The sequence below is a fragment of the Dermacentor variabilis genome, unplaced genomic scaffold (assembly GCF_050947875.1).
Source record: "Dermacentor variabilis isolate Ectoservices unplaced genomic scaffold, ASM5094787v1 scaffold_16, whole genome shotgun sequence".
Taxonomy (NCBI): Eukaryota; Metazoa; Arthropoda; class Arachnida; order Ixodida; family Ixodidae; genus Dermacentor; species Dermacentor variabilis.
This window is the reverse complement of record NW_027460324.1, coordinates 3,183,218-3,254,242: the sequence shown is the minus strand read 5'-3', so window position 1 is coordinate 3,254,242 and position 71,025 is coordinate 3,183,218.

Sequence of the window (71,025 nt, the reverse complement as noted above, 5' to 3'; positions counted from 1 at the left end):
CGTCGAGGGTCGACTCCTCGAGCCTGCGGCTAGGAATTGCGCGTGTCGACACCTCGGACTGCGCGAATTAGCGCATCGACCATTGACTCCTCGAGCCCGCGGATAGGCATTTCGCGCGTAGGCAGCTCGGACTGCGCGATTAAGCGCATCGAGGATCGAGTCCTCGAGTCAACAGCTAGGCATTTTGCGCGTCGGCACCTAGGACTGCGCGAATCAGCGCATCGATGGTTGACTCCTCGAGCCCATGGCTAGGAATTCAGCGTGTCGATACCTCGGACTGCGTGAATAAGCGCATCGAGGGTTGACTCCTCGAGTCCGCAGCTAGGCATTTCGCGCGTCGGCACCTCGGACTGCGCGAATGAGCGCATCGAGTGTCGACTCCTCGAGCCCACGGCTAGGCATTTCGCGCGTCGGCACCTCGGACTGCGTGAATAATTGCGTCGAGGGTCGACTCCTCGAGCCTGCGGCTAGGAATTGCGCGTGTCGACACCTCGGACTGCGCGAATTAGCGCATCGACCATTGACTCCTCGAGCCCGCGGATAGGCATTTCGCGCGTAGGCAGCTCGGACTGCGCGATTAAGCGCATCGAGGGTCGAGTCCTCGAGTCAACAGCTAGGCATTTTGCGCGTCGGCACCTAGGACTGTGCGAATCAGCGCATGGAGGGTAGACTGCTCGAGCCCGCGGCTAGGCATTTCGCGCGTGGGCACCTCGGACTGCGCGAATAAACGCATCGAGTGTCGACTCCTCGAGCCCGCAGCTAGGCGTTTCGCGTGTCGGCACCTCGGACTGCGCGAATAAGCGCATCGAGGGTCGACTCCTCGAGCCCGCGGCTAGGTATTTCGCGCGTCGGCACCTCGGACTGCGCGAATAAGCGCACCGAGGGTCGACTCCACGAGCCTGCGGCTAGGCATTTCGCGCGTCGACATCTCGGACGGCGCGAATAAGCGCATGGAGAGTCAACTCCTCGAGGCCGCGGCAACGAATTTCGCGCGTCGACACCTCTGACTGAGCGAATAAGCGCATCGAAGGTTGACTCCTCGAGCGCGCGGCTAGGCATTTCGCGCGTCGGCACCTCGGACTGCGCGAATAAGCGCATCGAGGGTCGACTCCTCGAACGCGCGGCTAGGAATTCAGCGTGACGATTCCTCGGACTGCGCGAATAAGCGCCTCGAGGGTCGAGTCCTCGAGACCGCAGGTAGGCATTTTGCGCGTCGGCAGCTCGGACTGCGCGAATAAGCGCATCGAGGGTCGACTCTTCGAGCCCGCGGCTAGGCATTTCGCGCGTCAGCACCTCGGACTGCGCGAATGAGCGCATCGCGTGTCGACTCCTCGAGCCCGCGGCTAGGCATTTCGCGCGTCGGCACCTCGGACTGCGCGAATAAGTGCATCGAGGGTCGACTCCTCGAGCCCGCGGCTAGCAATTTCGTGCTTCGGCACCTCGAACTGCGCGAACAAGCTCATCGAGTGTCGACTCCTCGAGCTCGCAACAAGGCATTTCGCGCGTCCGCACCTCGGACTGCGCGAATAAGTGCATCGAGGGTCGACTCCTCGAGCCCGCGGCTGCGAATTTCGTGCTTCGGCACTTCGGACTGCGCAAACAAGCGCGTCGAGTGTCAACTCCTCGAGCCCGTGACAAGGCATTTCGCGCGTCGGCACCTTGGACTGCGCGAATAAGTGCATCGAGGGTCGACTCCTCGAGCCCCCGGCTAGTCATTTCGCGCGTCGGCACCCCGGACTCCACGAATAAGCGCATCCAGGGTCGACTCCTCGAGCCCGGGGCTAGGCATTTCGCGCGTCGGCACCTCGGACGGCGAGAATAAGCGCATCGAGGGTCGACTCCTCGAGGCCGCGCCTACGAATTTAGCGCATCCACACCTCGGACTGAGCGATTAAGCGCATCGAAGGTTGACTCCTCGAGCGAGCGGCTAGGCATTTCGCGCGTCGGCACCTCGGACTGCGCGAATAAGCGCATCCAGGGTCGACTCCTCGAGCCCCGGGCTAGGCATTTCGCGCGTCGGCACCTCGGACTGCGCGAATAAGAACACGAAGGGTCGAATCCTCGAGGCCGCGGCTACGAATTTCGCGCGTCGACACCTCGGACTGAGCGAATAAGCGCATCGAAGGTTGACTCCTCGAGCCCGCGGCTAGGCATATCGCGCGTCGGCACCTCGGACTGCGCGAATAAGCGCGTCGAGGGTTTACTCCTCGAGCCCGCAGCTAGGCATTTCGCGCGTCGGCCCCTCGGACTGCGCGAATGAGCGCATGGAGTGTCGACTCCTCGAGCGCGCGGCTAGGCATTTCGCGCGTCGGCACCTCGGACTGCGCGAATAAGCGCATCGAGGGTCGACTCCTGGAGCCCGCGGATAGGCATTTCACGCGTCGGCACCTCGGACTGCGCGAATCAGCGCAACGACCATTGACTCCTCGAGCCCATGGATAGGCATTTCGCGCGTCGGCCTCTCGGAATTTGCGAATAAGGGCATCCAGGGTCGACTGCTCGAACCCGCGGCTAGGCATTTCGCGTGTAGGCACCTCGGACTGCGCGAGTAAGCGCATCAAGTGTCGAGTCCTCGAGCCCGCGTCTAGGCATTTTGCGCGTCGGCACCTAGGACTGCGCGAATCAGCGCATCGATGGTTGACTCCTCGAGCCCGCGGCTAGGCATTTCGCGCGTCGCCACCTCGGACTGCGCGAATAAGCGCATCCAGGGTCGACTCCTCGAGCACGGGGCTAGGCATTTCGCGCGTCGGCACCTCGGAATGCGCGAATAAGCGCACCGAGGGTCGACTCCACGAGCCTGCGGCTAGGCATTTCGCGCGTCGGCATCTCGGACTGCGCGAATAAGCGCATCGAAGGTTGACTCCTCGAGCCCATGGCTAGGAATTCAGCGTGTCGATACCTCGGACTGCGTGAATAAGCGCATCGAGGGTTGACTCCTCGAGCCCGCAGCTAGGCATTTCGCGCGTCGGCACCTCGGACTGCGCGAATGAGCGCATCGAGTGTCGACTCCTCGAGCCCACGGCTAGGCATTTCGCGCGTCGGCACCTCGGACTGCGTGAATAATTGCGTCGAGGGTCGACTCCTCGAGCCTGCGGCTAGGAATTGCGCGTGTCGACACCTCGGACTGCGCGAATTAGCGCATCGACCATTGACTCCTCGAGCCCGCGGATAGGCATTTCGCGCGTAGGCAGCTCGGACTGCGCGATTAAGCGCATCGAGGGTCGAGTCCTCGAGTCAACAGCTAGGCATTTTGCGCGTCGGCACCTAGAACTGCGCGAATCAGCGCATCGATGGTTGACTCCTCGACCCCATGGCTAGGAATTCAGCGTGTCGATACCTCGGACTGCGTGAATAAGCGCATCGAGGGTTGACTCCTCGAGCCCGCAGCTAGGCATTTCGCGCGTCGGCACCTCGGACTGCGCGAATGAGCGCATCGAGTGTCGACTCCTCGAGCCCACGGCTAGGCATTTCGCGCGTCGGCACCTCGGACTGCGTGAATAATTGCGTCGAGGGTCGACTCCTCGAGCCTGCGGCTAGGAATTGCGCGTGTCGACACCTCGGACTGCGCGAATTAGCGCATCGACCATTGACTCCTCGAGCCCGCGGATAGGCATTTCGCGCGTAGGCAGCTCGGACTGCGCGATTAAGCGCATCGAGGGTCGAGTCCTCGAGTCAACAGCTAGGCATTTTGCGCGTCGGCACCTAGGACTGCGCGAATCAGCGCATGGAGGGTAGACTGCTCGAGCCCGCGGCTAGGCATATCGCGCGTGGGCACCTCGGACCGCGCGAATAAACGCATCGAGTGTATACTCCTCGAGCCCGCAGCTAGGCGTTTCGCGTGTCGGCACCTCGGACTGCGCGAATAAGCGCATCGAGGGTCGACTCCTCGAGCCCGCGGCTAGGTATTTCGCGCGTCGGCACCTCGGACTGCGCGAATAAGCGCACCGAGGGTCGACTCCACGAGCCTGCGGCTAGGCATTTCGCGCGTCGACATCTCGGACGGCGCGAATAAGCGCATCGAGGGTCGACTCCTCGAGGCCGCGGCTACGAATTTCGCGCGTCGACACCTCTGACTGAGCGAATAAGCGCATCGAAGGTTGACTCCTCGAGCGCGCGGCTAGGCATTTCGCGCGTCGGCACCTCGGACTGCGCGAATAAGCGCATCGAGGGTCGACTCCTCGAACGCGCGGCTAGGAATTCAGCGTGACGATTCCTCGGACTGCGCGAATAAGCGCCTCGAGGGTCGAGTCCTCGAGACCGCAGGTAGGCATTTTGCGCGTCGGCAGCTCGGACTGCGCGAATAAGCGCATCGAGGGTCGACTCTTCGAGCCCGCGGCTAGGCATTTCGCGCGTCAGCACCTCGGACTGCGCGAATGAGCGCATCGCGTGTCGACTCCTCGAGCCCGCGGCTAGGCATTTCGCGCGTCGGCACCTCGGACTGCGCGAATAAGTGCATCGAGGGTCGACTCCTCGAGCCCGCGGCTAGCAATTTCGTGCTTCGGCACCTCGAACTGCGCGAACAAGCTCATCGAGTGTCGACTCCTCGAGCTCGCAACAAGGCATTTCGCGCGTCCGCACCTCGGACTGCGCGAATAAGTGCATCGAGGGTCGACTCCTCGAGGCCGCGCCTACGAATTTAGCGCGTCCACACCTCGGACTGAGCGATTAAGCGCATCGAAGGTTGACTCCTCGAGCGAGCGGCTAGGCATTTCGCGCGTCGGCACCTCGGACTGCGCGAATAAGCGCATCCAGGGTCGACTCCTCGAGCCCCGGGCTAGGCATTTCGCGCGTCGGCACCTCGGACTGCGCGAATAAGCACACGAAGGGTCGAATCCTCGAGGCCGCGGCTACGAATTTCGCGCGTCGACACCTCGGACTGAGCGAATAAGCGCATCGAAGGTTGACTCCTCGAGCCCGCAGCTAGGCATTTCGCGCGTCGGCCCCTCGGACTGCGCGAATGAGCGCATCGAGTGTCGACTCCTCGAGCGCGCGGCTAGGCATTTCGCGCGTCGGCACCTCGGACTGCGCGAATAAGCGCATCGAGGGTCGACTCCTGGAGCCCGCGGATAGGCATTTCACGCGTCGGCACCTCGGACTGCGCGAATCAGCGCAACGACCATTGACTCCTCGAGCCCATGGATAGGCATTTCGCGCGTCGGCCTCTCGGAATTTGCGAATAAGGGCATCGAGGGTCGACTCCTCGAACCCGCGGCTAGGCATTTCGCGCGTAGGCACCTCGGACTGCGCGAGTAAACGCATCAAGTGTCGAGTCCTCGAGCCCGCGTCTAGGCATTTTGCGCGTCGGCACCTAGGACTGCGCGAATCAGCGCATCGATGGTTGACTCCTCGAGCCCGCGGCTAGGCATTTCGCGCGTCGCCACCTCGGACTGCGCGAATAAGCGCATCCAGGGTCGACTCCTCGAGCACGGGGCTAGGCATTTCGCGCGTCGGCACCTCGGAATGCGCGAATAAGCGCACCGAGGGTCGACTCCACGAGCCTGCGGCTAGGCATTTCGCGCGTCGGCATCTCGGACTGCGCGAATAAGCGCATCGAGGGTCGACTCCTCGAGGCCGCGGGTACGAATTTCGCGCGTCGACACCTCGGACTGAGCGAATAAGCGCATCGAAGGTTGACTCCTCGAGCGCGCGGCTAGTCATTTCGCGCGTCGGCACCTCGGACTACGCGAATAAGCGAATCGAGGGTCGACTCCTCGAGCCCATGGCTAGGAATTCAGCGTGTCGATACCTCGGACTGCGTGAATAAGCGCATCGAGGGTTGACTCCTCGAGCCCGCAGCTAGGCATTTCGCGCGTCGGCACCTCGGACTGCGCGAATGAGCGCATCGAGGGTCGACTCCTCGAGGCCGCGGATGGGAGTTTCGCGTGTCGACACTTCGGACTGTGCGAATAAGCGCATCGAGGGTCGACTCCTCGAGCCGCGGCTAGGCATTTCGCGCGTCGACACCTCGGACTGCGCGAATAAGCGCATCGACGGTCGACTCCTCGAGCCCGCGGCTAGTAATTTCGCTTGTCGACACCTCGGACTGCGCGAATAAGCGCATTGTGGGTGGACTCCTCGAGCCCGCGGCTAGGAATTTCGCGTATCGACACCTCGGACTGCGCGAATAAGCCCATCCAGGGTTGACTCCTAGAGCCCTCTGCTAGACATTTCGCGCGTCGGCACCTCTGACTGCGCGAATAAGCGCATCGAGGGTGGACTCCTCAAGCCCGCGGGTACGAATTTCGCGCGTCGACACCTCGGACTGCGCGAATCAGCGCATCGAGGGTTGACTCCTGGAGCCCGCGGCTAGGAATTTTGCGCATCGACACCTCGGACTGCGCGAGTAAGCGCATCCAGGGTTGACTCCTCGAGGCCGCTGCTAGGCATTTCGCGAGCGGCACCTCGGACTGCGCGAATAAGCGCCTCGAGGGTCGAGTCCTCGAGACCGCAGCTAGGCATTTTGCGCGTCGGCACCTCGGACTGCGCGAATAAGCGCATCGAGGGTCGACTCTTCGAGCCCGCGGCTAGGCATTTCGCTAGTCAGCACCTCGGACTGCGCGAATGAGCGCATCGCGTGTCGACTCCTCGAGCCCGCGGCTAGGCATTTCGCGCGTCGGCACCTCGGACTGCGCGAATAAGTGCATCGAGGGTCGACTCCTCGAGCCCGCGGCTAGCAATTTCGTGCTTCGGCACCTCGAACTGCGCGAACAAGCTCATCGAGTGTCGACTCCTCGAGCTCGCAACAAGGCATTTCGCGCGTCCGCACCTCGGACTGCGCGAATAAGTGCATCGAGGGTCGACTCCTCGAGCCCGCGGCTACGAATTTCGTGCTTCGGCACCTCGGACTGCGCGAACAAGCGCGTCGAGTGTCAACTCCTCGAGCCCGTGACAAGGCATTTCGCGCGTCGGCACCTTGGACTGCGCGAATAAGTGCATCGAGGGTCGACTCCTCGAGCCCCCGGCTAGTCATTTCGCGCGTCGGCACCCCGGACTCCGCGAATAAGCGCATCCAGGGTCGACTCCTCGAGCCCGCGGCTAGTAATTTCGCTTGTCGACACCTCGGAATGCGCGAATAAGCGCATCGAGGGTTGACTCCTCGAGCCCGCGGCTAGGCATTTCGCGCGTCGACACCTCGGACTGCGCGAATAAGCGCATCGAGGGTCGACTCCTCGAGGCCGCGGCTAGGAATTTCTCGCGTCGACACCTCGGACTGCGTGAGTAAGCGCATCGAGGGTCGATTTTTTGAGCCCGCGGCAAGGAACTTCGAGTGACGACAACTCGGACTGCGCGAATAAGCGCAGCGAGGGTTGACTCCTCGAGCCCCCGGCTAGTCATTTTGCGCGTCGGCACCTCGGACTGCGCGAATAAGCGCATGGAGGGTCGACTGCTCGAGCCCGCGGCTAGGCATTTCGCGCGTGGGCACCTCGGACTGCGCGAATAAGCGCATCGAGTGTCGACTCCTCGAGCCCGCAGCTAGGCGTTTCGCGCGTCGGCACCTCGGACTGCGCGAATAAGCGCATCGAGGGTCGACTCCTCGAGCCCGCGGCTAGGTATTTCGCGCGTCGGCACCTCGGACTGCGCGAATAAGCGCACCGAGGGTCGACTCCACGAGCCTGCGGCTAGGCATTTCGCGCGTCGACATCTCGGACGGCGCGAATAAGCGCATCGAGGGTCGACTCCTCGAGGCCGCGGCTACGAATTTCGCGCGTCGACACCTCGGACTGAGCGAATAAGCGCATCGAAGGTTGACTCCTCGAGCGCGCGGCTAGGCATTTCGCGCGTCGGCCCCTCGGACTGCGCGAATAAGCGCATCGAGGGTCGACTCCTCGAGCGCGCGGCTAGGAATTCAGCGTGAGGATTCCTCGGACTGCGCGAATAAGCGCCTCGAGGGTCGAGTCCTCGAGACCGCAGGTAGGCATTTTGCGCGTTGGCAGCTCGGACTGCGCGAATAAGCGCATCGAGGGTCGACTCTTCGAGCCCGCGGCTAGGCATTTCGCGCGTCAGCACCTCGGACTGCGCGAATGAGCGCATCGCGTGGCGACTCCTCGAGCCCGCGGCTAGGCATTTCGCGCGTCGGCACCTCGGACTGCGCGAATAAGTGCATCGAGGGTCGACTCCTCGAGCCCGCGGCTAGCAATTTCGTGCTTCGGCACCTCGAACTGCGCGAACAAGCTCATCGAGTGTCGACTCCTCGAGCTCGCAACAAGGCATTTCGCGCGTCCGCACCTCGGACTGCGCGAATAAGTGCATCGAGGGTCGACTCCTCGAGCCCGCGGCTACGAATTTCGTGCTTCGGCACTTCGAACTGCGCAAACAAGCGCGTCGAGTGTCAACTCCTCGAGCCCGTGACAAGGCATTTCGCGCGTCGGCACCTTGGACTGCGCGAATAAGTGCATCGAGGGTCGACTCCTCGAGCCCCCGGCTAGTCATTTCGCGCGTCGGCACCCCGGACTCCGCGAATAAGCGCATCCAGGGTCGACTCCTCGAGCCCGGGGCTAGGCATTTCGGGCGTCGGCACCTCGGACTGCGCGAATAAGCGCACCGAGGGTCGACTCCACGAGCCTGCGGCTAGGCATTTTGCGCGTCGACATCTCGGACGGCGCGAATAAGCGCATCGAGGGTCGACTCCTAGAGGCCGCGGCTACGAATTTAGCGCGTCGGCACCTCGGACTGAGCGAATAAGCGCATCGAAGGTTGACTCCTCGAGCCCGCGGCTAGGCATTTCGCGCGTCAGCACCTCGGACTGCGCGAATGAGCGCATCGAGTGTCGACTCCTCGAGCCCGCGGCTAGGCATTTCGCGTGTCGGCACCTCGGACTGCGCGAATAAGCGCATCGAGAGTTGACTCCTCGAGCCCCCGGCTAGTCATTTCGCGCGTCGGCACCTCGGACTGCGCGAATAACCGCATCCAGGGTCGACTCCTCGAGCCCCGGGCTAGGCATTTCGCGCGTCGGCACCTCGGACTGCGCGAATAAGCACACGAAGGGTCGAATCCTCGAGGCCGCGGGTACGAATTTCGCGCGTCGACACCTCGGACTGAGTGAATAAGCGCATCGAAGGTTGACTCCTCGAGCCCGCGGCTATGCATATCGCGCGTCGGCATCTCGGACTGCGCGAATAAGCGCGTCGAGGGTTTACTCCTCGAGCCCGCAGCTAGGCATTTCGCGCGTCGGCCCCTCGGACTGCGCGAATGAGCGCATCGAGTGTCGACTCCTCGAGCGCGCGGCTAGGCATTTCGCGCGTCGGCACCTCGGACTGCGCGAATAAACGCATCGAGGGTCGACTCCTGGAGCCCGCGGCTAGGCATTTCACGCGTCGGCACCTCGGACTGCGCGAATCAGCGCATCGACCATTGACTCCTCGAGCCCATGGATAGGCATTTCGCGCGTCGGCCTCTCGGAATTTGCGAATAAGGGCATCGAGGATCGACTCCTCGAACCCGCGGCTAGGCATTTCGCGCGTAGGCACCTCGGACTGCGCGAGTAAGCGCATCAAGTGTCGAGTCCTCGAGCCCGCGTCTAGGCATTTTGCGCGTCGGCACCTAGGACTGCGCGAATCAGTGCATCGATGGTTGACTCCTCGAGCCCGCGGCTAGGCATTTCGCGCGTCGCCACCTCGGACTGCGCGAATAAGCGCATCCAGGGTCGACTCCTCGAGCACGGGGCTAGGCATTTCGCGCGTCGGCACCTCGGACTGCGCGAATAAGCGCACCGAGGGTCGACTCCACGAGCCTGCGGCTAGGAATTTCGCGCGTCGGCATCTCGGACTGCGCGAATAAGCGCATCGAGGGTCGACTCCTCGAGGCCGCGGGTACGAATTTCGCGCGCCGACACCTCGGACTGAGCGAATAAGCCCATCGAAGGTTGACTCCTCGAGCGCGCGGCTAGGCATTTCGCGCGTCGGCACCTCGGACTGCGCGAATAAGCGAATCGAGGGTCGACTCCTCGAGCCCATGGCTAGGAATTCAGCGTGTCGATACCTCGGACTACGCGAATAAGCGCATCGAGGGTTGACTTCTCGAGCCCGCAGCTAGGCATTTCGCGCGTCGGCACCTCGGACTGCGCGAATGAGCGCATCGAGTGTCGACTCCTCGAGCCCGCGGCTAGGCATTTCGCGCTTCGGCACCTCGGACTGCGTGAATAATTGCATCGAGGGTCGACTCCTCGAGCCTGCGGCTAGGAATTGCGCGTGTCGACACCTCGGACTGCGCGAATCAGCGCATCGACCATTGACTCCTCGAGCCCGCGGATAGGCATTTCGCGCGTAGGCAGCTCGGACTGCGCGATTAAGCGCATCGAGGGTCGAGTCCTCGAGTCAACAGCTAGGCATTTTGCGCGTCGGCACCTAGGACTGCGCGAATCAGCGCATCGATGGTTGACTCCTCGAGCCCGCGGCTAGGAATTTCGCGCGTCGGCACCTCGGATTGCGCGAATAAACTCATCGTGGGTCGACACCTCGAGCCCGCGGATGGGAATTTCGCGTGTCGACACTTCGGACTGTGCGAATAAGCGCATCGAGGGTCGACTCCTCGAGCCGCGGCTAGTAATTTCGCTTGTCGACACCTCGGACTGCGCGAATAAGCGCATTGTGGGTGGACTCCTCGAGCCCGCGGCTAGGAATTTCGCGTATCGACACCTCGGACTGCGCGAATAAGCCATCCAGGGTTGACTCCTAGACCCCTCTGCTAGGCATTTCGCGCGTCGACACCTCTGACTGCGCGAATAAGCGCATCGAGGGTGGACTCCTCGAGCCCACGGGTACGAATTTCGCGCGTCGACACCTCGGACTGCGCGAATCAGCGCATCGAGGGTTGACTCCTGGAGCCCGCGGCTAGGAATTTTGCGCATCGACACCTCGGACTGCGCGAGTAAGCGCATCCAGGGTTGACTCCTCGAGGCCGCTGCTAGGCATTTCGCGAGCGGCACCTCGGACTGCGCGAATAAGCGCATCGAGGGTCGACTCCTCGAGCCCGCGGCTACAAATTTCGTGCTTCGGCACCTCGGACTGCGCGAACAAGCGCGTCGAGTGTCAACTCCTCGAGCCCGTGACAAGGCATTTCGCGCGTCGGCACCTTGGACTGCGCGAATAAGTGCATCGAGGGTCGACTCCTCGAGCCCGAGGCTAGGCATTTCGCGCGTCGGCACCTCGGACTGCGCGAATCAGGGCATCGAGGTTTGACACCTAGAGCCCGCGGCTAGGAATTTCGCGCGTCGGCCTCTCGGACTTTGCGAATAAGCGCATCGAGGGTCGACTCCTCGAACCCGCGCCTAGGCATTTCGCGCGTTGGCACCTCGGACTGCGTGATTAAGCGCATCGATGGTTGACTCCTCGAGCCCGCGGCTAGGCATTTCGCGCGTCGGCACCTCGGACTGCGCGAATAAGTGCATCGAGGGTCGACTCCTCGAGCCCGCGGCTAGGAATTTCGCTTATCGACACCTCGGACTGCGCGAATAAGCGCATCGAGGGTCGACTCCTCGAGCCCGCGGCTAGGCATTTCGCGCGTCGGCACATCGGACTGCGCGATGAAGCGCATCGAGGGTCGCTTCTTTGAGCCTGCGGCTAGGAATTTCGAGTGTCGACACCTCGGACTGCGCGAATAAGCGCATCGAGGGTTGACTCCTCGAGCCCCCGGCTAGTCATTTCGCGCGTCGGCACCTCGGACTGCGCGAATAAGTGCATCCAGGGTCGACTCCTCGAGCCCGGGGCTAGGCATATCGCGCGGCGGCACCTCGGACTGCGCGAATAAGCGCACCGAGGTTCGACTCCTCGAGCCGGCGGCTAGGCATTTCGTGCATCGACACCTCGGACTGCGCGAATTAGCGCATCGAGGGTGGACTCCTCGAGCCCGTGGCAAGGTATTTCGCGCGTCGGCACATCGGACTGCACGAAGAAGCGCATCGAGGGTCGCTTCTTTGAGCCTGCGGCTAGGAATTTCGATTGTCGACACCTCGGACTGCGCGAATAAGCGCATCGAGGGTTGACTCCTCGAGCCCCCGGCTAGGCGTTTCGCGCGTCGGCACCTCGGACTGCGCGAATAAGCGCATCGAGGGTCGACTCCTCGAGCCCGCGGTTAGGAATTTCGTGCGTCGGCACCTCGGACTGCGCGAATAAGCGCATCGAGGGTCGACTCCTCGAGCCCGCGGCTAGGTATTTCGCGCGTCGGCACCTCGGACTGCGCGAATAAGCGCACCGAGGGTCGACTCCACAAGCCTGCGGCTAGGCATTTCGCGCGTCGACATCTCGGACGGCGCGAATAAGCGCATCGAGGGTCGACTCCTCGAGGCCGCGGCTACGAATTTCGCGCGTCGACACCTCTGAATGAGCGAATAAGCGCATCGAAGGTTGACTTCTCGAGCGCGCGGCTAGGCATTTCGCGCGTCGGCACCTCGGACTGCGCGAATAAGCGCATCGAGGGTCGACTCCTCGAGCGCGCGGCTAGGAATTCAGCGTGACGATTCCTCGGACTGCGCGAATGAGCGCCTCGAGGGTCGAGTCCTCGAGACCGCAGCTAGGCATTTTGCGCGTCGGCACCTCGGACTGCGCGAATAAGCGCATCGAGGGTCGACTCTTCGAGCCCGCGGCTAGGCATTTCGCGCGTCAGCACCTCGGACTGCGCGAATGAGCGCATCGCGTGTCGAATCCTCGAGCCCGCGGCTAGGCATTTCGCGTGTCGGCACCTCGGACTGCGCGAATAAGTGCATCGAGGGTCGACTCCTCGAGCCCGCGGCTAGCAATTTCGTGCTTCGGCACCTCGAACTGCGCGAACAAGCTCATCGAGTGTCGACTCCTCGAGCTCGCAACAAGGCATTTCGCGCGTCCGCACCTCGGACTGCGCGAATAAGTGCATCGAGGGTCGACTCCTCGAGCCCGCGGCTACGAATTTCGTGCTTCGGCACCTCGGACTGCGCGAACAAGCGCGTCGTGTGTCAACTCCTCGAGCCCGTGACAAGGCATTTCGCGCGTCGGCACCTTGGACTGCGCGAATAAGTGCATCGAGGGTCGACTCCTCGAGCCCCCGGCTAGTCATTTCGCGCGTCGGCACCCCGGACTCCGCGAATAAGCGCATCCAGGGTCGACTCCTCGAGCCCGCGGCTAGTAATTTCGCTTGTCGACACCTCGGAATGCGCGAATAAGTGCATCGAGGGTCGACTCCTCGAGCCCGCGGCTAGGCATTTCGCGCGTCGACACCTCGGACTGCGCGAATAAGCGCATCGAGGGTCGACTCCTCGAGGCCGCGGCGTCGACACCTCGGACTGCGTGAGTAAGCGCATCGAGGGTCGATTTTTTGAGCCCGCGGCAAGGAATTTCGAGTGTCGACAACTCGGACTGCGCGAATAAGCGCAGCGAGGGTTGACTCCTCGAGCCCCCGGCTAGTCATTTTGCGCGTCGGCACCTCGGACTGCGCGAATAAGCGCATCAAGGGTCGACTCCTCGAGCCCGCGGCTAGGCATTTCGCGCGTCGGCACCGCGGACTGCGCGAATAAGCGCATCGAGTTTCGACTCCTCGAGCCCGCAGCTAGGCGTTTCGCGCGTCGGCACCTCGGACTGCGCGAATAAGCGCATCGAGGGTCGACTCCTCGAGCCGGCGGCTAGGTATTTCGCGCGTCGACATCTCGGACGGCGCGAATAAGCGCATCGAGGGTCGACTCCTCGAGGCCGCGGCTACGAATTTCGCGCGTCGACCCCTCTGACTGAGCGAATAAGCGCATCGAAGGTTGACTCCTCGAGCGCGCGGCTAGGAATTCAGCGTGACGATTCCTCGGACTGCGCGAATAAGCGCCTCGAGGGTCGAGTCCTCGAGACCGCAGGTAGGCGTTTTGCGCGTCGGCAGCTCGGACTGCGCGAATAAGCGCATCGAGGGTCGACTCCTCGAGCGCGCGGCTAGGAATTCAGCGTGACGATTCCTCGGACTGCGCGAATAAGCGCCTCGAGGGTCGAGTCCTCGAGACCGCAGGTAGGCATTTCGCGCGTCAGCACCTCGGACTGCGCGAATGAGCGCATCGCGTGTCGACTCCTCGAGCCCGCGGCTAGGCATTTCGCGCGTCGGCACCTCGGACTGTGCGAATAAGTGCATCGAGGGTCGACCCCTCGAGCCCGCGGCTAGCAATTTCGTGCTTCGGCACCTCGAACTGCGCGAACAAGCTCATCGAGTGTCGACTCCTCGAGCTCGCAACAACGCATTTCGCGCGTCCGCACCTCGGACTGCGCGAATAAGTGCATCGAGGGTCGACTCCTCGAGCCCGCGGCTACGAATTTCGTGCTTCGGCACTTCGGACTGCGCAAACAAGCGCGTCGAGTGTCAACTCCTCGAGCCCGTGACAAGGCATTTCGCGCGTCGGCACCTTGGACTGCGCGAATAAGTGCATCGAGGGTCGACTCCTCGAGCCCCCGGCTAGTCATTTCGCGCGTCGGCGCCCCGGACTCCGCGAATAAGCGCATCCAGGGTCGACTCCTGGAGCCCGGGGCTAGGCATTTCGCGCGTCGGCAACTCGGACTGCGCGAATAAGCGCACCGAGGGTCGACTCCACGAGCCTGCGGCTAGGCATTTTGCGCGTCGACATCTCGGACGGCGCGAATAAGCGCATCGAGGGTCGACTCCTCGAGGCCGCGGCTACGAATTTAGCGCGTCGACACCTCGGACTGAGCGAATAAGCGCATCGAAGGTTGACTCCTCGAGCGAGCGGCTAGGCATTTCGCGCGTCGGCACCTCGGACTGCGCGAATAAGCGCATCGAGGGTCGACTCCTCGAGCCCGCGGCTAGGAATTCAGCATGTCGATACCTCGGACTGCGCGAATAAGCGCATCGAGGGTTGACTCCTCGAGACCGCAGCTAGGCATTTCGCGCGTCGGCACCTCGGACTGCGCGAATAAGCTCATCTAGGGTCGACTCTTCGAGCCCGCGGCTAGGCATTTCGCGCGTCAGCACCTCGGACTGCGCGAATGAGCGCATCGAGGGTCGACTCCTCGAGCGCGCAGCTAGGAATTCAGCGTGACGATTCCTCGGAATGCGCGAATAAGCGCCTCGAGGGTCGAGTCCTCGAGACCGCAGGTAGGCATTTTGCGCGTCGGCAGCTCGGACTGCGCGAATAAGTGCATCGAGGGTCGACTCTTCGAGCCCGCGGCTAGGCATTTCGCGCGTCAGCACCTCGGACTGCGCGAATGAGCGCATCGCGTGTCGACTCCTCGAGCCCGCGGCTAGGCATTTCGCGCGTCGGCACCTCGGACTGCGCGAATAAGTGCATCGAGGGTCGACACCTCGAGCCCGCGGCTGGCAATTTCGTGCTTCGGCACCTCGAACTGCGCGAACAAGCTCATCGAGTGTCGACTCCTCGAGCTCGCAACAAGGCATTTCGCGCGTCCGCACCTCGGACTGCGCGAATAAGTGCATCGAGGGTCGACTGCTCGAGCCCGCGGCTACGAATTTCGTGCTTCGGCACTTCGGACTGCGCAAACAAGCGCGTCGAGTGTCAACTCCTCGAGCCCGTGACAAGGCATTTCGCGCGTCGGCACCTTGGACTGCGCGAATGAGTGCATCGAGGGTCGACTCCTCGAGCCCCCGGCTAGTCATTTCGCGCGTCGGCACCCCGGACTCCGCGAATAAGCGCATCCAGGGTCGACTCCTCGAGCCCGGGGCTAGGCATTTCGCGCGTCGGCACCTCGGACTGCGCGAATAAGCGCACCGAGGGTCGACTCCACGAGCCTGCGGCTAGGCATTTTGCGCGTCGACATCTCGGATGGCGCGAATAAGCGCATCGAGGGTCGACTCCTCGAGGCCGCGGCTAAGAATTTAGCGCGTCGACACCTCGGACTGAGCGAATAAGCGCATCGAAGGTTGACTCCTCGAGCGAGCGGCTAGGCATTTCGCGCGTCGGCACCTCGGACTGCGCGAATAAGCGCATCGAGGGTCGACTCCTCGAGCCCGCGGCTAGGAATTCAGCGTGTCGATACCTAGGACTGCGCGAATAAGCGCATCGAGGGTCGGCTCCTCGAGACCGCGGCTAGGCATTTCGCGAGCGGCACCTCGGACTGCGCGAATAAGCGCATCGAGGGTCGACTCCTCGAGCCCGCGGCTACGAAATTCGCTTGTCGACACCTCGGACTGCGCGAATAAGCGCATCGAGGGTCGACTCCTCGAGCCCGCGGGTACGAATTTCGCACGTCGACACTTCGGACTGCGCGAATCAGAGCATCGAGGGTCGACTCCTCGAGCCCGCGGCTAGGAATTCAGCGTGTCGATACCTCGGACTGCGCGAATAAGCGCATCGAGGGTTGACTCCTCGAGACTGCGGCTAGGCATTTCGCGAGCGGCACCTCGGACTGCGCGAATAAGCGCATCGAGGGTCGACTCCTCGAGCCCGCGTCTACGAAATTCGCTTGTCGACACCTTGGACTGCGCGAATAAGCGCATCGAGGGTCGACTCCTCGAGCCCGCGGCTAGGAATTTGTGCGTCGGCACCTCGGACTGCGCGAATAAGCGCATTGAGGGTCGACTCCTCGAACCCGCGGCTAGGTATTTCGCGCGTCGGCACCTCGGACTGCGCGAATAAGCGCACCGAGGGTCGACTCCACGAGCCTGCGGCTAGGCATTTCGCGCGTCGACATCTCGGACGGCGCGAATAAGCGCATCGAGGGTTGACTCCTCGAGGCCGCGGCTACGAATTTCGCGCGTCGACACCTCGGACTGAGCGAATAAGCGCATCGAAGGTTGACTCCTCGAGCCCGCGGATGGGAATTTCGCGTATCGACACTTCGGACTGTGCGAATAAGCGCATCGAGGGTCGACTCCTCGAGCCGCGGCTATGCATTTCGGGCGTCGGCACCTCGGACTGCGCGAATAAGCGCATCGAGGGTCGACTCCTCGAGCCCGCGGCTAGTAATTTCGCTTGTCGACACCTCGGACTGCGCGAAAAGCGCATCGAGGGTCGACTCCTCGAGCCCGCGGCTAGGCATTTCGCGCGTCGACGCCTCGGACTGCGCGAATAAGCGCATCGAGGGTCGACTCCTCGAGGCCGCTGCTAGGAATTTCTCGCGTCGACACCTCGAACTGCTTGAGTAAGCGCATCAAGGCTCGATTTTTTGAGCCCGCGGCTAGGAATTTCGAGTGTCGACACCTCGGACTGCGCGAATAAGCGCAGCGAGGGTTGACTCCTCGAGCCCCCGGCTAGTCATTTCGCGCGTCGGCACCTCGGACTGCGCGTAAGCGCATCGAGCTTTGACTCCTCGAGCCCGTGGCTAGGCATTTCGCGAGTCGGCACCTCGTACTGCGCGAATAAGCGCATCGAGTGTCGACTCCTCGAGCCCGCGGCTAGGCATTTCGCGTGTCGGCACCTCGGACTGCGCGAATAAGCGCATCGAGTGTCGACTCCTCGAGCCCACAGCTAGGCATTTCGCGCGTCGGCACCTCGGACTGCGCGAATAAGCGCACCGAGGGTCGACTCCACGAGCCTGCGGCTAGGCATTTCGCGCGTCGACATCTCGGACGGCGCGAATAAGCGCATCGAGGGTCGACTCCTCGATGCCGCGGCTACGAATTTCGCGCGTCGACACCTCTGACTGAGCGAATAAGCGCATCGAAGGTTGACTCCTCGAGCGCGCGGCTAGGCATTTCGCGCGTCGGCACCTCGGACTGCGCGAATAAGCGCATCGAGGGTTGACTCCTCGAGCGCGCGGTTAGGAATTCAGCGTGACGATTCCTCGGACTGCGCGAATAAGCGCCTCGAGGGTCGAGTCCTCGAGACCGCAGGTAGGCATTTTGCGCGTCGGCAGCTCGGACTGCGCGAATAAGCGCATCGAGGGTCGACTCTTCGTGCCCGCGGCTAGGCATTTCGCGCGTCAGCACCTCGGACTGCGCGAATGAGCGCATCGCGTGTCGACTCCTCGAGCCCGCGGCTAGGCATTTCGCGCGTCGGCACCTCGGACTGCGCGAATAAGTGCATCGAGGGTCGACTCCTCGAGCCCGCGGCTAGCAATTTCGTGCTTCGGCACCTCGAACTGCGCGAACAAGCTCATCGAGTGTCGACTCCTCGAGCTCGCAACAAGGCATTTCGCGCGTCCGCACCTCGGACTGCGCGAATAAGTGCATCGAGGGTCGACTCCTCGAGCCCGCGGCTACGAATTTCGTGCTTCGGCACTTCGGACTGCGCAAACAAGCGCGTCGAGTGTCAACTCTTCGAGCCCGTGACAAGGCATTTCGCGCGTCGGCACCTTGGACTGCGCGAATAAGTGCATCGAGGGTCGACTCTCGGACACGCTGAATTCCTAGCCGCGGGCTCGAGGAGTCGACCCTCGATGCTCTGATTCGCGCAGTCCGAAGTGTCGACGTGCGAAATTCGTACCCGCGGGCTCGAGGAGTCGACCCTCGATGCGCTTATTCGCGCAGTCCGAGGTGTCGACAAGCGAATTTCGTAGCCGCGGGCTCGAGGAGTCGACCCTCGATGCGCTTATTCGCGCAGTCCGAGGTGCCGCTCGCGAAATGCCTAGCCGCGGTCTCGAGGAGCCGACCCTCGATGCGCTTATTCGCGCAGTCCGAGGTGCCGACGCGCGAAATGCCTAGCCGCTCGCTCGAGGAGTCAACCTTCGATGCGCTTATTCGCTCAGTCCGAGGTGTCGACGCGCTAAATTCGTAGCCGCGGCCTCGAGGAGTCGACCCTCGATGCGCTTATTCGCGCCGTCCGAGATGTCGACGCGCAAAATGCCTAGCCGCAGGCTCGTGGAGTCGACACTCGGTGCGCTTATTCGCGCAGTCCGAGGTGCCGACGCGCGAAATGCCTAGCCCCGGGCTCGAGGAGTCGACCCTGGATGCGCTTATTCGCGGAGTCCGGGGTGCCGACGCGCGAAATGACTAGCCGGGGGCTCGAGGAGTCGACCCTCGATGCTCTTATTCGCGCAGTCCAAGGTGCCGACGCGCGAAATGCCTTGTCACGGGCTCGAGGAGTTGACACTCGACGCGCTTGTTTGCGCAGTCCGAAGTGCCGAAGCACGAAATTCGTAGCCGCGGGCTCGAGGAGTCGACCCTCGATGCACTTATTCGCGCAGTCCGAGGTGCGGACGCGCGAAATGCCTTGTTGCGAGCTCGATGAGTCGACACTCGATGAGCTTGTTCGCGCAATTCGAGGTGCCGAAGCACGAAATTGCTAGCCGCGCGCTCGAGGAGTCGACCCTCGATGCGCTCATTCGCGCAGTCCGAGGTGCTGACGCGCGAAATGCCTAGCCGCGGGCTCGAAGAGTCGACCCTAGATGAGCTTATTCGCGCAGTCCGAGGTGCCGACGCGCGAAATGCCTAGCTGCGGTCTCGAGGAGTGAACCCTCGATGCGCTTATTCGCGCAGTCCGAGGTATCGACACGCTGAATTCCTAGCCGCGGGCTCGAGGAGTCGACCCTCGATGCGCTTATTCGCGCACTCCGAGGTGCCGACACGCGAAATGCCTAGCCGCTCGCTCGAGGAGTCAACCTTCGATGCGCTTATTCGCTCAGTCCGAGGTGTCGACGCGCTAAATTCGTAGCCGCGGCCTCGAGGAGTCGACCCTCGATGCGCTTATTCGCGCCGTCCGAGATGTCGACGCGCAAAATGCCTAGCCGCAGGCTCGTGGAGTCGACCCTCGGTGCGCTTATTCGCGCAGTCCGAGGTGCCGACGCGCGAAATGCCTAGCCCCGGGCTCGAGGAGTCGACCCTGGATGCGCTTATTCGCGGAATCCGGGGTGCCGACGCGCGAAATGACTAGCCGGGGGGACTGCGCGAATAAGCGCATCGAGGGTCGACTCCACGAGCCTGCGGCTAGGCATTTCGCGCGTCGGCACCTCGGACGGCGCGAATAAGCGCATCGAGGGTCGACTCCTCGAGCCCGCGGCTAGGCATTTCGCGCGTCGGCACCTCGGACTGCGCGAATCAGCGCATCGAGGGTCGACTCCTCGAGCCCGCGGCTAGGAATTTCGTGCGTCGGCACCTCGGACTGTGCGAATAAGCGCATCGAGGGTCGACTCCCCGAGCCCGCGGCTAGGTATTTCGCGCGTCGGCACCTCGGACTGCGCGATTAAGCGCACCGAGGGTCGACTCCACGAGCCTGCGGCTAGGCATTTCGCGCGTCGACATCTCGGACGGCGCGAATAAGCGCATCGAGGGTCGACTCCTCGAGGCCGCGGCTACGAATTTCACGCGTCGACACCTCTGACTGAGCGAATAAGCGCATCGAAGGTTGACTCCTCGAGCGCGCGGCTAGGCATTTCGCGCGTCGGCACCTCGGACTGCGCAAATAAGCGCATCGAGGGTCGACTCCTCGAGCCCGCGGCTAGGAATTCAGCGTGTCGATACCTCGGACTACGCGAATGAGCGCATCGCGTGTCGACTCCTCGAGCCCGCGGCTAGGCATTTCGCGCGTCGGCACCTCGGACTGCGCGAATATGTGCATCGAGGGTCGACTCCTCGAGCCCGCGGCTAGCAATTTCGTGCTTCGGCACCTCGAACTGCGCGAACAAGCTCATCGAGTGTCGACTCCTCGAGCTCGCAACAAGGCATTTCGCACGTCCGCACCTCGGACTGCGCGAATAAGTGCATCGAGGGTCGACTCCTCGAGCCAGCGGCTACGAATTTCGGGCTTCGGCACCTCGGACTGCGCGAATAAGCGCACCGAGGGTCGACTCCACGAGCCTGCGGCTAGGCATTTCACGCGTCGACATCTCGGACGGCGCGAACAAGCGCGTCGAGTGTCAACTCCTCGAGCCCGTGACAAGGCATTTCGCGCGTCGGCACCTTGGACTGCGCGAATAAGTGCATCGAGGGTCGACTCCTCGAGCCCCCGGCTAGTCATTTGGCGCGTCGGCACCTCGGACTCCGCGAATAAGCGCATCCAGGGTCGACTCCTCGAGCCCGGGGCTAGGCATTTCGCGCGTCGGCACCTCGGACTGCGCGAATAAGCGCACCGAGGGTCGACTCCACGAGCCTGCGGATAGGCATTTCGCGCGTCGACATCTCGGACGGCGCGAATAAGTGCATCGAGGGTCGACTCCTCGAGCCAGCGGCTACGAATTTCGTGCTTCGGCACCTCGGACTGCGCGAACAAGCGCGTCCAGTGTCAACTCCTCGAGCCCGTGACAAGGCATTTCGCGCGTCGGCACCTTGGACTGCGCGAATAAGTGCATCGAGGGTCGACTCCTCGAGCCCCCGGCTAGTCATTTCGCGCGTCGGCACCTCGGACTCCGCGAATAAGCGCATCCAGGGTCGACTCCTCGAGCCCGGGGCTAGGCATTTCGCGCGTCGGCACCTCGGACTGCGCGAATAAGCGCACCGAGGGTCGACTCCACGAGCCTGCGGATAGGCATTTCGCGCGTCGACATCTCGGACGGCGCGAATAAGCGCATCGAGGGTCGACTCCTCGAGGCCGCGGCTACGAATTTCGCGCGTCGACACCTCGGAATGAGCGAATAAGCGCATCGAAGGTTGACTCCTCGAGCGCGCGGCTAGGCATTTCGCGCGTCGGCACCTCGGACTGTGCGAATAAGCGCATCGAGGGTCGACTCCTCGAGCCCGCGGCTAGGAATTCAGCGTGTCGATACCTCGGACTGCGCGAATAAGCGCATCGAGGGTTGACTCCTCGAAACTGCAGTTAGGCATTTCGCGCGTCGGCACCTGGGACAGCGCGAATAAGCGCATCGAGGGTCGACTCTTCGAGCCCGCGGCTAGGCATTTCGCGCGTCAGCACCTCGGACTGCGCGAATGAGCGCATCGAGGGTCGAGTCCTCGAGCCCGCGGCTAGGCATTTTGCGCGTCGGCACCTAGGACTGCGCGAATCAGCGCATCGATGGTTGACTCCTCGAGCCCGCGGCTAGGCATTTCGCGCGTCGGCACCTCGGACTGCGCGAATAAGTGCATCGAGGGTCGACTCCTCGAGCCCGCGGCTAGGAATTTCGCTTATCGACACCTCGGACTGCGCGAATAAGCGCATCGAGGGTCGACTCCTCGAGCCCGCGGCTAGGCATTTCACGCGTCGGTACCTCGGACTGCGCGATTAAGCGCATCGAGGGTCGAGTCCTCGAGCGCGCGGCTAGGCATTTCGCGCGTCGACATCTCGGACTGCACGAATAAGCGCATCGAGGGTTGACTCCTCGAGACCGCAGCTAGGCATTTCGCGCGTCGGCACCTCGGACTGCGCGAATAAGCTCATCTAGGGTCGACTCTTCGAGCCCGCGGCTAGGCATTTCGCGCGTCAGCACCTCGGACTGCGCGAATGAGCGCATCGAGGGTCGACTCCTCGAGCGCGCGGCTAGGAATTCAGCGTGACGATTCCTCGGACTGCGCGAATAAGCGCCTCGAGGGTCGAGTCCTCGAGACCGCAGGTAGGCATTTTGCGCGTCGGCAGCTCGGACTGCGCGAATAAGCGCATCGAGGGTCGACTCTTCGAGCCCGCGGCTAGGCATTTCGCGCGTCAGCACCTCGGACTGCGCGAATGAGCGCATCGCGTGTCGACTCCTCGAGCCCGCGGCTAGGCATTTCGCGCGTCGGCACCTCGGACTGCGCGAATAAGTGCATCGAGGGTCGACTCCTCGAGCCCGCGGCTAGCAATTTCGTGCTTCGGCACCTCGAACTGCGCGAACAAGCTCATCGAGTGTCGACTCCTCGAGCTCGCAACAAGGCATTTCGCGCGTCCGCACCTCGGACTGCGCGAATAAGTGCATCGAGGGTCGACTCCTCGAGCCCGCGGCTACGAATTTCGTGCTTCGGCACTTCGGACTGCGCAAACAAGCGCGTCGAGTGTCAACTCCTCGAGCCCGTGACAAGGCATTTCGCGCGTCGGCACCTTGGACTGCGCGAATAAGTGCATCGAGGGTCGACTCCTCGAGCCCCCGGCTAGTGATTTCGCGCGTCGGCACCCCGGACTCCGCGAATAAGCGCATCCAGGGTCGACTCCTCGAGCCCGGGGCTAGGCATTTCGCGCGTCGGCACCTCGGACTGCGCGAATAAGCGCACCGAGGGTCGACTCCACGAGCCTGCGGCTAGGCATTTTGCGCGTCGACATCTCGGACGGCGCGAATAAGCGCATCGAGGGTCGACTCCTCGAGGCCGCGGCTACGAATTTAGCGCGTCGACACCTCGGACTGAGCGAATAAGCGCATCGAAGGTTGACTCCTCGAGCGAGCGGCTAGGCATTTCGCGCATCGGCACCTCGGACTGCGCGAATAAGCGCATCGAGGGTCGACTCCACGAGCCTGCGGCTAGGCATTTCGCGCGTCGGCACCTCGGACGGCGCGAATAAGCGCATCGAGGGTCGACTCCTCGAGCCCGCGGCTAGGCATTTCGCGCGTCGGCACCTCGGACTGCGCGAATCAGCGCATCGAGGGTCGACTCCTCGAGCCCGCGGCTAGGAATTTCGTGCGTCGGCACCTCGGACTGTGCGAATAAGCGCATCGAGGGTCGACTCCCCGAGCCCGCGGCTAGGTATTTCGCGCGTCGGCACCTCGGACTGCGCGATTAAGCGCACCGAGGGTCGACTCCACGAGCCTGCGGCTAGGCATTTCGCGCGTCGACATCTCGGACGGCGCGAATAAGCGCATCGAGGGTCGACTCCTCGAGGCCGCGGCTACGAATTTCACGCGTCGACACCTCTGACTGAGCGAATAAGCGCATCGAAGGTTGACTCCTCGAGCGCGCGGCTAGGCATTTCGCGCGTCGGCACCTCGGACTGCGCAAATAAGCGCATCGAGGGTCGACTCCTCGAGCCCGCGGCTAGGAATTCAGCGTGTCGATACCTCGGACTACGCGAATGAGCGCATCGCGTGTCGACTCCTCGAGCCCGCGGCTAGGCATTTCGCGCGTCGGCACCTCGGACTGCGCGAATATGTGCATCGAGGGTCGACTCCTCGAGCCCGCGGCTAGCAATTTCGTGCTTCGGCACCTCGAACTGCGCGAACAAGCTCATCGAGTGTCGACTCCTCGAGCTCGCAACAAGGCATTTCGCACGTCCGCACCTCGGACTGCGCGAATAAGTGCATCGAGGGTCGACTCCTCGAGCCAGCGGCTACGAATTTCGGGCTTCGGCACCTCGGACTGCGCGAATAAGCGCACCGAGGGTCGACTCCACGAGCCTGCGGCTAGGCATTTCACGCGTCGACATCTCGGACGGCGCGAACAAGCGCGTCGAGTGTCAACTCCTCGAGCCCGTGACAAGGCATTTCGCGCGTCGGCACCTTGGACTGCGCGAATAAGTGCATCGAGGGTCGACTCCTCGAGCCCCCGGCTAGTCATTTGGCGCGTCGGCACCTCGGACTCCGCGAATAAGCGCATCCAGGGTCGACTCCTCGAGCCCGGGGCTAGGCATTTCGCGCGTCGGCACCTCGGACTGCGCGAATAAGCGCACCGAGGGTCGACTCCACGAGCCTGCGGATAGGCATTTCGCGCGTCGACATCTCGGACGGCGCGAATAAGTGCATCGAGGGTCGACTCCTCGAGCCAGCGGCTACGAATTTCGTGCTTCGGCACCTCGGACTGCGCGAACAAGCGCGTCCAGTGTCAACTCCTCGAGCCCGTGACAAGGCATTTCGCGCGTCGGCACCTTGGACTGCGCGAATAAGTGCATCGAGGGTCGACTCCTCGAGCCCCCGGCTAGTCATTTCGCGCGTCGGCACCTCGGACTCCGCGAATAAGCGCATCCAGGGTCGACTCCTCGAGCCCGGGGCTAGGCATTTCGCGCGTCGGCACCTCGGACTGCGCGAATAAGCGCACCGAGGGTCGACTCCACGAGCCTGCGGATAGGCATTTCGCGCGTCGACATCTCGGACGGCGCGAATAAGCGCATCGAGGGTCGACTCCTCGAGGCCGCGGCTACGAATTTCGCGCGTCGACACCTCGGAATGAGCGAATAAGCGCATCGAAGGTTGACTCCTCGAGCGCGCGGCTAGGCATTTCGCGCGTCGGCACCTCGGACTGTGCGAATAAGCGCATCGAGGGTCGACTCCTCGAGCCCGCGGCTAGGAATTCAGCGTGTCGATACCTCGGACTGCGCGAATAAGCGCATCGAGGGTTGACTCCTCGAAACTGCAGTTAGGCATTTCGCGCGTCGGCACCTGGGACAGCGCGAATAAGCGCATCGAGGGTCGACTCTTCGAGCCCGCGGCTAGGCATTTCGCGCGTCAGCACCTCGGACTGCGCGAATGAGCGCATCGAGGGTCGAGTCCTCGAGCCCGCGGCTAGGCATTTTGCGCGTCGGCACCTAGGACTGCGCGAATCAGCGCATCGATGGTTGACTCCTCGAGCCCGCGGCTAGGCATTTCGCGCGTCGGCACCTCGGACTGCGCGAATAAGTGCATCGAGGGTCGACTCCTCGAGCCCGCGGCTAGGAATTTCGCTTATCGACACCTCGGACTGCGCGAATAAGCGCATCGAGGGTCGACTCCTCGAGCCCGCGGCTAGGCATTTCACGCGTCGGTACCTCGGACTGCGCGATTAAGCGCATCGAGGGTCGAGTCCTCGAGCGCGCGGCTAGGCATTTCGCGCGTCGACATCTCGGACTGCGCGAATAAGCGCATCGAGGGTTGACTCCTCGAGACCGCAGCTAGGCATTTCGCGCGTCGGCACCTCGGACTGCGCGAATAAGCTCATCTAGGGTCGACTCTTCGAGCCCGCGGCTAGGCATTTCGCGCGTCAGCACCTCGGACTGCGCGAATGAGCGCATCGAGGGTCGACTCCTCGAGCGCGCGGCTAGGAATTCAGCGTGACGATTCCTCGGACTGCGCGAATAAGCGCCTCGAGGGTCGAGTCCTCGAGACCGCGGGTAGGCATTTTGCGCGTCGGCAGCTCGGACTGCGCGAATAAGCGCATCGAGGGTCGACTCTTCGAGCCCGCGGCTAGGCATTTCGCGCGTCAGCACCTCGGACTGCGCGAATGAGCGCATCGCGTGTCGACTCCTCGAGCCCGCGGCTAGGCATTTCGCGCGTCGGCACCTCGGACTGCGCGAATAAGTGCATCGAGGGTCGACTCCTCGAGCCCGCGGCTAGCAATTTCGTGCTTCGGCACCTCGAACTATGCGAACAAGCTCATCGAGTGTCGACTCCTCGAGCTCGCAACAAGGCATTTCGCGCGTCCGCACCTCGGACTGCGCGAATAAGTGCATCGATGGTCGACTCCTCGAGCCCGCGGCTACGAATTTCGTGCTTCGGCACTTCGGACTGCGCAAACAAGCGCGTCGAGTGTCAACTCCTCGAGCCCGTGACAAGGCATTTCGCGCGTCGGCACCTTGGACTGCGCGAATAAGTGCATCGAGGGTCGACTCCTCGAGCCCCCGGCTAGTGATTTCGCGCGTCGGCACCCCGGACTCCGCGAATAAGCGCATCCAGGGTCGACTCCTCGAGCCCGGGGCTAGGCATTTCGCGCGTCGGCACCTTGGACTGCGCGAATAAGCGCACCGAGGGTCGACTCCACGAGCCTGCGGCTAGGCATTTTGCGCGTCGACATCTCGGACGGCGCGAATAAGCGCATCGAGGGTCGACTCCTCGAGGCCGCGGCTACGAATTTAGCGCGTCGACACCTCGGACTGAGCGAATAAGCGCATCGAAGGTTGACTCCTCGAGCGAGCGGCTAGGCATTTCGCGCGTCGGCACCTCGGACTGCGCGAATAAGCGCATCGAGGGTCGACTCCTCGAGCCCGCGGCTAGGAATTCAGCGTGTCGATACCTAGGACTGCGCGAATAGGCGCATCGAGGGTCGGCTCCTCGAGACCGCCGCAAGGCATTTCGCGAGCGGCACCTCGGACTGCGCGAATAAGCGCATCGAGGGTCGACTCCTCGAGCCCGCGACTACGAAATTCGCTTGTCGACACCTCGGACCGCGCGAATAAGCGCATCGAGGGTCGACTCCTCGAGCCCGCGGGTACGAATTTCGCACGTCGACACTTCGGACTGCGCGAATCAGAGCATCGAGGGTCGACTCCTCGTGCCCGCGGCTAGGAATTCAGCGTGTCGATACCTCGGACTGCGCGAATAAGCGCATCGAGGGTTGACTCCTCGAGACTGCGGCTAGGCATTTCGCGAGCGGCACCTCGGACTGCGCGAATAAGCGCATCGAGGGTCGACTCCTCGAGCCCGCGGCTAGACATTTCGTGCGTCGGCTCCTCGGACTGCGCGAATAAGCGCATCGAGGGTCGACTCCTCGAGCCCGCGGCTAGGCATTTCGCGCGTCAGCACCTCGCACTGCGCGAATGAGCGCATCGAGTGTCGACTCCTCGAGCCCGCGGCTAGGCATTTCGCGTTTCGGCACCTCGGACTGCGCGAATAAGTGCATCGAGGGTCGACTCCTCGAGCCCCCGGCTAGTCATTTCGCGCGTCGGCACCTCGGACTCCGCGAATAAACGCATCCAGGGTCGACTCCTCGAGCCCGGGGCTAGGCATTTCGCGCGTCGGCACCTCGGACTGCGCGAATAAGCGCACCGAGGGTCGACTCCACGAGCCTGCGGATAGGCATTTCGCGCGTCGACATCTCGGACGGCGCGAATAAGCGCATCGAGGGTCGACTCCTCGAGGCCGCGGCTACGAATTTCGCGCGTCGACACCTCGGAATGAGCGAATAAGCGCATCGAAGGTTGACTCCTCGAGCGCGCGGCTAGGCATTTCGCGCGTCGGCACCTCGGACTGTGCGAATAAGCGCATCGAGGGTCGACTCCTCGAGCCCGCGGCTAGGAATTCAGCGTGTCGATACCTCGGACTGCGCGAATAAGCGCATCGAGGGTTGACTCCTCGAAACTGCAGTTAGGCATTTCGCGCGTCGGCACCTGGGACAGCGCGAATAAGCGCATCGAGGGTCGACTCTTCGAGCCCGCGGCTAGGCATTTCGCGCGTCAGCACCTCGGACTGCGCGAATGAGCGCATCGAGGGTCGAGTCCTCGAGCCCGCGGCTAGGCATTTTGCGCGTCGGCACCTAGGACTGCGCGAATCAGCGCATCGATGGTTGACTCCTCGAGCCCGCGGCTAGGCATTTCGCGCGTCGGCACCTCGGACTGCGCGAATAAGTGCATCGAGGGTCGACTCCTCGAGCCCGCGGCTAGGAATTTCGCTTATCGACACCTCGGACTGCGCGAATAAGCGCATCGAGGGTCGACTCCTCGAGCCCGCGGCTAGGCATTTCACGCGTCGGTACCTCGGACTGCGCGATTAAGCGCATCGAGGGTCGAGTCCTCGAGCGCGCGGCTAGGCATTTCGCGCGTCGACATCTCGGACTGCGCGAATAAGCGCATCGAGGGTTGACTCCTCGAGACCGCAGCTAGGCATTTCGCGCGTCGGCACCTCGGACTGCGCGAATAAGCTCATCTAGGGTCGACTCTTCGAGCCCGCGGCTAGGCATTTCGCGCGTCAGCACCTCGGACTGCGCGAATGAGCGCATCGAGGGTCGACTCCTCGAGCGCGCGGCTAGGAATTCAGCGTGACGATTCCTCGGACTGCGCGAATAAGCGCCTCGAGGGTCGAGTCCTCGAGACCGCAGGTAGGCATTTTGCGCGTCGGCAGCTCGGACTGCGCGAATAAGCGCATCGAGGGTCGACTCTTCGAGCCCGCGGCTAGGCATTTCGCGCGTCAGCACCTCGGACTGCGCGAATGAGCGCATCGCGTGTCGACTCCTCGAGCCCGCGGCTAGGCATTTCGCGCGTCGGCACCTCGGACTGCGCGAATAAGTGCATCGAGGGTCGACTCCTCGAGCCCGCGGCTAGCAATTTCGTGCTTCGGCACCTCGAACTGCGCGAACAAGCTCATCGAGTGTCGACTCCTCGAGCTCGCAACAAGGCATTTCGCGCGTCCGCACCTCGGACCGCGCGAATAAGTGCATCGAGGGTCGACTCCTCGAGCCCGCGGCTACGAATTTCGTGCTTCGGCACTTCGGACTGCGCAAACAAGCGCGTCGAGTGTCAACTCCTCGAGCCCGTGACAAGGCATTTCGCGCGTCGGCACCTTGGACTGCGCGAATAAGTGCATCGAGGGTCGACTCCTCGAGCCCGCGGCTAGGAATTTCGCTTATCGACACCTCGGACTGCGCGAATAAGCGCATCGAGGGTCGACTCCTCGAGCCCGCGGCTAGGCATTTCACGCGTCGGTACCTCGGACTGCGCGATTAAGCGCATCGAGGGTCGACTCCTCGAGCCCGGGGCTAGGCATTTCGCGCGTCGGCACCTCGGACTGCGCGAATAAGCGCACCGAGGGTCGACTCCACGAGCCTGCGGCTAGGCATTTTGCGCGTCGACATCTCGGACGGCGCGAATAAGCGCATCGAGGGTCGACTCCTCGAGGCCGCGGCTACGAATTTAGCGCGTCGACACCTCGGACTGAGCGAATAAGCGCATCGAAGGTTGACTCCTCGAGCGAGCGGCTAGGCATTTCGCGCATCGGCACCTCGGACTGCGCGAATAAGCGCATCGAGGGTCGACTCCACGAGCCTGCGGCTAGGCATTTCGCGCGTCGGCACCTCGGACGGCGCGAATAAGCGCATCGAGGGTCGACTCCTCGAGCCCGCGGCTAGGCATTTCGCGCGTCGGCACCTCGGACTGCGCGAATCAGCGCATCGAGGGTCGACTCCTCGAGCCCGCGGCTAGGAATTTCGTGCGTCGGCACCTCGGACTGTGCGAATAAGCGCATCGAGGGTCGACTCCCCGAGCCCGCGGCTAGGTATTTCGCGCGTCGGCACCTCGGACTGCGCGATTAAGCGCACCGAGGGTCGACTCCACGAGCCTGCGGCTAGGCATTTCGCGCGTCGACATCTCGGACGGCGCGAATAAGCGCATCGAGGGTCGACTCCTCGAGGCCGCGGCTACGAATTTCACGCGTCGACACCTCTGACTGAGCGAATAAGCGCATCGAAGGTTGACTCCTCGAGCGCGCGGCTAGGCATTTCGCGCGTCGGCACCTCGGACTGCGCAAATAAGCGCATCGAGGGTCGACTCCTCGAGCCCGCGGCTAGGAATTCAGCGTGTCGATACCTCGGACTACGCGAATGAGCGCATCGCGTGTCGACTCCTCGAGCCCGCGGCTAGGCATTTCGCGCGTCGGCACCTCGGACTGCGCGAATATGTGCATCGAGGGTCGACTCCTCGAGCCCGCGGCTAGCAATTTCGTGCTTCGGCACCTCGAACTGCGCGAACAAGCTCATCGAGTGTCGACTCCTCGAGCTCGCAACAAGGCATTTCGCACGTCCGCACCTCGGACTGCGCGAATAAGTGCATCGAGGGTCGACTCCTCGAGCCAGCGGCTACGAATTTCGGGCTTCGGCACCTCGGACTGCGCGAATAAGCGCACCGAGGGTCGACTCCACGAGCCTGCGGCTAGGCATTTCACGCGTCGACATCTCGGACGGCGCGAACAAGCGCGTCGAGTGTCAACTCCTCGAGCCCGTGACAAGGCATTTCGCGCGTCGGCACCTTGGACTGCGCGAATAAGTGCATCGAGGGTCGACTCCTCGAGCCCCCGGCTAGTCATTTGGCGCGTCGGCACCTCGGACTCCGCGAATAAGCGCATCCAGGGTCGACTCCTCGAGCCCGGGGCTAGGCATTTCGCGCGTCGGCACCTCGGACTGCGCGAATAAGCGCACCGAGGGTCGACTCCACGAGCCTGCGGATAGGCATTTCGCGCGTCGACATCTCGGACGGCGCGAATAAGTGCATCGAGGGTCGACTCCTCGAGCCAGCGGCTACGAATTTCGTGCTTCGGCACCTCGGACTGCGCGAACAAGCGCGTCCAGTGTCAACTCCTCGAGCCCGTGACAAGGCATTTCGCGCGTCGGCACCTTGGACTGCGCGAATAAGTGCATCGAGGGTCGACTCCTCGAGCCCCCGGCTAGTCATTTCGCGCGTCGGCACCTCGGACTCCGCGAATAAGCGCATCCAGGGTCGACTCCTCGAGCCCGGGGCTAGGCATTTCGCGCGTCGGCACCTCGGACTGCGCGAATAAGCGCACCGAGGGTCGACTCCACGAGCCTGCGGATAGGCATTTCGCGCGTCGACATCTCGGACGGCGCGAATAAGCGCATCGAGGGTCGACTCCTCGAGGCCGCGGCTACGAATTTCGCGCGTCGACACCTCGGAATGAGCGAATAAGCGCATCGAAGGTTGACTCCTCGAGCGCGCGGCTAGGCATTTCGCGCGTCGGCACCTCGGACTGTGCGAATAAGCGCATCGAGGGTCGACTCCTCGAGCCCGCGGCTAGGAATTCAGCGTGTCGATACCTCGGACTGCGCGAATAAGCGCATCGAGGGTTGACTCCTCGAAACTGCAGTTAGGCATTTCGCGCGTCGGCACCTGGGACAGCGCGAATAAGCGCATCGAGGGTCGACTCTTCGAGCCCGCGGCTAGGCATTTCGCGCGTCAGCACCTCGGACTGCGCGAATGAGCGCATCGAGGGTCGAGTCCTCGAGCCCGCGGCTAGGCATTTTGCGCGTCGGCACCTAGGACTGCGCGAATCAGCGCATCGATGGTTGACTCCTCGAGCCCGCGGCTAGGCATTTCGCGCGTCGGCACCTCGGACTGCGCGAATAAGTGCATCGAGGGTCGACTCCTCGAGCCCGCGGCTAGGAATTTCGCTTATCGACACCTCGGACTGCGCGAATAAGCGCATCGAGGGTCGACTCCTCGAGCCCGCGGCTAGGCATTTCACGCGTCGGTACCTCGGACTGCGCGATTAAGCGCATCGAGGGTCGAGTCCTCGAGCGCGCGGCTAGGCATTTCGCGTGTCGACATCTCGGACTGCGCGAATAAGCGCATCGAGGGTTGACTCCTCGAGACCGCAGCTAGGCATTTCGCGCGTCGGCACCTCGGACTGCGCGAATAAGCTCATCTAGGGTCGACTCTTCGAGCCCGCGGCTAGGCATTTCGCGCGTCAGCACCTCGGACTGCGCGAATGAGCGCATCGAGGGTCGACTCCTCGAGCGCGCGGCTAGGAATTCAGCGTGACGATTCCTCGGACTGCGCGAATAAGCGCCTCGAGGGTCGAGTCCTCGAGACCGCGGGTAGGCATTTTGCGCGTCGGCAGCTCGGACTGCGCGAATAAGCGCATCGAGGGTCGACTCTTCGAGCCCGCGGCTAGGCATTTCGCGCGTCAGCACCTCGGACTGCGCGAATGAGCGCATCGCGTGTCGACTCCTCGAGCCCGCGGCTAGGCATTTCGCGCGTCGGCACCTCGGACTGCGCGAATAAGTGCATCGAGGGTCGACTCCTCGAGCCCGCGGCTAGCAATTTCGTGCTTCGGCACCTCGAACTATGCGAACAAGCTCATCGAGTGTCGACTCCTCGAGCTCGCAACAAGGCATTTCGCGCGTCCGCACCTCGGACTGCGCGAATAAGTGCATCGATGGTCGACTCCTCGAGCCCGCGGCTACGAATTTCGTGCTTCGGCACTTCGGACTGCGCAAACAAGCGCGTCGAGTGTCAACTCCTCGAGCCCGTGACAAGGCATTTCGCGCGTCGGCACCTTGGACTGCGCGAATAAGTGCATCGAGGGTCGACTCCTCGAGCCCCCGGCTAGTGATTTCGCGCGTCGGCACCCCGGACTCCGCGAATAAGCGCATCCAGGGTCGACTCCTCGAGCCCGGGGCTAGGCATTTCGCGCGTCGGCACCTTGGACTGCGCGAATAAGCGCACCGAGGGTCGACTCCACGAGCCTGCGGCTAGGCATTTTGCGCGTCGACATCTCGGACGGCGCGAATAAGCGCATCGAGGGTCGACTCCTCGAGGCCGCGGCTACGAATTTAGCGCGTCGACACCTCGGACTGAGCGAATAAGCGCATCGAAGGTTGACTCCTCGAGCGAGCGGCTAGGCATTTCGCGCGTCGGCACCTCGGACTGCGCGAATAAGCGCATCGAGGGTCGACTCCTCGAGCCCGCGGCTAGGAATTCAGCGTGTCGATACCTAGGACTGCGCGAATAGGCGCATCGAGGGTCGGCTCCTCGAGACCGCCGCAAGGCATTTCGCGAGCGGCACCTCGGACTGCGCGAATAAGCGCATCGAGGGTCGACTCCTCGAGCCCGCGGCTACGAAATTCGCTTGTCGACACCTCGGACCGCGCGAATAAGCGCATCGAGGGTCGACTCCTCGAGCCCGCGGGTACGAATTTCGCACGTCGACACTTCGGACTGCGCGAATCAGAGCATCGAGGGTCGACTCCTCGTGCCCGCGGCTAGGAATTCAGCGTGTCGATACCTCGGACTGCGCGAATAAGCGCATCGAGGGTTGACTCCTCGAGACTGCGGCTAGGCATTTCGCGAGCGGCACCTCGGACTGCGCGAATAAGCGCATCGAGGGTCGACTCCTCGAGCCCGCGGCTAGACATTTCGTGCGTCGGCTCCTCGGACTGCGCGAATAAGCGCATCGAGGGTCGACTCCTCGAGCCCGCGGCTAGGCATTTCGCGCGTCAGCACCTCGCACTGCGCGAATGAGCGCATCGAGTGTCGACTCCTCGAGCCCGCGGCTAGGCATTTCGCGTTTCGGCACCTCGGACTGCGCGAATAAGTGCATCGAGGGTCGACTCCTCGAGCCCGCGGCTAGGAATTTCGTGCTTCAGCACCTCGAACTGCGCGAACAAGCGCATCGAGTGTCGACTCCTCGAGCCCGCAACAAGGCATTTCGCGCGTCGGCACCTCGGACTGCGCTAAAAAGCGCACCGAGGGTCGACCCCTGGAGCCTGTGGCTAGGAATTTCGAGTGTCGGCACCTCGGACTGCGCGAATAAGCGCATCGAGAGTTGACTCCTCGAGCCCCCGGCTAGTCATTTCGCGCGTCGGCACCTCGGACTGCGCGAATAAGCGCATCCAGGGCGACTCCTCGAGCCCCGGGCTAGGCATTTCGCGCGTCGGCACCTCGGACTGCGCGAATAAGCGCTTCGAGGGTCGACTCCTCGAGCCCGCGGCTAGGGATATCGCGCGTCGGCACCTCGGACTGCGCGAATAAGCGTATCGAGGGTCGACTCCTTGAACCCGCGGCTGCGCAATTCGCGCGTCCACACCTCGGACTGCGCGAATAAGCGTATCGAGGGTCGACTCCTTGAACCCGCGGCTACGCAATTCGCGCGTTGACACCTCTGACTGCGCGAATAAGCGCATCGAGGGTCGACTCCTCGAGGCCGCCGCTACGAATTTCGCGCGTCGACACCTCGGACTGAGCGAATAAGCGCATCGAAGGTTGACTCCTCGAGCGCGCGGCTAGGCATTTCGCGCGTCGGCACCTCGGACTGTGCGAATAAGCGCATCGAGGGTCCACTCCTCGAGCCCGCGGCTAGGAATTCAGCGTGTCGATACCTCGGACTGCGCGAATAAGCGCATCGAGGGTTGACTCCTCGAGACCGCAGCTAGGCATTTCGCGCGTCGGCACCTCGGACTGCGCGAATAAGCGCATCGAGGGTCGACTCTTCGAGCCCGCGGCTAGGCATTTCGCGCGTCAGCACCTCGCACTGCGCGAATGAGCGCATCGAGTGTCGACTCCTCGAGCCCGCGGCTAGGCATTTCGCGTTTCGGCACCTCGGACTGCGCGAATAAGTGCATCGAGGGTCGACTCCTCGAGCCCGCGGCTAGGAATTTCGTGCTTCAGCACCTCGAACTGCGCGAACAAGCGCATCGAGTGTCGACTCCTCGAGCCCGCAACAAGGCATTTCGCGCGTCGGCACCTCGGACTGCGCTAAAAAGCGCACCGAGGGTCGACCCCTGGAGCCTGCCGCTAGGCATTTCGCGTCGACACCTCGGACTGCGCGAATAAGCGCATCGAGGGTCGACTCCTCGAGGCCGCCGCTACGAATTTCGCGCGTCGGCACCTCGGACTCCGCGAATAAGCGCATCCAGGGTCGACTCCTCGAGCCCGGGGCTAGGCATTTCGCGCGTCGGCACGTCGGACTGCGCGAATAAGCGCACCGAGGGTCGACTCCACGAGCCTGCGGCTAGGCATTTCGCGCGTCGACATCTCGGACGGCGCGAATAAGCGCATCGAGGGTCGACTCCTCGAGGCCGCGGCTACGAATTTCGCGCGTCGAGACCTCGGACTGAGCGAATAAGCGCATCGAAGGTTGACTCCTCGAGCGCGCGGCTAGGCATTTCGCGCGTCGGCACCTCGGACTGTGCGAATAAGCGCATCGAGGGTCGACTCCTTGAGCCCGCGGCTAGGAATTCAGCGCGTCGATACCTCGGACTGCGCGAATAAGCGCATCGAGGGTTCACTCCTCGAGACCGCAGCTAGGCATTTCGCGCGTCGGCACCTCGGACGGCGCGAATAAGCGCATCGAGGGTCGATTCTTCGAGCCCGCGGCTAGGAATTTCGCGCGTCAGCACCTCGGACTGCGCGAATGAGCGCATCGAGTGTCGACTCCTCGAGCCCGCGTCTAGGCATTTCGCGTGTCGGCACCTCGGACTGCGCGAATAAGTGCATCGAGGGTCGACTCCTCGAGCCCGCGGCTAGGAATTTCGTGCTTCGGCACCTCGAACTGCGCGAACAAGCGCATCGAGTGTCGACTCCTCGAGCCCGCAACAAGGCATTTCGCTCGTCGGCACCTCGGACTGCGCGAATAAGCGCACCGAGGGTCGACTCCTGGTGCCTGCGGCTAGGCATATCGCGCGTCGACACCTCGGACTGCGCGAATAAGCGCATCGAGGGTGGACTCCTCGAGCCCGCGGCTAGGCATTTCGCGCGTCGGCACATCGGACTGCGCGAATAAGCGCATCCAGGGCGACTCCTCGAGCCCTGGGCTAGGCATTTCGCGCGTCGGCACCTCGGACTGCGCGAATAAGTGCTTCGAGGGTCGACTCCTCGAGCCCGCGGCTAGGGATATCGCGCGTCGGCACCTCGGACTGCGCGAATAAGCGTATCGAGGGTCGACTCCTTGAACCCGCGGCTACGCAATTCGCGCGTCGACACCTCGGACTGCGCGAATAAGCTTATCAAGGGTCGACTCCTTGAACCCGCGGCTACGCAAGTCGCGCGTTGACACCTCTGACTGCGCGAATAAGTGCATTGAGGGCCGACTCCTCGAGCTCGCGGCTAGGAATTTCGCGTGTCGACACCTCGGACTGCGCGAATAAGCGCATCGACCATTGACTCCTCGAGCCCGCGGGTACGAATTTCGCACGTCGACACTTCGGACTGTGCGAATCAGCGCATAGAGGGTTGACTCCTGGAGCCCGTGGCTAGGGATTTTGCGCGTCGACACCTCGGACTGCGCGAGTAAGCGCATCCAGGGTTGACTCCTCGAGCCCGCGGCTAGGCATTTCGCGAGCGGCACCTCGGACTGCGCGAATAAGCGCACCGAGGGTCGACTCCTCGAGCCCGCGGCTAGGCGTTTGGCGCGTCGGCACCTCGGACTGCGCGAATCAGCGCATCGAGGTTTGACACCTCGAGCCAGCGGCTAGGAATTTCGCTCGTCGGCACCTCGGACTGCGCGAATAAGCGTATCGAGGGTCGACTCCTTGAACCCGCGGCTACGCAATTCGCGCGTTGACACCTCTGACTGCGCGAATAAGCGCATCGAGGGTCGACTCCTGGAGCCCGCGGCTAGTAATTTCGCTTGTCGACACCTCGGACTGCGCGAATAAGCGCATCGAGGGTCGACTCCTCGAGCCCGCGGCTAGGCATTTCGCGCGTCGGCACCTCGGACTGCGCGAATAAGCGCATCGAGTGTCGATTCCTCGAGCCCTCAGCTAGGCATTTCGCGGGTCGGCATCTCGGACTGCGCGAATAAGCGCATCGAGGGTCGATTCCTCGAGCCCGCGGCTAGGAATTTCGTACGTCGGCACCTCGGACTGCGCGAATAAGCGCATCGAGGGTCGACTCCTGGTGCCTGCGGCTAGGCATTTCGCGCGTCGACACCTCGGACTGCGCGAATAAGCGCATCGAGGGTGGACTCCTCGAGCCCGCGGCTAGGCATTTCGCGCGTCGGCACATCGGACTGCGCGAAGAAGCGCATCGAGGGTCGTTTCTTTGAGCCTGTGGCTAGGAATTTCGAGTGTCGACACCTCGGACTGCGCGAATAAGCGCATCGAGAGTTGACTCCTCGAGCCCCCGGCTAGTCATTTCGCGCGTCGGCACCTCGGACTGCGCGAATAAGCGCATCCAGGGCGACTCCTCGAGCCCCGGGCTAGGCATTTCGCGCGTCAGCACCTCGCACTGCGCGAATGAGCGCATCGAGTGTCGACTCCTCGAGCCCGCGGCTAGGCATTTCGCGTTTCGGCACCTCGGACTGCGCGAATAAGTGCATCGAGGGTCGACTCCTCGAGCCCGCGGCCAGGAATTTCGTGCTTCAGCACCTCGAACTGCGCGAACAAGCGCATCGAGTGTCGACTCCTCGAGCCCGCAACAAGGCATTTCGCGCGTCGGCACCTCGGACTGCGCTAAAAAGCGCACCGAGGGTCGACTCCTGGAGCCTGCCGCTAGGCATTTCGCGTCGACACCTCGGAGTGCGCGAATAAGCGCATCGAGGGTCGACTCCTGGAGCCCGCGGCTAGTAATTTCGCTTGTCGACACCTCGGACTGCGCGAATAAGCGCATCGAGGGTGGACTCCTCGAGCCCGCGGCTAGGCATTTCGCGCGTCGGCACATCGGACTGCGCGAAGAAGCGCATCGAGGGTCGTTTCTTTGAGCCTGTGGCTAGGAATTTCGAGTGTCGACACCTCGGACTGCGCGAATAAGCGCATCGAGAGTTGACTCCTCGAGCCTCCGGCTAGTCATTTCGCGCGTCGGCACCTCGGACTGCGCTTATAAGCGCATCCAGGGCGACTCCTCGAGCCCCGGGCTAGGCATTTCGCGCGTCGGCACCTCGGACTGCGCGAATAAGCGCTTCGAGGGTCGACTCCTCGAGCCCGCGGCTAGGGATATCGCGCGTCGGCACCTCGGACTGCGCGAATAAGCGTATCGAGGGTCGACTCCTTGAACCCGCGGCTGCGCAATTCGCGCGTCCACACCTCGGACTGCGCGAATAAGCGTATCGAGGGTCGACTCCTTGAACCCGCGGCTACGCAATTCGCGCGTTGACACCTCTGACTGCGCGAATAAGCGCATCGAGGGTCGACTCCTCGAGGCCGCGGCTACGAATTTCGCGCGTCGACCCCTCGGACTGAGCGAATAAGCGCATCGAAGGTTGACTCCTCGAGCGCGCGGCTAGGCATTTCGCGCGTCGGCACCTCGGACTGTGCGAATAAGCGCATCGAGGGTCCACTCCTCGAGCCCGCGGCTAGGAATTCAGCGTGTCGATACCTCGGACTGCGCGAATAAGCGCATCGAGGGTTGACTCCTCGAGACCGCAGCTAGGCATTTCGCGCGTCGGCACCTCGGACTGCGCGAATAAGTGCATCGAGGGTCGACTCCTCGAGCCCGCGGCTAGGAATTTCGTGCTTCAGCACCTCGAACTGCGCGAACAAGCGCATCGAGTGTCGACTCCTCGAGCCCGCAACAAGGCATTTCGCGCGTCGGCACCTCGGACTGCGCTAAAAAGCGCACCGAGGGTCGACTCCTGGAGCCTGCCGCTAGGCATTTCGCGCGTCGACACCTCGGACTGCGCGAATAAGCGCATCGAGGGTCGACTCCTGGAGCCCGCGGCTAGTAATTTCGCTTGTCGACACCTCGGACTGCGCGAATAAGCGCATCGAGGGTCGACTCCTCGAGCCCGCGGCTTGGCATTTCGCGCGTCGGCACCTCGGACTGCGCGAATAAGCGCATCGAGGGTCGACTCGTCGAGGCCGCGGCTACGAATTTCGCGCGTTGACACCTCTGACTGAGCGAATAAGCGCATCGAAGGTTGACTCCTCGAGCGCGCGGCTAGGCATTTCGCACGTCGGCACCTCGGACTGCGCGAATAAGCGCATCGAGGGTCGACTCCTCGAGACCGATGCGAGGCATATCGCGCGCCGGCACCTCGGACTGTGCGAATAAGCGCTTCGAGGGTCGACTCCTTGAACCCGCGGCTACGCAATTCGCGCGTCGACACCTCGGACTGCGCGAATAAGCGTATCGAGGGTCGACTCCTTGAACCCGCGGCTACGCAATTCGCGCGTCGGCACCTCGGACTGCGCGAATAAGTGCTTCGAGGGTCGACTCCTCGAGCCCGCGGCTAGGGATATCGCGCGTCGGCACCTCGGACTGCGCGAATAAGCGCATCGACCATTGACTCCTCGAGCCCGCGGGTACGAATTTCACACGTCGACACTTCGGACTGCGCGAATCAGCACATAGAGGGTTGACTCCTGGAGCCCGTGGCTAGGGATTTTGCGCGTCGACACCTCGGACTGCGCGAGTAAGCGCATCCAGGGTTGACTCCTCGAGCCCGCGGCTAGGCATTTCGCGAGCGGCACCTCGGACTGCGCGAATAAGCGCATCGAGGGTCGACTCCTCGAGCCCGCGGCTAGGCGTTTGGCGCGTTGGCACCTCGGACTGCGCGAATCAGAGCATCGAGGTTTGACACCTCGAGCCAGCGGCTAGGAATTTCGCTCGTCGACACCTCGGACTGCGCGAATAAGCGCATCGAGAGTTGACTCCTCTTGCCCCCGGCTAGTCATTTCGCGCGTCGGCACCTCGGACTGCGCGAATAAGCGCATCCAGGGCGACTCCTCGAGCCCCGGGCTAGGCATTTCGCGCGTCGGCACCTCGGACTGCGCGAATAAGCGCTTCGAGGGTCGACTCCTCGAGCCCGCGGCTAGTGATTTCGCGCGTCGGCACCTCGGACTGCGCGAATAAGCGCACCGAGGGTCGACTCCACGAGCCTGCGGCTAGGCATTTCGCGCGTCGACATCTCGGACGGCGCGAATAAGCGCATCGAGGGTCGACTCCTCGAGGCCGCGGCTACGAATTTCGCGCGTCGACACCTCGGACTGAGCGAATAAGCGCATCGAAGGTTGACTCCTCGAGCGCGCGGCTAGGCATTTCGCGCGTCGGCACCTCGGACTGTGCGAATAAGCATATCGAGGGTCCACTCCTCGAGCCCGCGGCTAGGAATTCAGCGCGTCGGCACCTCGGACTGCGCGAATAAGCGCTTCGAGGGTCGACTCCTCGAGCCCGCGGCTAGGGATATCGCGCGTCGGCACCTCGGACTGCGCGAATAAGCGTATCGAGGGTCGACTCCTTGAACCCGCGGCTGCGCAATTCGCGCGTCCACACCTCGGACTGCGCGAATAAGCGTATCGAGGGTCGACTCCTTGAACCCGCGGCTACGCAATTCGCGCGTTGACACCTCTGACTGCGCGAATAAGCGCATCGAGGGTCGACTCCTCGAGGCCGCGGCTACGAATTTCGCGCGTCGACCCCTCGGACTGAGCGAATAAGCGCATCGAAGGTTGACTCCTCGAGCGCGCGGCTAGGCATTTCGCGCGTCGGCACCTCGGACTGTGCGAATAAGCGCATCGAGGGTCCACTCCTCGAGCCCGCGGCTAGGAATTCAGCGTGTCGATACCTCGGACTGCGCGAATGAGCGCATCGAGGGTTGACTCCTCGAGACCGCAGCTAGGCATTTCGCGCGTCGGCACCTCGGACTGCGCGAATAAGTGCATCGAGGGTCGACTCCTCAAGCCCGCGGCTAGGAATTTCGTGCTTCAGCACCTCGAACTGCGCGAACAAGCGCATCGAGTGTCGACTCCTCGAGCCCGCAACAAGGCATTTCGCGCGTCGGCACCTCGGACTGCGCTAAAAAGCGCACCGAGGGTCGACTCCTGGAGCCTGCCGCTAGGCATTTCGCGCGTCGACACCTCGGACTGCGCGAATAAGCGCATCGAGGGTCGACTCCTGGAGCCCGCGGCTAGTAATTTCGCTTGTCGACACCTCGGACTGCGCGAATAAGCGCATCGAGGGTCGACTCCTCGAGCCCGCGGCTTGGCATTTCGCGCGTCGGCACCTCGGACTGCGCGAATAAGCGCATCGAGTGTCGACTCCTCGAGCCCTCAGCTAGGCATTTCGCGGGTCGGCATCTCGGACTGAGCGAATAAGCGCATCGAGGGTCGACTCCTCGAGCCCGCGGCTAGGAATTTCGTGCGTCGGCACCTCGGACTGCGCGAATAAGCGCATCGAGGGTCGACTCCTCGAGCCCGCGGCTAGGTATTTCGCGCGTCGGCACCTCGGACTGCGCGAATAAGCGTATCGAGGGTCGACTCCTTGAACCCGCGGCTGCGCAATTCGCGCGTCCACACCTCGGACTGCGCGAATAAGCGTATCGAGGGTCGACTCCTTGAACCCGCGGCTACGCAATTCGCGCGTTGACACCTCTGACTGCGCGAATAAGCGCATCGAGGGTCGACTCCTCGAGGCCGCGGCTACGAATTTCGCGCGTCGACCCCTCGGACTGAGCGAATAAGCGCATCGAAGGTTGACTCCTCGAGCGCGCGGCTAGGCATTTCGCGCGTCGGCACCTCGGACTGTGCGAATAAGCGCATCGAGGGTCCACTCCTCGAGCCCGCGGCTAGGAATTCAGCGTGTCGATACCTCGGACTGAGCGAATAAGCGCATCGAAGGTTGACTCCTCGAGACCGCAGCTAGGCATTTCGCGCGTCGGCACCTCGGACTGCGCGAATAAGTGCATCGAGGGTCGACTCCTCGAGCCCGCGGCTAGGAATTTCGTGCTTCAGCACCTCGAACTGCGCGAACAAGCGCATCGAGTGTCGAATCCTCGAGCCCGCAACAAGGCATTTCGCGCGTCGGCACCTCGGACTGCGCTAAAAAGCGCACCGAGGGTCGACTCCTGGAGCCTGCCGCTAGGCATTTCGCGCGTCGACACCTCGGACTGCGCGAATAAGCGCATCGAGGGTCGACTCCTGGAGCCCGCGGCTAGTAATTTCGCTTGTCGACACCTCGGACTGCGCGAATAAGCGCATCGAGGGTCGACTCCTCGAGCCCGCGGCTTGGCATTTCGCGCGTCGGCACCTCGGACTGCGCGAATAAGCGCATCGAGGGTCGACTCGTCGAGGCCGCGGCTACGAATTTCGCGCGTTGACACCTCTGACTGAGCGAATAAGCGCATCGAAGGTTGACTCCTCGAGCGCGCGGCTAGGCATTTCGCACGTCGGCACCTCGGACTGCGCGAATAAGCGCATCGAGGGTCGACTCCTCGAGACCGATGCGAGGCATATCGCGCGCCGGCACCTCGGACTGCGCGAATAAGCGCTTCGAGGGTCGACTCCTTGAACCCGCGGCTACGCAATTCGCGCGTCGACACCTCGGACTGCGCGAATAAGCGTATCGAGGGTCGACTCCTTGAACCCGCGGCTACGCAATTCGCGCGTCGGCACCTCGGACTGCGCGAATAAGTGCTTCGAGGGTCGACTCCTCGAGCCCGCGGCTAGGGATATCGCGCGTCGGCACCTCGGACTGCGCGAATAAGCGCATCGACCATTGACTCCTCGAGCCCGCGGGTACGAATTTCACACGTCGACACTTCGGACTGCGCGAATCAGCGCATAGAGGGTTGACTCCTGGAGCCCGTGGCTAGGGATTTTGCGCGTCGACACCTCGGACTGCGCGAGTAAGCGCATCCAGGGTTGACTCCTCGAGCCCGCGGCTAGGCATTTCGCGAGCGGCACCTCGGACTGCGCGAATAAGCGCATCGAGGGTCGACTCCTCGAGCCCGCGGCTAGGCGTTTGGCGCGTTGGCACCTCGGACTGCGCGAATCAGAGCATCGAGGTTTGACACCTCGAGCCAGCGGCTAGGAATTTCGCTCGTCGACACCTCGGACTGCGCGAATAAGCGCATCGAGAGTTGACTCCTCTTGCCCCCGGCTAGTCATTTCGCGCGTCGGCACCTCGGACTGCGCGAATAAGCGCATCCAGGGCGACTCCTCGAGCCCCGGGCTAGGCATTTCGCGCGTCGGCACCTCGGACTGCGCGAATAAGCGCTTCGAGGGTCGACTCCTCGAGCCCGCGGCTAGTGATTTCGCGCGTCGGCACCTCGGACTGCGCGAATAAGCGCACCGAGGGTCGACTCCACGAGCCTGCGGCTAGGCATTTCGCGCGTCGACATCTCGGACGGCGCGAATAAGCGCATCGAGGGTCGACTCCTCGAGGCCGCGGCTACGAATTTCGCGCGTCGACACCTCGGACTGAGCGAATAAGCGCATCGAAGGTTGACTCCTCGAGCGCGCGGCTAGGCATTTCGCGCGTCGGCACCTCGGACTGTGCGAATAAGCATATCGAGGGTCCACTCCTCGAGCCCGCGGCTAGGAATTCAGCGCGTCGATACCTCGGACTGCGCGAATAAGCGCATCGAGGGTTGACTCCTCGAGACCGCAGCTTGGCATTTCGCGCGTCGGCACCTCGGACTGCGCGAATAAGCGCATCGAGGGTCGACTCTTCGAGCCCGCGGCTAGGAATTTCGCGCGTCAGCACCTCGGACTGCGCGAATGAGCCAATCGAGTGTCGACTCCTCGAGCCCGCGGCTAGGCATTTCGCGTGTCGGCACCTCGGACTGCGCGAATAAGTGCATCGAGGGTCGACTCCTCGAGCCCGCGGCTAGGAATTTCGTGCTTCGGCACCTCGAACTGCGCGAACAAGCGCATCGAGTGTCGACTCCTCGAGCGCGCAACAAGGCATTTCGCGCGTCGGCACCTCGGACTGCGCGAATAAGCGCACCGAGGGTCGACTCCTGGTGCCTGCGGCTAGGCATTTCGCGCGTCGACACCTCGGACTGCGCGAATAAGCGCATCGAGGGTGGACCCCTCGAGCCCGCGGCTAGGAATTTCGTGCGTGGGCACCTCGGACTGCGCGAATAAGCGCATCGAGGGTCGACTCCTCGAGCCCGCGGCTAGGTATTTCGCGCGTCGGCACCTCGGACTGCGCGAATAAGCGCACCGAGGGTCGACTCCACGAGCCTGCGGCTAGGCATTTCGCGCGCCGACATCTTGGACGGCGCGAATAAGCGCATCGAGGGTCGACTCGACGAGGCCGCGACTACGAATTTCGCGCGTTGACACCTCTGACTGAGCGAATAAGCGCATCGATGGTTGACTCCTCGAGCGCGCGGCTAGGCATTTCGCACGTCGGCACCTCGGACTGCGCGAATAAGCGCATCGAGGGTCGACTCCTGGAGACCGATGCGAGGCATATCGCGCGTCGGCACCTCGGACTGCGCGAATAAGCGCTTCGAGGGTCGACTCCTTGAACCCGCGGCTACGCAATTCGCGCGTCGACACCTCGGACTGCGCGAATAAGCGTATCGAGGGTCGACTCCTTGAACCCGCAGCTACGCAATTCGCGCGTCGGCACCTCGGACTGCGCGAATAAGTGCTTCGAGGGTCGACTCCTCGAGCCCGCGGCTAGGGATATCGCGCGTCGGCACCTCGGACTGCGCGAATAAGCGCATCGACCATTGACTCCTCGAGCCCGCGGGTACGAATTTCGCACGTCGACACTTCGGACTGCGCGAATCAGCGCATAGAGGGTTGACTCCTGGAGCCCGTGGCTAGGGATTTTGCGCGTCGACACCTCGGACTGCGCGAGTAAGCGCATCCAGGGTTGACTCCTCGAGCCCGCGGCTAGGCAGTTCGCGAGCGGCACCTCGGACTGCGCGAATAAGCGCATCGAGGGTCGACTCCTCGAGCCCGCGGCTAGGCGTTTGGCGCGTTGGCACCTCGGACTGCGCGAATCAGAGCATCGAGGTTTGACACCTCGAGCCAGCGGCTAGGAATTTCGCTCGTCGACACCTCGGACTGCGCGAATAAGCGCATCGAGAGTTGACTCCTCGAGCCCCCGGCTAGTCATTTCGCGCGTCGGCACCTCGGACTGCGCGAATAAGCGCATCCAGGGCGACTCCTCGAGCCCCGGGCTAGGCATTTCGCGCGTCGGCTCCTCGGACTGCGCGAATAAGCGCTTCGAGGGTCGACTCCTCGAGCCCGCGGCTAGTGATTTCGCGCGTCGGCACCTCGGACTCCGCGAATAAGCGCATCCAGGGTCGACTCCTCGAGCCCGGGGCTAGGCATTTCGCGCGTCGGCACCTCGGACTGCGCGAATAAGTGCATCGAGGGTCGACTCCTCGAGCCCGCGGCTAGGAATTTCGTGCTTCGGCACCTCGAACTGCGCGAACTAGCGCATCGAGTGTCGACTCCTCGAGCCCGCAACAAGGCATTTCGCGCGTCGGCACCTCGGACTGCGCGAATAAGCGCACCGAGGGTCGACTCCTGGTGCCTGCGGCTAGGCATTCCGCGCGTCGACACCTCGGACTGCGCGAATAAGCGCATCGAGGGTCGACTCCTCGAGCCCGGGGCTAGGCATTTCGCGCGTCGGCACCTCGGACTGCGCGAATAAGCGCACCGAGGGTCGACTCCACGAGCCTGCGGCTAGGCATTTCGCGCGTCGACATCTCGGACGGCGCGAATAAGCGCATCGAGGGTCGACTCCTCGAGGCCGCGGCTACGAATTTCGCGCGTCGACACCTCGGACTGAGCGAATAAGCGCATCGAAGGTTGACTCCTCGAGCGCGCGGCTAGGCATTTCGCGCGTCGGCACCTCGGACTGTGCGAATAAGCGCATCGAGGGTCCACTCCTCGAGCCCGCGGCTAGGAATTCAGCGCGTCGATACCTCGGACTGCGCGAATGAGCGAATCGAGTGTCGACTCCTCGAGCCCGCGGCTAGGCATTTCGCGTGTCGGCACCTCGGACTGCGCGAATAAGTGCATCGAGGGTCGACTCCTCGAGCCCGCGGCTAGGAATTTCGTGCTTCGGCACCTCGAACTGCGCGAACTAGCGCATCGAGTGTCGACTCCTCGAGCCCGCAACAAGGCATTTCGCGCGTCGGCACCTCGGACTGCGCGAATAAGCGCACCGAGGGTCGACTCCTGGTGCCTGCGGCTAGGCATTCCGCGCGTCGACACCTCGGACTGCGCGAATAAGCGCATCGAGGGTCGACTCCTCGAGCCCGGGGCTAGGCATTTCGCGCGTCGGCACCTCGGACTGCGCGAATAAGCGCACCGAGGGTCGACTCCACGAGCCTGCGGCTAGGCATTTCGCGCGTCGACATCTCGGACGGCGCGAATAAGCGCATCGAGGGTCGACTCCTCGAGGCCGCGGCTACGAATTTCGCGCGTCGACACCTCGGACTGAGCGAATAAGCGCATCGAAGGTTGACTCCTCGAGCGCGCGGCTAGGCATTTCGCGCGTGGGCACCTCGGACTGTGCGAATAAGCGCATCGAGGGTCGACTCCTCGAGCCCGCGGCTACGAATTTCGCGCGTTGACACCTCTGACTGAGCGAATAAGCGCATCGAAGGTTGACTCCTCGAGCGCGCGGCTAGGCATTTCGCACGTCGGCACCTCGGACTGCGCGAATAAGCGCATCGAGGGTCGACTCCTCGAGACCGATGCGAGGCATATCGCGCGTCGGCACCTCGGACTGCGCGAATAAGCGCTTCGAGGGTGGACTCCTTGAACCCGCGGCTACGCAATTCGCGCGTCGACACCTCGGACTGCGCGAATAAGCGTATCGAGGGTCGACTCCTTGAACCCGCGGCTACGCAATTCGCGCGTCGGCACCTCGGACTGCGCGAATAAGTGCTTCGAGGGTCGACTCCTCGAGCCCGCGGCTAGGGATATCGCGCCTCGGCACCTCGGACTGCGCGAATAAGCGCATCGACCATTGACTCCTCGAGCCCGCGGGTACGAATTTCGCACGTCGACACTTCGGACTGCGGGAATCAGCGCATAGAGGGTTGACTCCTGGAGCCCGTGGCTAGGGATTTTGCGCGTCGACACCTCGGACTGCGCGAGTAAGCGCATCCAGGGTTGACTCCTCGAGCCCGCGGCTAGGCATTTCGCGAGCGGCACCTCGGACTGCGCGAATAAGCGCATCGAGGGTCGACTCCTCGAGCCCGCGGCTAGGCGTTTGGCGCGTTGGCACCTCGGACTGCGCGAATCAGAGCATCGAGGTTTGACACCTCGAGCCAGCGGCTAGGAATTTCGCTCGTCGACACCTCGGACTGCGCGAATAAGCGCATCGAGAGTTGACTCCTCGAGCCCCCGGCTAGTCATTTCGCGCGTCGGCACCTAGGACTGCGAGAATAAGCGCATCCAGGGCGACTCCTCGAGCCCTGGGCTAGGCATTTGGCGCGTCGGCACCTCGGACTGCGCGAATAAGCGCTTCGAGGGTCGACTCCTCGAGCCCGCGGCTAGTGATTTCGCGCGTCGGCACCTCGGACTCCGCGAATAAGCGCATCCAGGGTCGACTCCTCGAGCCCGGGGCTAGGCATTACGCGCGTCGGCACCTCGGACTGCGCGAATAAGCGCACCGAGGGTCGACTCCCCGAGCCTGCGGCTAGGCATTTCGCGCGTCGACATCTCGGACGGCGCGAATAAGCGCATCGAGGGTCGACTCCTCGAGGCCGCGGCTACGAATTTCGCGCGTCGACACCTCGGACTGAGCGAATAAGCGCATCGAAGGTTGACTCCTCGAGCGCGCGGCTAGGCATTTCGCGCGTCGGCACCTCGGACTGTGCGAATAAGCGCATCGAGGGTCCACTCCTCGAGCCCGCGGCTAGGAATTCAGCGCGTCGATACCTCGGACTGCGCGAATAAGCGCATCGAGGGTTGACTCCTCGAGACCGCAGCTAGGCATTTCGCGCGTCGGCACCTCGGACTGCGCGAATAAGCGCATCGAGGGTCGACTCTTCGAGCCCGCGGCTAGGAATTTCGCGCGTCAGCACCTCGGACTGCGCGAATGAGCGAATCGAGTGTCGACTCCTCGAGCCCGCGGCTAGGCATTTCGCGTGTCGGCACCTCGGACTGCGCGAATAAGTGCATCGAGGGTCGACACCTCGAGCCCGCGGCTAGGCATTTCGCGCGTCGGCACATCGGACTGCGCGAAGAAGCGCATCGAGGGTCGTTTCTTTGAGCCTGTGGCTAGGAATTTCGAGTGTCGACACCTCGGACTGCGCGAATAAGCGCATCGAGAGTTGACTCCTCGAGCCCCCGGCTAGTCATTTCGCGCTTCGGCACCTCGGACTGCGCGAATAAGCGCATCCAGGGCGACTCCTCGAGCCCCGGGCTGGGCATTTCGCGCGTCGGCACCTCGGACTGCGCGAATAAGCGCTTCGAGGGTCGACTCCTCGAGCCCGCGGCTGGGGATATCGCGCGTCGGCACCTCGGACTGCGCGAATAAGGGTATCGGGGGTCGACTCCTTGAACCCGCGGCTGCGCAATTCGCGCGTCGACACCTCGGACTGCGCGAATAAGCGTATCGAGGGTCGACTCCTTGAGCCCGCGGCTACGCAATTCGCGCGTTGACACCTCTGACTGCGCGAATAAGCGCATCGAGGGTCGACTCCTCGAGGCCGCGGCTACGAATTTCGCGCGTCGACACCTCGGACTGAGCGAATAAGCGCATCGAAGGTTGACTCCTCGAGCGCGCGGCTAGGCATTTCGCGCGTCGGCACCTCGGACTGTGCGAATAAGCGCATCGAGGGTCCACTCCTCGAGCCCGCGGCTAGGAATTCAGCGTGTCGATACCTCGGACTGCGCGAATAAGCGCATCGAGGGTTGACTCCTCGAGACCGCAGCTAGGCATTTCGCGCGTCGGAACCTCGGACTGCGCGAGTAAGCGCATCGAGGGTCAACTCTTCGAGCCCGCGGCTAGGCATTTAGCGCGTCAGCACCTTGCACTGCGCGAATGAGCGCATCGAGTGTCGACTCCTCGAGCACGCGGCTAGGCATTTCGCGTGTCGGCACCTCGGACTGCGCGAATAAGTGCATCGAGGGTCGACTCCTCGAGCCCGCGGCTAGGAATTTCGTGCTTCAGCACCTCGAACTGCGCGAACAAGCGCATCGAGTGTCGACTCCTCGAGCCCGCAACAAGGCATTTCGCGCGTCGGCACCTCGGACTGCGCGAAAAAGCGCACCGAGGGTCCACTCCTGGAGCCTGCCGCTAGGCATTTCGCGCGTCGACACCTCGGACTGTGCGAATAAGCGCATCGAGGGTGGACTCCTCGAGCCCGCGGCTAGGCAGTTCGCGCGTCGGCACATCGGACTGCGCGAAGAAGCGCATCGAGGGTCGTTTCTTTGAGCCTGTGGCTAGGAATTTCGAGTGTCGACACCTCCGACTGCGCGAATAAGCGCATCGAGAGTTGACTCCTCGAGCCCCCGGCTAGTCATTTCGCGCGTCGGCACCTCGGACTGCGCGAATAAGCGCATCCAGGGCGACTCTTCGAGCCCCGGGCTAGGCATTTCTCACGTCGGCACCTCGGACTGCGCGAATAAGCGCTTCGAGGGTCGACTCCTCGAGGCCGCGGCTACGAATTTCGCGCGTCGACACCTCGGACTGAGCGAATAAGCGCATCGAAGGTTGACTCCTCGAGCGCGCGGCTAAGCATTTCGCGCGTCGGCACCTCGGACTGTGCGAATAAGCGCATCGAGGGTCGACTCCTCGAGCCCCCGGCTAGGAATTCAGCGCGTCGATACCTCGGACTGCGCGGATAAGCGCATCGAGGGTTGACTCCTCGAGACCGCAGCTAGGCATTTCGCGCGTCGGCACCTCGGACTGCGCGAATAAGCGCATCGAGGGTCGACTCTTCGAGCCCGCGGCTAGGAATTTCGCGCGTCAGCACCTCGGACTGCGCGAATGAGCGCATCGAGTGTCGACTCCTCGAGCCCGCGGCTAGGCATTTCGCGTGTCGGCACCTCGGACTGCGCGAATAAGTGCATCGAGGGTCGACTCCTCGAGCCCGCGGCTAGGAATTTCGTGCTTGGGCACCTCGAACTGCGCGAACAAGCGCATCGAGTGTCGACTCCTCGAGCCCGCAACAAGGCATTTCGCGCGTCGGCACCTCGGACTGCGCGAATAAGCGCACCGAGGGTCGACTCCTCGAGCCCGCGGCTAGGCATTTCGCGCGTCGGCACATCGGACTGCGCGAAGAAGCGCATCGAGGGTCGTTTCTTTGAGCCTGTGGCTAGGAATTTCGAGTGTCGACACCTCGGACTGCGCGAATAAGCGCATCGAGAGTTGACTCCTCGAGCCCCCGGCTAGTCATTTCGCGCGTCGGCACCTCGGACTGCGCGAATAAGCGCATCCAGGGCGACTCCTCGAGCCCTGGGCTAGGCATTTCGCGCGTCGGCACCTCGGACTGCGCGAATAAGTGCTTCGAGGGTCGACTCCTCGAGCCCGCGGCTAGGGATATCGCGCGTCGGCACCTCGGACTGCGCGAATAAGCGTATCGAGGGTCGACTCCTTGAACCCGCGGCTAGGAATTTCGCGTGTCGACACCTCGGACTGCGCGAATAAGCGCATCGACCATTGACTCCTCGAGCCCGCGGGTACGAATTTCGCACGTCGACACTTCGGACTGCGCGAATCAGCGCATAGAGGGTTGACTCCTGGAGCCCGTGGCTAGGGATTTTGCGCGTCGACACCTCGGACTGCGCGAGTAAGCGCATCCAGGGTTGACTCCTCGAGCCCGCGGCTAGGCATTTCGCGAGCGGCACCTCGGACTGCGCGAATAAGCGCATCGAGGGTCGACTCCTCGAGCCCGCGGCTAGGCGTTTGGCGCGTCGGCACCTCGGATTGCGCGAATCAGCGCATCGAGGTTTGACACCTCGAGCCAGCGGCTAGGAATTTCGTGCTTCGGCACCTCGAACTGCGCGAACAAGCGCATCGAGTGTCGACTCCTCGAGCCCGCAACAAGGCATTTCGCGCGTCGGCACCTCGGACTGCGCGAATAAGCGCACCGAGGGTCGACTCCTGGTGCCTGCGGCTAGGCATTTCGCGCGTCGACACCTCGGACTGCGCGAATAAGCGAATCGAGGGTGGACTCCTCGAGCCAGCGGCTAGGCATTTCGCGCGTCGGCACATCGGACTGCGCGAAGAAGCGCATCGATGGTCGTTTCTTTGAGCCTGTGGCTAGGAATTTCGAGTGTCGACACCTCGGACTGCGCGAATAAGCGCATCGAGAGTTGACTCCTCGAGCCCCCGGCTAGTCATTTCGCGCGTCGGCACCTCGGACTGCGCGAATAAGCGCATCCAGGGCGACTCCTCGAGCCCCGGGCTAGGCATTTCGCGCGTCGGCACCTCGGACTGCGCGAATAAGCGCTTCGAGGGTCGACTCCTCGAGCCCGCGGCTAGGGATATCGCGCGTCGGCACCTCGGACTGCGCGAATAAGCGTATCGCGGGTCGACTCCTTGAACCCGCGGCTGCGCAATTCGCGCGTCGACACCTCGGACTGCGCGAATAAGCGTATCGAGGGTTGACTCCTCGAGACCGCAGCTAGGCATTTCGCGCGTCGGCACCTCGGACTGCGCGAGTAAGCGCATCGAGGGTCAACTCTTCGAGCCCGCGGCTAGGCATTTCGCGCGTCAGCACCTCGCACTGCGCGAATGAGCGCATCGAGTGTCGACTCCTCGAGCACGCGGCTAGGCATTTCGCGTGTCGGCACCTCGGACTGCGCGAATCAGTGCATCGAGGGTCGACTCCTCGAGCCCGCGGCTAGGAATTTCGTGCTTCAGCACCTCGAACTGCGCGAACAAGCGCATCGAGTGTCGACTCCTCGAGCCCGCAACAAGGCATTTCGCGCGTCGGAACCTCGGACTGCACGAAAAAGCGCACCGAGGGTCGACTCCTGGAGCCTGCCGCTAGGCATTTCGCGCGTCGACACCTCGGACTGCGCGAATAAGCGCATCGAGGGTGGACTCCTCGAGCCCACGGCTAGGCATTTCGCGCGTCGGCACCTCGGACTGCGCGAATAAGCGTATCGCGGGTCGACTCCTTGAACCCGCGGCTGCGCAATTCGCGCGTCGACACCTCGGACTGCGCGAATAAGCGTATCGAGGGTTGACTCCTCGAGACCGCAGCTAGGCATTTCGCGCGTCGGCACCTCGGACTGCGCGAGTAAGCGCATCGAGGGTCAACTCTTCGAGCCCGCGGCTAGGCATTTCGCGCGTCAGCACCTCGCACTGCGCGAATGAGCGCATCGAGAGTTGACTCCTCGAGCCCCCGGCTAGTCATTTCGCGCGTCGGCACCTAGGACTGCGAGAATAAGCGCATCCAGGGCGACTCCTCGAGCCCTGGGCTAGGCATTTGGCGCGTCGGCACCTCGGACTGCGCGAATAAGCGCTTCGAGGGTCGACTCCTCGAGCCCGCGGCTAGTGATTTCGCGCGTCGGCACCTCGGACTCCGCGAATAAGCGCATCCAGGGTCGACTCCTCGAGCCCGGGGCTAGGCATTACGCGCGTCGGCACCTCGGACTGCGCGAATAAGCGCACCGAGGGTCGACTCCCCGAGCCTGCGGCTAGGCATTTCGCGCGTCGACATCTCGGACGGCGCGAATAAGCGCATCGAGGGTCGACTCCTCGAGGCCGCGGCTACGAATTTCGCGCGTCGACACCTCGGACTGAGCGAATAAGCGCATCGAAGGTTGACTCCTCGAGCGCGCGGCTAGGCATTTCGCGCGTCGGCACCTCGGACTGTGCGAATAAGCGCATCGAGGGTCCACTCCTCGAGCCCGCGGCTAGGAATTCAGCGCGTCGATACCTCGGACTGCGCGAATAAGCGCATCGAGGGTTGACTCCTCGAGACCGCAGCTAGGCATTTCGCGCGTCGGCACCTCGGACTGCGCGAATAAGCGCATCGAGGGTCGACTCTTCGAGCCCGCGGCTAGGAATTTCGCGCGTCAGCACCTCGGACTGCGCGAATGAGCGAATCGAGTGTCGACTCCTCGAGCCCGCGGCTAGGCATTTCGCGTGTCGGCACCTCGGACTGCGCGAATAAGTGCATCGAGGGTCGACACCTCGAGCCCGCGGCTAGGCATTTCGCGCGTCGGCACATCGGACTGCGCGAAGAAGCGCATCGAGGGTCGTTTCTTTGAGCCTGTGGCTAGGAATTTCGAGTGTCGACACCTCGGACTGCGCGAATAAGCGCATCGAGAGTTGACTCCTCGAGCCCCCGGCTAGTCATTTCGCGCTTCGGCACCTCGGACTGCGCGAATAAGCGCATCCAGGGCGACTCCTCGAGCCCCGGGCTGGGCATTTCGCGCGTCGGCACCTCGGACTGCGCGAATAAGCGCTTCGAGGGTCGACTCCTCGAGCCCGCGGCTGGGGATATCGCGCGTCGGCACCTCGGACTGCGCGAATAAGGGTATCGGGGGTCGACTCCTTGAACCCGCGGCTGCGCAATTCGCGCGTCGACACCTCGGACTGCGCGAATAAGCGTATCGAGGGTCGACTCCTTGAGCCCGCGGCTACGCAATTCGCGCGTTGACACCTCTGACTGCGCGAATAAGCGCATCGAGGGTCGACTCCTCGAGGCCGCGGCTACGAATTTCGCGCGTCGACACCTCGGACTGAGCGAATAAGCGCATCGAAGGTTGACTCCTCGAGCGCGCGGCTAGGCATTTCGCGCGTCGGCACCTCGGACTGTGCGAATAAGCGCATCGAGGGTCCACTCCTCGAGCCCGCGGCTAGGAATTCAGCGTGTCGATACCTCGGACTGCGCGAATAAGCGCATCGAGGGTTGACTCCTCGAGACCGCAGCTAGGCATTTCGCGCGTCGGCACCTCGGACTGCGCGAGTAAGCGCATCGAGGGTCAACTCTTCGAGCCCGCGGCTAGGCATTTAGCGCGTCAGCACCTTGCACTGCGCGAATGAGCGCATCGAGTGTCGACTCCTCGAGCACGCGGCTAGGCATTTCGCGTGTCGGCACCTCGGACTGCGCGAATAAGTGCATCGAGGGTCGACTCCTCGAGCCCGCGGCTAGGAATTTCGTGCTTCAGCACCTCGAACTGCGCGAACAAGCGCATCGAGTGTCGACTCCTCGAGCCCGCAACAAGGCATTTCGCGCGTCGGCACCTCGGACTGCGCGAAAAAGCGCACCGAGGGTCCACTCCTGGAGCCTGCCGCTAGGCATTTCGCGCGTCGACACCTCGGACTGTGCGAATAAGCGCATCGAGGGTGGACTCCTCGAGCCCGCGGCTAGGCAGTTCGCGCGTCGGCACATCGGACTGCGCGAAGAAGCGCATCGAGGGTCGTTTCTTTGAGCCTGTGGCTAGGAATTTCGAGTGTCGACACCTCCGACTGCGCGAATAAGCGCATCGAGAGTTGACTCCTCGAGCCCCCGGCTAGTCATTTCGCGCGTCGGCACCTCGGACTGCGCGAATAAGCGCATCCAGGGCGACTCTTCGAGCCCCGGGCTAGGCATTTCTCACGTCGGCACCTCGGACTGCGCGAATAAGCGCTTCGAGGGTCGACTCCTCGAGGCCGCGGCTACGAATTTCGCGCGTCGACACCTCGGACTGAGCGAATAAGCGCATCGAAGGTTGACTCCTCGAGCGCGCGGCTAAGCATTTCGCGCGTCGGCACCTCGGACTGTGCGAATAAGCGCATCGAGGGTCGACTCCTCGAGCCCCCGGCTAGGAATTCAGCGCGTCGATACCTCGGACTGCGCGGATAAGCGCATCGAGGGTTGACTCCTCGAGACCGCAGCTAGGCATTTCGCGCGTCGGCACCTCGGACTGCGCGAATAAGCGCATCGAGGGTCGACTCTTCGAGCACGCGGCTAGGAATTTCGCGCGTCAGCACCTCGGACTGCGCGAATGAGCGCATCGAGTGTCGACTCCTCGAGCCCGCGGCTAGGCATTTCGCGTGTCGGCACCTCGGACTGCGCGAATAAGTGCATCGAGGGTCGACTCCTCGAGCCCGCGGCTAGGAATTTCGTGCTTGGGCACCTCGAACTGCGCGAACAAGCGCATCGAGTGTCGACTCCTCGAGCCCGCAACAAGGCATTTCGCGCGTCGGCACCTCGGACTGCGCGAATAAGCGCACCGAGGGTCGACTCCTCGAGCCCGCGGCTAGGCATTTCACGCGTCGGCACATCGGACTGCGCGAAGAAGCGCATCGAGGGTCGTTTCTTTGAGCCTGTGGCTAGGAATTTCGAGTGTCGACACCTCGGACTGCGCGAATAAGCGCATCGAGAGTTGACTCCTCGAGCCCCCGGCTAGTCATTTCGCGCGTCGGCACCTCGGACTGCGCGAATAAGCGCATCCAGGGCGACTCCTCGAGCCCTGGGCTAGGCATTTCGCGCGTCGGCACCTCGGACTGCGCGAATAAGTGCTTCGAGGGTCGACTCCTCGAGCCCGCGGCTAGGGATATCGCGCGTCGGCACCTCGGACTGCGCGAATAAGCGTATCGAGGGTCGACTCCTTGAACCCGCGGCTAGGAATTTCGCGTGTCGACACCTCGGACTGCGCGAATAAGCGCATCGACCATTGACTCCTCGAGCCCGCGGGTACGAATTTCGCACGTCGACACTTCGGACTGCGCGAATCAGCGCATAGAGGGTTGACTCCTGGAGCCCGTGGCTAGGGATTTTGCGCGTCGACACCTCGGACTGCGCGAGTAAGCGCATCCAGGGTTGACTCCTCGAGCCCGCGGCTAGGCATTTCGCGAGCGGCACCTCGGACTGCGCGAATAAGCGCATCGAGGGTCGACTCCTCGAGCCCGCGGCTAGGCGTTTGGCGCGTCGGCACCTCGGATTGCGCGAATCAGCGCATCGAGGTTTGACACCTCGAGCCAGCGGCTAGGAATTTCGTGCTTCGGCACCTCGAACTGCGCGAACAAGCGCATCGAGTGTCGACTCCTCGAGCCCGCAACAAGGCATTTCGCGCGTCGGCACCTCGGACTGCGCGAATAAGCGCACCGAGGGTCGACTCCTGGTGCCTGCGGCTAGGCATTTCGCGCGTCGACACCTCGGACTGCGCGAATAAGCGAATCGAGGGTGGACTCCTCGAGCCAGCGGCTAGGCATTTCGCGCGTCGGCACATCGGACTGCGCGAAGAAGCGCATCGATGGTCGTTTCTTTGAGCCTGTGGCTAGGAATTTCGAGTGTCGACACCTCGGACTGCGCGAATAAGCGCATCGAGAGTTGACTCCTCGAGCCCCCGGCTAGTCATTTCGCGCGTCGGCACCTCGGACTGCGCGAATAAGCGCATTCAGGGCGACTCCTCGAGCCCCGGGCTAGGCATTTCGCGCGTCGGCACCTCGGACTGCGCGAATAAGCGCTTCGAGGGTCGACTCCTCGAGCCCGCGGCTAGGGATATCGCGCGTCGGCACCTCGGACTGCGCGAATAAGCGTATCGCGGGTCGACTCCTTGAACCCGCGGCTGCGCAATTCGCGCGTCGACACCTCGGACTGCGCGAATAAGCGTATCGAGGGTTGACTCCTCGAGACCGCAGCTAGGCATTTCGCGCGTCGGCACCTCGGACTGCGCGAGTAAGCGCATCGAGGGTCAACTCTTCGAGCCCGCGGCTAGGCATTTCGCGCGTCAGCACCTCGCACTGCGCGAATGAGCGCATCGAGTGTCGACTCCTCGAGCACGCGGCTAGGCATTTCGCGTGTCGGCACCTCGGACTGCGCGAATCAGTGCATCGAGGGTCGACTCCTCGAGCCCGCGGCTAGGAATTTCGTGCTTCAGCACCTCGAACTGCGCGAACAAGCGCATCGAGTGTCGACTCCTCGAGCCCGCAACAAGGCATTTCGCGCGTCGGAACCTCGGACTGCACGAAAAAGCGCACCGAGGGTCGACTCCTGGAGCCTGCCGCTAGGCATTTCGCGCGTCGACACCTCGGACTGCGCGAATAAGCGCATCGAGGGTGGACTCCTCGAGCCCGCGGCTAGGCATTTCGCGCGTCGGCACATCGGACTGCGCGAAGAAGCGCATCGAGGGTCGTTTCTTTGAGCCAGTGGCTAGGAATTTCGAGTGTCGACACCTCGGACTGCGCGAATAAGCGCATCGAGAGTTGACTCCTCGAGCCCCCGGCTAGTCATTTCGCGCGTCGACACCTCGGACTGCGCGAATAAGCGCATCCAGGGCGACTCCTCGAGCCCCGGGCTAGGCATTTCTCACGTCGGCACCGCGGACTGCGCGAATAAGCGCTTCGAGGGTCGACTCCTCGAGCCCGCGGCTAGTGATTTCGCGCGTCGGCACCTCGGACTCCGCGAATAAGCGCATCCAGGGTCGACTCCTCGAGCCCCGGGCTAGGCATTTCGCGCGTCGGCACCTCGGACTGCGCGAATAAGCGCACCAAGGGTCGACTCCACGAGCCTGCGGCTAGGCATTTCGCGCGTCGACATCTCGGACGGCGCGAATAAGCGCATCGAGGGTCGACTCCTCGAGGCCGCGGCTACGAATTTCGTGCGTCGACACCTCGGACTGAGCGAATAAGCGCATCGAAGGTTGACTCCTCGAGCGCGCGGCTAGGCATTTCGCGCGTCGGCACCTCGGACCGTGCGAATAAGCGCATCGAGGGTCGACTCCTCGAGCCCCCGGCTAGGAATTCAGCGCGTCGATACCTCGGACTGCGCGAATAAGCGCATCGAGGGTTGACTCCTCGAGACCGCAGCTAGGCATTTCGCGCGTCGGCACCTCGGACTGCGCGAATAAGCGCATCGAGGGTCGACTCTTCGAGCCCGCGGCTAGGAATTTCGCGCGTCGGCACCTCGAACTGCGCGAACAAGCGCATCGAGTGTCGACTCCTCGAGCCCGCAACAAGGCATTTCGCGCGTCCGCACCTCGGACTGCGCGAATAAGCGCACCGAGGGTCGACTCCTCGAGCCCGCGGCTAGGCATTTCGCGCGTCGGCACATCGGACTGCGCGAAGAAGCGCATCGAGGGTCGTTTCTTTGAGCCTGTGGCTAGGAATTTCGAGTGTCGACACCTCGGACTGCGCGAATAAGCGCATCGAGAGTTGACTCCTCGAGCCCCCGGCTAGTCATTTTGCGCGTCGGCACCTCGGACTGCGCGAATAAGCGCATCCAGGGCGACTCCTCGAGCGCTGGGCTAGGCATTTCGCGCGTCGGCACCTCGGACTGCGCGAATAAGTGCTTCGAGGGTCGACTCCTCGAGCCCGCGGCTAGGGATATCGCGGGTCGGCACCTCGAACTGCGCGAATAAGCGTATCGAGGGTCGACTCCATGAACCCGCGGCTACGCAATTCGCGCGTCGACACCTCGGACTGCGCGAATAAGCTTATCAAGGGTCGACTCCTTGAACCCGCGGCTACGCAAGTCGCGCGTTGACACCTCTGACTGCGCGAATAAGCGCATCGAGGGTCGACTCCTCGAGCTCGCGGCTAGGAATTTCGCGTGTCGACACCTCGGACTGCGCGAATAAGCGCATCGACCATTGACTCCTCGAGCCCGCGGGTACGAATTTCGCACGTCGACACTTCGGACTGCGCGAATCAGCGCATAGAGGGTTGACTCCTGGAGCCCGTGGCTAGGGATTTTGCGCGTCGACACCTCGGACTGCGCGAGTAAGCGCATCCAGGGTTGACTCCTCGAGCCCGCGGCTAGGCATTTCGCGAGCAGCACCTCGGACTGCGCGAATAAGCGCATCGAGGGTCGACTCCTCGAGCCCGCGGCTAGGCGTTTGGCGCGTCGGCACCTCGGACTGCGCGAATCAGCGCATCGAGGTTTGACACCTCGAGCCAGCGGCTAGGAATTTCGCTCGTCGGCACCTCGGACTGCGCGAATAAGCGTATCGAGGGTCGACTCCTTGAACCCGCGGCTACGCAATTCGCGCGTTGACACCTCTGACTACGCGAATAAGCGCATCGAGGGTCGACTCCTGGAGCCCGCGGCTAGTAATTTCGCTTGTCGACACCTCGGACTGCGCGAATAAGCGCATCGAGGGTCGACTCCTCGAGCCCGCGGCTAGGCATTTCGCGCGTCGGCACCTCGGACTGCGCGAATAAGCGCATCGAGTGTCGACTCCTCGAGCCCGCAGCTAGGCATTTCGCGGGTCGGCATCTCGGATTGCGCGAATAAGCGCATCGAGGGTCGACTCCTCGTGCCCGCGGCTAGGAATTTCGTGCGTCGGCACCTCGGACTGTGCGAATAAGCGCATCGAGGGTCGACTCCTCGAGCCCGCGGCTAGGTATTTCGCGCGTCGGCACCTCGGACTGCGCGAATAAGCGCACCGAGGGTCGACTCCACGAGCCTGCGGCTAGGCATTTCGCGCGTCGACATCTCGGACGGCGCGAATAAGCGCATCGAGGGTCGACTCGTCGAGGCCGCATCTACGAATTTCGCGCGTTGACACCTCTGACTGAGCGAATAAGCGCATCGAAAGTTGACTCCTCGAGCGCGCGGCTAGGCATTTCGCACGTCGGCACCTCGGGCTGCGCGAATAAGCGCATCGAGGGTCGACTCCTCGAGACCGCAGCGAGGCATATCGCGCGTCGGCACCTCGAACTGCGCGAATAAGCGCTTCGAGGGTCGACTCCTTGAACCCGCGGCTACGCAATTCGCGCGTCGACACCTCAGACTGCGCGAATAAGCGTATCGAGGGTCGACTCCTTGAACCCGCGGCTACGCAATTCGCGCGTCGGCACCTCGGGCTGCGCGAATAAGTGCTTCGAGGGTCGACTCCTCGAGCCCGCGGCTAGGGATATCGTGCGTCGGCACCTCGGACTGCGCGAATAAGCGCATCGACCATTGACTCCTCGAGCCCGCGGGTACGAATTTCGCACGTCGACACTTCGGACTGCGCGAATCAGCGCATAGAGGGTTGACTCCTGGAGCCCGGGGCTAGGGATTTTGCGCGTCGACACCTCGGACTGCGCGAATAAGCGCATCGACCATTGACTCCTCGAGGCCGCGGCTACGAATTTCGTGCGTTCGCACCTCGGACTGAGCGAATAAGCGCATCGAAGGTTGACTCCTCGAGCGCGCGGCTAGGCATTTCGCGCGTCGGCACCTCGGACTGTGCGAATAAGCGCATCGAGGGTCGACTCCTCGAGCCCGCGGCTAGGAATTCAGCGCGTCGATACCTCGGACTGCGCGAATAAGCGCATCGACGGTTGACTCCTCGAGACCGCAGCTAGGCATTTCGCGCGTCGGCACCTCGGACTGCGCGAATAAGCGCATCGACGGTTGTCTCCTCGAGACCGCAGCTAGGCATTTCGCGCGTCGGCACCTCGGACTGCGCAAATGAGCGCATCGAGTGTCGACTCCTCGAGCCCGCGGCTAGGCATTTCGCGTGTCGGCACCTCGGACTGCGCGAATAAGCGCATCGAGGGTGGACTCCTCGAGCCCGCGGCTAGGCATTTCGCGCGTCGGCACATCGGACTGCGCGAAAAAGCGCATCGAGGGTCGTTTCTTTGAGCCTGTGGCTAGGAATTTCGAGTGTCGACACCTCGGACTGCGCGAATAAGCGCATCGAGAGTTGACTCCTCGAGCCCCCGGCTAGTCATTTCGCGCGTCGGCACCTCGGACTGCGCGAATAAGCGCATCCAGGGCGACTCCTCGAGCCCCGGGCTAGGCATTTCGCGCGTCGGCATCTCGGACTGCGCGAATAAGTGCTTCGAGGGTCGACTCCTCGAGCCCGCGGCTAGGGATATCGTGCGTCGGCACCTCGGACAGCGCGAATAAGCGTATCGAGGGTCGACTCCTTGAACCCGCGGCTACGCAATTCGCGCGTCGACACCTCGGACTGCGCGAATAAGCTTATCAAGGGTCGACTCCTTGAACCCGCGGCTACGCAAGTCGCGCGTTGACACCTCTGACTGCGCGAATAAGCGCATCGAGGGTCGACTCCACGAGCTCGCGGCTAGGAATTTCGCGTGTCGACACCTCGGACTGCGCGAATAAGCGCATCGACCATTGACTCCTCGAGCCCGCGGGTACGAATTTCGCACGTCGACACTTCGGACTGCGCGAATCAGCGCATAGAGGGTTGACTCCTGGAGCCCGTGGCTAGGGATTTTGCGCGTCGACACCTCGGACTGCGCGAGTAAGCGCATCCAGGGTTGACTCCTCGAGCCGGCGGCTAGGCATTTCGCGAGCGGCACCTCGGACTGCGCGAATAAGCGCATCGAGGGTCGACTCCTCGAGCCCGCGGCTAGGCGTTTGGCGCGTCGGCACCTCGGACTGCGCGAATCAGCGCATCGAGGTTTGGCACCTCGAGCCAGCGGCTAGGAATTTCGCACGTCGGCACCTCGGACTGCGCGAATAAGCGTATCGAGGGTCGACTCCTTGAACCCGCGGCTACGCAATTCGCGCGTTGACACCTCTGACTCCGCGAATAAGCGCATCGAGGGTCGACTCCTGGAGCCCGCGGCTAGTAATTTCGCTTGTCGACACCTCGGACTGCGCGAATAAGCGCATCGAGGGTCGACTCCTCGAGCCCGCGGCTAGGCATTTCGCGCGTCGGCACCTCGGACTGCGCGAATAAGCGCATCGAGTGTCGACTTCTCGAGCCCGCAGCTAGGCATTTCGCGGGTCGGCATCTCGGACTGCGCGAATAAGCGCATCGAGGGTCGACTCCTCGAGCCCGCGGCTAGGAATTTCGTGCGTCGGCACCTCGGACTGCGCGAATAAGCGCATCGAGGGTCGACTCCTCGAGCCCGCGGCTAGGTATTTCGCGCGTCGGCACCTCGGACTGCGCGAATAAGCGCACCGAGGGTCGACTCCACGAGCCTGCGGCTAGGCATTTCGCGCGTCGACATCTCGGACGGCGCGAATAAGCGCATCGAGGGTCGACTCCTCGAGGCCGCGGCTACGAATTTCGCGCGTGGACACCTCTGACTGAGCGAATAAGCGCATCGAAGGTTGACTCCTCGAGCGTGCGGCTAGGCATTTCGCACGTCGGCACCTCGGACTGCGCGAATAAGCGCATCCAGGGCGACTCCTCGAGCCCCGGGCTAGGCATTTCGCGCGTCGGCACCTCGGACTGCGCGAATAAGCGCATCGAGGGTCGACTCCTCGAGCCCGCGGCTAGGAATTCAGCGTGTCGATACCTCGGACTGGGCGAATAAGCGCATCGAGGGTTGACTCCTCGAGACCGCAGCTAGGCATTTCGCGCGTCGGCACCTCGGACTGCGCGAAGTGCATCGAGGGTCGACTCTTCGAGCCCGCGGCTAGGCATTTCGCGCGTCAGCACCTCGCACTGCGCGAATGAGCTCATCGAGTGTCGACTCCTCGAGCCCGCGGCTAGGCATTTCGCGTGTCGGCACCTCGGACTGCGCGAATAAGTGCATCGAGGGTCGACTTCTCGAGCCCGTGGCTAGGAATTTCGTGCTTCGGCACCTCGAACTGCGCGAACAAGCGCATCGAGTGTCGACTCCTCGAGCCCGCAACAAGGCATTTCGCGCGTCGGCACCTCGGACTGCGCAAATAAGCGCACCGAGGGTCGACTCCTGGAGCCTGCGGCTAGGCATTTCGCGCGTCGACACCTCGGACTGCGCGAATAAGCGCATCGAGGGTCGACTCCTCGAGGCCGTGGCTACGAATTTCGCGCGTCGACACCTCTGACTGAGCGAATAAGCGCATCGAAGGTTGACTCCTCGAGCGCGCGGCTAGGCATTTCGCACGTCGGCACCTCGGACTGCGCGAATAAGCGCATCGAGGGTCGACTCCTCGAGACCGCAGCGAGGCATATCGCGCGTCGGCACCTCGGACTGCGCGAATAAGCGCTTCGAGGGTCGACTCCTCGAGCCCGCGGCTAGGGATATCGCGCGTCGGCACCTCGGAGTGCGCGAATAAGCGTATCGAGGGTCGACTCCTTGAACCCGCGGCTACACAATTCGCGCGTCGACACCTCGGACTGCGCGAATAAGCGTATCGAGGGTCGACTCCTTGAACCCGTGGCTACGCAATTCGCGCATTGACACCTCTGACTGCGCGAATAAGCGCATCGAGGGTCGACTCCTCGAGGCCGCGGCTACGAATTTCGCGCGTCGGCACCTCGGACTGTGCGAATAAGCGCATCGAGGGTCGACTCCTCGAGCCCGCGGCTAGGAATTCAGCGTGTCGATACCTCGGACTGGGCGAATAAGCGCATCGAGGGTTGACTCCTCGAGACCGCAGCTAGGCATTTCGCGCGTCGGCGCCTCGGACTGCGCGAATAAGTGCATCGAGGGTCGACTATTCGAGCCCGCAGCTAGGCATTTCGGGCGTCAGCACCTCGCTCTGCGCGAATGAGCTCATCGAGTGTCGACTCCTCGAGCCCGCGGCTAGGCATTTCGCGTGTCGGCACCTCGGACTGCGCGAATAAGTGCATCGAGGGTCGACTCCTCGAGCCCGCGGCTAGGAATTTCGTGCTTCGGCACCTCGGACTGCGCGAATAAGCGCACCGAGGGTCGACTCCTGGAGCCTGCGGCTAGGCATTTCGCGCGTCGACACCTCGGACTGCGCGAATAAGCGCATCGAGGGTGGACTCCTCGAGACCGCAGCTAGGCATTTCGCGCGTCGGCAGCTCGGACTGCGCGAATAAGTGCATCGAGGGTCGACTATTCGAGCCCGCAGCTAGGCATTTCGGGCGTCAGCACCTCGCACTGCGCGAATGAGCTCATCGAGTGTCGACTCCTCGAGCCCGCGGCTAGGCATTTCGCGTGTCGGCACCTCGGACTGCGCGAATAAGTGCATCGAGTGTCGACTCCTCGAGCCCGCAACAAGGCATTTCGCGCGTCGGCACCTCGGACTGCGCGAATAAAGGCACCGAGGGTCGACTCCTGGAGCCTGCGGCTAGGCATTTCGCGCGTCGACACCTCGGACTGCGCGAATAAGCGCATCGAGGGTGGACTCCTCGAGCCCGCGGCTAGGCATTTCGCGCGTCGGCACATCGGACTGCGCGAAGAAGCGCATCGAGGGTCGTTTCTTTGAGCCTGTGGCTAGGAATTTCGAGTGTCGACACCTCGGACTGCGCGAATAAGCGCATCGAGAGTTGACTCCTCGAGCCCCCGGCTAGTGATTTCGCGCGTCGGCACCTCGGACTGCGCGAATAAGCGCATCCAGGGCGACTCCTCGAGCCCCATTCTAGGCATTTCGCGCGTCGGCACCTCGGACTGCGCGAATAAGCGCTTCGAGGGTCGACTCCTCGAGCCCGCGGCTAGGGATATCGCGCGTCGGCACCTCGGACTGCGCGAATAAGCGTACCGAGGGTCGACTCCTTGAACCCGCGGCTACGCAATTCACGCGTCGACACCTCGGACTGCGCGAATAAGCGTATCGAGGGTCGACTCCTTGAACCCGCGGCTACGCAAGTCGCGCGTTGACACCTCTGACTGCGCGAATAAGCGCATCGAGGTTCGACTCCTCGAGCTCGCGGCTAGGAATTTCGCGTGTCGACACCTCGGACTGCGCGAATAAGCGCATCGACCATTGACTCCTCGAGCCCGCGGGTACGAATTTCGCACGTCGACACTTCGGACTGCGCGAATCAGCGCATAGAGGGTTGACTCCTGGAGCCCGTGGCTATGGATTTTGCGCGTCGACACCTCGGACTGCGCGAGTAAGCGCATCCAGGGTTGACTCCTCGAGCCCGCGGCTAGGCATTTCGCGAGCGGCACCTCGGACTGCGCGAATAAGCGCATCGAGGGTCGACTCCTCGAGCCCGCGGTTAGGCGTTTGGCGCGTCGGCACCTCGCACTGCGCGAATCAGCGCATCGAGGTTTGACACCTCGAGCCAGCGGCTAGGAATTTCGCTCGTCGGCACCTCGGACTGCGCGAATAAGCGTATCGAGGGTCGACTCCTTGAACCCGCGGCTACGCAATTCGCGCGTTGACACCTCTGACTGCGCGAATAAGCGCATCGAGGGTCGACTCCTCGAGCCCGCGGCTAGAAATTTCGCTTGTCGACACCTCGGACTGCGCGAACAAGCGCATCGAGGGTCGACTCCTCGAGCCCGCGACTAGGCATTTCGCGCGTCGGCACCTCGGACTGCGCGAATAAGCGCATCGAGTGTCGACTCCTCGAGCCCGCAGCTAGGCATTTCGCGCGTCGGCATCTCGGACTGCGCGAATAAGCGCATCGAGGGTCGACTCCTCGAGCCCGCGGCTAGGAATTTCGTGCGTCGGCACCTCGGACTGCGCGAATAAGCGCAGCGAGGGTCGACTCCTCGAGCCCGCGGCTAGGAATTTCGTGCGTCGGCACCTCGGACTGCGCGAATAAGCGCACCGAGGGTCGACTCCACGAGCCTGCGGCTAGGCATTTCGCGCGTCGACATCTCGGACGGCGCGAATAAGCGCATCGAGGGTCGACTCCTCGAGGCCGCGGCTACGAATTTCGCGCGTCAGCACCTCGCACTGCGCGAATGAGCGCATCGAGTGTCGACTCCTCGAGCACGCGGCTAGGCATTTCGCGTGTCGGCACCTCGGACTGCGCGAATAAGTGCTTCGAGGGTCGACTCCTCGAGCCCGCGGCTAGGGATATCGCGCGTCGGCACCTCGGACTGCGCGAATAAGCGTATCGAGGGTCGACTCCTTGAACCCGCGGCTACGCAATTCGCGCGTCGACACCTCGGACTGCGCGAATAAGCTTATCAAGGGTCGACTCCTTGAACCCGCCGCTACGCAAGTCGCGCGTTGACACCTCTGACTGCGTGAATAAGCGCATCGAGGGTCGACTCCTCGAGCTCGCGGCTAGGAATTTCGCGTGTCGACACCTCGGACTGCGCGAATAAGCGCATCGACCATTGACTCCTCGAGCCCGCGGGTACGAATTTCGCACGTCGACACTTCGGACTGCGCGAATCAGCGCATAGAGGGTTGACTCCTGGAGCCCGTGGCTAGGGATTTTGCGCGTCGATACCTCGGACTGCGCGAGTAAGCGCATCCAGGGTTGACTCCTCGAGCCCGCGGCTAGGCATTTCGCGAGCGGCACCTCGGACTGCGCGAATCAGCGCATCGAGGTTTGACACCTCGAGCCAGCGGCTAGGAATTTCGTGCTTCGGCACCTCGAACTGCGCGAACAAGCGCATCGAGTGTCGACTCCTCGAGCCCGCAACAAGGCATTTCGTGCTTCGGCACCTCGGACTGCGCGAATAAGCGCACCGAGGGTCGACTCCTGGAGCCTGCGGCTAGGCATTTCGCGCGTCGACACCTCGGACTGCGCGAATAAGCGCATCGAGGGTGGACTCCTCGAGACCGCAGCTAGGCATTTCGCGCGTCGGCACCTCGGACTGCGCGAATAAGTGCATCGAGGGTCGACTATTCGAGCCCGCAGCTAGGCATTTCGGGCGTCAGCACCTCGCACTGCGCGAATGAGCTCATCGAGTGTCGACTCCTCGAGCCCGCGGCTAGGCATTTCGCGTGTCGGCACCTCGGACTGCGCGAATAAGTGCATCGAGTGTCGACTCCTCGAGCCCGCAACAAGGCATTTCGCGCGTCGGCACCTCGGACTGCGCGAATAAGCGCACCGAGGGTCGACTCCTGGAGCCTGCGGCTAGGCATTTCGCGCGTCGACACCTCGGACTGCGCGAATAAGCGCATCGAGGGTGGACTCCTCGAGCCCGCGGCTAGGCATTTCGCGCGTCGGCACATCGGACTGCGCGAAGAAGCGCATCGAGGGTCGTTTCTTTGAGCCTGTGGCTAGGAATTTCGAGTGTCGACACCTCGGACTGCGCGAATAAGCGCATCGAGAGTTGACTCCTCGAGCCCCCGGCTAGTCATTTCGCGCGTCGGCACCTCGGACTGCGCGAATAAGCGCATCCAGGGCGACTCCTCGAGCCCCATTCTAGGCATTTCGCGCGTCGGCACCTCGGACTGCGCGAATAAGCGCTTCGAGGGTCGACTCCTCGAGCCCGCGGCTAGGGATATCGCGCGTCGGCACCTCGGACTGCGCGAATAAGCGTACCGAGGGTCGACTCCTTGAACCCGCGGCTACGCAATTCACGCGTCGACACCTCGGACTGCGCGAATAAGCGTATCGAGGGTCGACTCCTTGAACCCGCGGCTACGCAAGTCGCGCGTTGACACCTCTGACTGCGCGAATAAGCGCATCGAGGGTCGACTCCTCGAGCTCGCGGCTAGGAATTTCGCGTGTCGACACCTCGGACTGCGCGAATAAGAGCATCGACCATTGACTCCTCGAGCCCGCGGGTACGAATTTCGCACGTTAACACTTCGGACTGCGCGAATCAGCGCATAGAGGGTTGACTCCTGGAGCCCGTGGCTATGGATTTTGCTCGTCGACACCTCGGACTGCGCGAGTAAGCGCATCCAGGGTTGACTCCTCGAGCCCGCGGCTAGGCATTTCGCGAGCGGCACCTCGGACTGCGCGAATAAGCGCATCGAGGGTCGACTCCTCGAGCCCGCGGCTAGGCGTTTGGCGCGTCGGCACCTCGCACTGCGCGAATCAGCGCATCGAGGTTTGACACCTCGAGCCAGCGGCTAGGAATTTCGCTCGTCGGCACCTCGGACTGCGCGAATAAGCGTATCGAGGGTCGACTCCTTGAACCCGCGGCTACGCAATTCGCGCGTTGACACCTCTGACTGCGCGAATAAGCGCATCGAGGGTCGACTCCTCGAGCCCGCGGCTAGTAATTTCGCTTGTCGACACCTCGGACTGCGCGAACAAGCGCATCGAGGGTCGACTCCTCGAGCCCGCGGCTAGGCATTTCGCGCGTCGGCACCTCGGACTGCGCGAATAAGCGCATCGAGTGTCGACTCCTCGAGCCCGCAGCTAGGCATTTCGCGCGTCGGCATCTCGGACTGCGCGAATAAGCGCATCGAGGGTCGACTCCTCGAGCCCGCGGCTAGGAATTTCGTGCGTCGGCCCCTCGGACTGCGCGAATAAGCGCATCGAGGGTCGACTCCTCGAGCCCGCGGCTACGAATTTCGCGCGTCAGCACCTCGCACTGCGCGAATGAGCGCATCGAGTGTCGACTCCTCGAGCACGCGGCTAGGCATTTCGCGTGTCGGCACCTCGGACTGCGCGAATAAGTGCTTCGAGGGTCGACTCCTCGAGCCCGCGGCTAGGGATATCGCGCGTCGGCACCTCGGACTGCGCGAATAAGCGTATCGAGGGTCGACTCCTTGAACCCGCGGCTACGCAATTCGCGCGTCGACACCTCGGACTGCGCGAATAAGCTTATCAAGGGTCGACTCCTTGAACCCGCGGCTACGCAAGTCGCGCGTTGACACCTCTGACTGCGTGAATAAGCGCATCGAGGGTCGACTCCTCGAGCTCGCCGCTAGGAATTTCGCGTGTCGACACCTCGGACTGCGCGAATAAGCGCATCGACCATTGACTCCTCGAGCCCGCGGGTACGAATTTCGCACGTCGACACTTCGGACTGCGCGAATCAGCGCATAGAGGGTTGACTCCTGGAGCCCGTGGCTAGGGATTTTGCGCGTCGATACCTCGGACTGCGCGAGTAAGCGCATCCAGGGTTGACTCCTCGAGCCCGCGGCTAGGCATTTCGCGAGCGGCACCTCGGACTGCGCGAATCAGCGCATCGAGGTTTGACACCTCGAGCCAGCGGCTAGGAATTTCGTGCTTCGGCACCTCGAACTGCGCGAACAAGCGCATCGAGTGTCGACTCCTCGAGCCCGCAACAAGGCATTTCGCGCGTCGGCACCTCGGACTGCGCGAATAAGCGCACCGAGGATCGACTCCTGGTGCCTGCGGCTAGGCATTTCGCGCGTCGACACCTCGGACTGCGCGAATAAGCGCATCGAGGGTGGACTCCTCGAGACCGCAGCTAGGCATTTCGCGCGTCGGCACCTCGCACTGCGCGAATGAGCTCATCGAGTGTCGACTCCTCGAGCCCGCGGCTAGGCATTTCGCGTGTCGGCACCTCGGACTGCGCGAATAAGTGCATCGAGTGTCGACTCCTCGAGCCCGCAACAAGGCATTTCGCGCGTCGGCACCTCGGACTGCGCGAATAAGCGCACCGAGGGTCGACTCCTGGAGCCTGCGGCTAGGCATTTCGCGCGTCGACACCTCGGACTGCGCGAATAAGCGCATCGAGGGTGGACTCCTCGAGCCCGCGGCTAGGCATTTCGCGCGTCGGCACATCGGACTGCGCGAAGAAGCGCATCGAGGGTCGTTTCTTTGAGCCTGTGGCTAGGAATTTCGAGTGTCGACACCTCGGACTGCGCGAATAAGCGCATCGAGAGTTGACTCCTCGAGCCCCCGGCTAGTCATTTCGCGCGTCGGCACCTCGGACTGCGCGAATAAGCGCATCCAGGGCGACTCCTCGAGCCCCATTCTAGGCATTTCGCGCGTCGGCACCTCGGACTGCGCGAATAAGCGCTTCGAGGGTCGACTCCTCGAGCCCGCGGCTAGGGATATCGCGCGTCGGCACCTCGGACTGCGCGAATAAGCGTACCGAGGGTCGACTCCTTGAACCCGCGGCTACGCAATTCACGCGTCGACACCTCGGACTGCGCGAATAAGCGTATCGAGGGTCGACTCCTTGAACCCGCGGCTACGCAAGTCGCGCGTTGACACCTCTGACTGCGCGAATAAGCGCATCGAGGGTCGACTCCTCGAGCTCGCGGCTAGAAATTTCGCGTGTCGACACCTCGGACTGCGCGAATAAGCGCATCGACCATTGACTCCTCGAGCCCGCGGGTACGAATTTCGCACGTTAACACTTCGGACTGCGCGAATCAGCGCATAGAGGGTTGACTCCTGGAGCCCGTGGCTATGGATTTTGCTGGTCGACACCTCGGACTGCGCGAGTAAGCGCATCCAGGGTTGACTCCTCGAGCCCGCGGCTAGGCATTTCGCGAGCGGCACCTCGGACTGCGCGAATAAGCGCATCGAGGGTCGACTCCTCGAGCCCGCGGCTAGGCGTTTGGCGCGTCGGCACCTCGCACTGCGCGAATCAGCGCATCGAGGTTTGACACCTCGAGCCAGCGGCTAGGAATTTCGCTCGTCGGCACCTCGGACTGCGCGAATAAGCGTATCGAGGGTCGACTCCTTGAACCCGCGGCTACGCAATTCGCGCGTTGACACCTCTGACTGCGCGAATAAGCGCATCGAGGGTCGACTCCTCGAGCCCGCGGCTAGTAATTTCGCTTGTCGACACCTCGGACTGCGCGAACAAGCGCATCGAGGGTCGACTCCTCGAGCCCGCGGCTAGGCATTTCGCGCGTCGGCACCTCGGACTGCGCGAATAAGCGCATCGAGTGTCGACTCCTCGAGCCCGCAGCTAGGCATTTCGCGCGTCGGCATCTCGGACTGCGCGAATAAGCGCATCGAGGGTCGACTCCTCGAGCCCGCGGCTAGGAATTTCGTGCGTCGGCCCCTCGGACTGCGCGAATAAGCGCATCGAGGGTCGACTCCTCGAGCCCGCGGCTAGGAATTTCGTGCGTCGGCACCTCGGACTGCGCGAATAAGCGCACCGAGGGTCGACTCCACGAGCCTGCGGCTAGGCATTTCGCGCGTCGACATCTCGGACGGCGCGAATAAGCGCATCGAGGGTCGACTCCTCGAGGCCGCGGCTACGAATTTCGCGCGTCAGCACCTCGCACTGCGCGAATGAGCGCATCGAGTGTCGACTCCTCGAGCACGCGGCTAGGCATTTCGCGTGTCGGCACCTCGGACTGCGCGAATAAGTGCTTCGAGGGTCGACTCCTCGAGCCCGCGGCTAGGGATATCGCGCGTCGGCACCTCGGACTGCGCGAATAAGCGTATCGAGGGTCGACTCCTTGAACCCGCGGCTACGCAATTCGCGCGTCGACACCTCGGACTGCGCGAATAAGCTTATCAAGGGTCGACTCCTTGAACCCGCGGCTACGCAAGTCGCGCGTTGACACCTCTGACTGCGTGAATAAGCGCATCGAGGGTCGACTCCTCGAGCTCGCCGCTAGGAATTTCGCGTGTCGACACCTCGGACTGCGCGAATAAGCGCATCGACCATTGACTCCTCGAGCCCGCGGGTACGAATTTCGCACGTCGACACTTCGGACTGCGCGAATCAGCGCATAGAGGGTTGACTCCTGGAGCCCGTGGCTAGGGATTTTGCGCGTCGATACCTCGGACTGCGCGAGTAAGCGCATCCAGGGTTGACTCCTCGAGCCCGCGGCTAGGCATTTCGCGAGCGGCACCTCGGACTGCGCGAATCAGCGCATCGAGGTTTGACACCTCGAGCCAGCGGCTAGGAATTTCGTGCTTCGGCACCTCGAACTGCGCGAACAAGCGCATCGAGTGTCGACTCCTCGAGCCTGCAACAAGGCATTTCGCGCGTCGGCACCTCGGACTGCGCGAATAAGCGCACCGAGGATCGACTCCTGGTGCCTGCGGCTAGGCATTTCGCGCGTCGACACCTCGGACTGCGCGAATAAGCGCATCGAGGGTGGACTCCTCGAGACCGCAGCTAGGCATTTCGCGCGTCGGCACCTCGGACTGCGCGAATAAGTGCATCGAGGGTCG